General features: G+C 48.5%; 14 protein-coding genes across 14 annotated transcripts; 6 read left to right on the top strand and 8 right to left on the bottom strand.

The window, feature by feature from the left end:
* Positions 1-20,947: 20,947 nt before the first annotated feature.
* Positions 20,948-23,459, top strand: P884DRAFT_212378 (glycoside hydrolase family 78 protein; the record flags this gene model as incomplete). The annotated part of the gene is made up of 2 exons (XM_069439144.1): positions 20,948-21,223; positions 21,303-23,459. The coding sequence occupies 2 exons, from the start codon at positions 20,948-20,950 to the stop codon at positions 23,457-23,459; spliced, it is 2,433 nt and encodes an 810-aa protein (XP_069293508.1).
* Positions 23,460-23,521: 62 nt separating this feature from the next.
* P884DRAFT_232712 (uncharacterized protein) lies at positions 23,522-25,760 on the bottom strand. Its single transcript, XM_069439859.1, has 5 exons — positions 25,555-25,760; positions 25,346-25,377; positions 24,923-25,096; positions 24,409-24,658; positions 23,522-24,277 (listed from the first exon to the last, which is right to left on the bottom strand). The coding sequence occupies exons 1-5, from the start codon at positions 25,595-25,597 to the stop codon at positions 23,610-23,612; spliced, it is 1,167 nt and encodes a 388-aa protein (XP_069293507.1). The 5' UTR covers positions 25,598-25,760; the 3' UTR covers positions 23,522-23,609.
* Positions 25,761-26,370: 610 nt separating this feature from the next.
* P884DRAFT_288172 (RTA1 like protein-domain-containing protein) lies at positions 26,371-27,866 on the top strand. The gene is made up of 2 exons (XM_069443925.1): positions 26,371-26,754; positions 26,849-27,866. Exons 1-2 carry the CDS (start codon positions 26,550-26,552, stop codon positions 27,556-27,558), a joined length of 915 nt encoding a protein of 304 aa, XP_069293506.1. The 5' UTR covers positions 26,371-26,549; the 3' UTR covers positions 27,559-27,866.
* Positions 27,867-28,001: 135 nt separating this feature from the next.
* P884DRAFT_232707 (cytochrome P450 monooxygenase) lies at positions 28,002-30,152 on the bottom strand. The gene is made up of 4 exons (XM_069439858.1): positions 29,841-30,152; positions 28,645-29,775; positions 28,402-28,583; positions 28,002-28,341 (listed from the first exon to the last, which is right to left on the bottom strand). The coding sequence occupies exons 1-4, from the start codon at positions 29,922-29,924 to the stop codon at positions 28,179-28,181; spliced, it is 1,560 nt and encodes a 519-aa protein (XP_069293505.1). The 5' UTR covers positions 29,925-30,152; the 3' UTR covers positions 28,002-28,178.
* Positions 30,153-31,637: 1,485 nt separating this feature from the next.
* On the bottom strand, positions 31,638-34,196 carry P884DRAFT_288170 (general substrate transporter). The gene is made up of 9 exons (XM_069443924.1): positions 34,009-34,196; positions 33,622-33,918; positions 33,258-33,548; positions 32,728-33,175; positions 32,411-32,679; positions 32,344-32,349; positions 32,144-32,310; positions 32,018-32,081; positions 31,638-31,961 (listed from the first exon to the last, which is right to left on the bottom strand). The coding sequence occupies exons 2-9, from the start codon at positions 33,814-33,816 to the stop codon at positions 31,818-31,820; spliced, it is 1,584 nt and encodes a 527-aa protein (XP_069293504.1). The 5' UTR covers positions 33,817-33,918; positions 34,009-34,196; the 3' UTR covers positions 31,638-31,817.
* Positions 34,197-35,304: 1,108 nt separating this feature from the next.
* On the top strand, positions 35,305-37,619 carry P884DRAFT_295242 (cytochrome P450). Its single transcript, XM_069444322.1, has 3 exons — positions 35,305-35,787; positions 35,847-36,310; positions 36,374-37,619. Exons 1-3 carry the CDS (start codon positions 35,501-35,503, stop codon positions 37,405-37,407), a joined length of 1,785 nt encoding a protein of 594 aa, XP_069293503.1. The 5' UTR covers positions 35,305-35,500; the 3' UTR covers positions 37,408-37,619.
* A 674-nt stretch (positions 37,620-38,293) lies between these two features.
* Positions 38,294-40,440, top strand: P884DRAFT_332918 (uncharacterized protein). The gene is made up of 3 exons (XM_069445817.1): positions 38,294-39,095; positions 39,196-39,678; positions 39,742-40,440. The coding sequence occupies exons 1-3, from the start codon at positions 38,503-38,505 to the stop codon at positions 39,989-39,991; spliced, it is 1,326 nt and encodes a 441-aa protein (XP_069293502.1). The 5' UTR covers positions 38,294-38,502; the 3' UTR covers positions 39,992-40,440.
* A 120-nt stretch (positions 40,441-40,560) lies between these two features.
* Positions 40,561-42,627, bottom strand: P884DRAFT_265187 (aldehyde dehydrogenase domain-containing protein). Its single transcript, XM_069441921.1, has 3 exons — positions 42,329-42,627; positions 42,198-42,267; positions 40,561-42,121 (listed from the first exon to the last, which is right to left on the bottom strand). Exons 1-3 carry the CDS (start codon positions 42,374-42,376, stop codon positions 40,785-40,787), a joined length of 1,455 nt encoding a protein of 484 aa, XP_069293501.1. The 5' UTR covers positions 42,377-42,627; the 3' UTR covers positions 40,561-40,784.
* Positions 42,628-43,581: 954 nt separating this feature from the next.
* Positions 43,582-45,328, top strand: P884DRAFT_265186 (uncharacterized protein). The gene is made up of 3 exons (XM_069441920.1): positions 43,582-44,573; positions 44,721-44,914; positions 44,969-45,328. The coding sequence occupies exons 1-3, from the start codon at positions 43,831-43,833 to the stop codon at positions 45,094-45,096; spliced, it is 1,065 nt and encodes a 354-aa protein (XP_069293500.1). The 5' UTR covers positions 43,582-43,830; the 3' UTR covers positions 45,097-45,328.
* P884DRAFT_319457 (uncharacterized protein) lies at positions 44,965-46,356 on the bottom strand. The gene is made up of 4 exons (XM_069445357.1): positions 45,987-46,356; positions 45,786-45,909; positions 45,659-45,717; positions 44,965-45,550 (listed from the first exon to the last, which is right to left on the bottom strand). The coding sequence occupies exons 1-4, from the start codon at positions 46,282-46,284 to the stop codon at positions 45,348-45,350; spliced, it is 684 nt and encodes a 227-aa protein (XP_069293499.1). The 5' UTR covers positions 46,285-46,356; the 3' UTR covers positions 44,965-45,347.
* Positions 46,357-48,746: 2,390 nt separating this feature from the next.
* On the bottom strand, positions 48,747-49,630 carry P884DRAFT_212395 (dienelactone hydrolase; the record flags this gene model as incomplete). Its single annotated transcript, XM_069439145.1, has 3 exons — positions 48,747-49,067; positions 49,131-49,518; positions 49,581-49,630. The coding sequence occupies 3 exons, from the start codon at positions 49,628-49,630 to the stop codon at positions 48,747-48,749; spliced, it is 759 nt and encodes a 252-aa protein (XP_069293498.1).
* Positions 49,631-50,536: 906 nt separating this feature from the next.
* Positions 50,537-53,619, top strand: P884DRAFT_212345 (eukaryotic membrane protein family-domain-containing protein; the record flags this gene model as incomplete). Its single annotated transcript, XM_069439142.1, has 2 exons — positions 50,537-52,819; positions 52,888-53,619. 2 exons carry the CDS (start codon positions 50,537-50,539, stop codon positions 53,617-53,619), a joined length of 3,015 nt encoding a protein of 1,004 aa, XP_069293497.1.
* Positions 53,620-53,712: 93 nt separating this feature from the next.
* On the bottom strand, positions 53,713-55,543 carry P884DRAFT_265182 (uncharacterized protein). The gene has a single exon (XM_069441919.1). It carries the CDS (start codon positions 55,500-55,502, stop codon positions 53,748-53,750), a length of 1,755 nt encoding a protein of 584 aa, XP_069293496.1. The 5' UTR covers positions 55,503-55,543; the 3' UTR covers positions 53,713-53,747.
* A 3,540-nt stretch (positions 55,544-59,083) lies between these two features.
* P884DRAFT_281133 (uncharacterized protein) lies at positions 59,084-59,892 on the bottom strand (the record flags this gene model as incomplete). The annotated part of the gene is made up of 2 exons (XM_069443503.1): positions 59,084-59,465; positions 59,537-59,892. The coding sequence occupies 2 exons, from the start codon at positions 59,890-59,892 to the stop codon at positions 59,084-59,086; spliced, it is 738 nt and encodes a 245-aa protein (XP_069293495.1).
* Between the last annotated feature and the right edge of the window lie 6,680 nt (positions 59,893-66,572).

Below are 66,572 nucleotides of genomic sequence, written 5' to 3'. Positions count from 1 at the left end.
TATATCGATAAGAGGTAGGCAAGAAATCCTTAGTACTATATTAAAAATAGCTTCTCTAGCCTAATTATTAAGAAATCTAAGTAGAATTTTACCATCCTAAATGTCGGTAAAGGCTAGGGCAGTAGTAATAGTCGTTACCAGGCCCTAAAACTCCTCCCTTAGGAGTTAATATTTTCTTTTAAATATTATATAGGCTATAGCGTCCGAGATAACCGATACCCTAATTAATTTATCCCTAACGACAATATTTACTATAACTAAACGGCTAGTATTATAGCTAAACGTCAGACTCGTATTATAGATAAACGGTATACCTAGTAAGATTTAATAGCTGCTAGTATCCCTATCTAGGATAAAGAAATACTCCTAGATTAAGATCGCTCCTAGAATAATTATACTAATAGTTTCCCTAGTGAACGGCCTACTGTCGTAGAGGCCCCTCGAAATCATTGCCGTCGACTAGATAGGAAGACGGTATTTCTAGGCTAGGCTAAGGGTAATTATATTACATTCGGGTCTAGTATCGATAAGGGTAAGTACCTTCTTACCCCTAGGGTCCTTAAAGTTATAGTATAGTGTTAGCAGGGTATATATCTATATAAGTATACCTATCTAGATCTTCTAGCTAGCCGAAAGCGTATAAATCGGCGCCTTAAAGCTAGTTTCGATCTCCTCCAAGTCTAGCTAGTCTTGCTATCTAGTAAGGTATTCGCTATAGAATCTATTAGTAGCTACCACCTACTAGCTATCACTAGTAACCCCTAGAAATGCCGGAACCGTAATTATAGACTCTTCCCCCTTATCGCTACTCTATCTATCTAGACAGCTAAGATTGGTCCTAACCTCCTAAGGACACTTGTTCCTTGCTAGCTTCGCTACCATTAGATTATCTAGGTAAGGGACGCTAGCTAGGAAGGTCCGGCCGAAGAGACGTATAGGCGTAGATAATATACTACTAAGTTCCTTGATTAGCTATAGTAGCTATATCTTCCCTAAGGATTTTAACTTTCTAGCTCTTAGGGAGACTCGGGTCTCTCTTCTCTAATATCTACTTAAAACTAAGCCAGTAGATAAGCCTATTATAGATATCCTCTATAAGGATAGGATAACCGTAGGCAAAGTATATCTAGTTACTATAGTAGTAGTACCCTTAAGGACTTGTAGAGGTTAGACCTAGCTAGTATCCGCTCTTCTTTGTTCACTAAGACTCTTATATAGTAGATAGGAAGGTCCGGATTTCCTTAACCTTATTGTCGCTTAGGTTGCCTATCTGGTCATAGGTATACCTAGCTCTATTAGAGCCCCTTTGGCTAACTTTCCCTCTATTGATCCAAAGCTTATATAGCACGTCTATAAGCCTATCAATAATCTTATTAAATACGTTATCCCTCTAGATAGATGGTACCGAAGAACTCTCCTAAGTCTAGGGAGCCGTTAAGCCCTTCTTGATAGGTAAGCTTACCTATAGCTTTACCTCTCTACCCTTCGGATCTAGTTTATAATAGACTAACCTAGCGTTAATACCCTTATATAGGCACTCCTATATAAAGTCATAGAACTCCTCCCATTCTATATTATTAACCTGCGTATCTCCTTTCTTATAGACCTAAAGACTAGTCTAGAGAGCAGGCGGAAATCGGTCCTATACCTTCTAGACTATAGATAACTAGTAGACTACCTTCTTCTTCTTAGGCATTCTAGTAAGTAAGACGTCGATATGCTCTAGGTAGTTATAGATAGACTTGGCCAAATCTATATACTAGGAATCTAAGAGACGCTCTAACTCCTAAGTAGAAGTCTCCTATCGGGAATCATTCTACTTCTAGCGTTCCTTGATAGTAGCTTCGAACGTAGCCTAGTCCTTCTTCTTTACCTCTAGCCATTAGTCTAAAATCTCGTAAAGGTTATCTATATACTACTACTTAAAGTAGGAGATCTTATCTATATTATCTCCTCTAAAGATCTTATATACCTTTATAAAGTGCTCTAGGTATTTGGTAGTATTATAACTAGAGAAGAGTCTAGCTAATCCCTTATCTATAGGTAAAGGGAATATAATCTAAATAACTTTAGTAAGTCTATCTGCTATAATGTCTACTCGATTATAATACTAGACTTCTATATCGAAAGTAAGGTTTCTAAACTCTACTAATTATAGCGATTCTAATAGCGTTCTCCCTAAGGAGTTTTTAATATATCTAGATATAAAAGGTATAAGAAGTGGTATTTTAGGTTATAATATCTACTAAACTAATAAGAAGAGAGGTTATAATAGTTACTATCCTTAATCATACCTTCCTATTTAGGTTACTTCCTTAAAGGTAATTTCGCTCCCTAAATAGCTAATCTAGGAAGTCCTCCTTCCTTCCTTTAAGTCTTCTTACCATAGTTATAACCAAAGCTAGAGTTAATCTACCGTCTTTAGCCCTTCCGAATATACCTAGTAAAGCTATTCCTAACCCTTCTAGTAAGGAACACTCAATAATGCCCTAGCCCCTATAGCTAGAGATCCTAAGATAATAAGAGAGATCTATACTAGCCTACTAAAGAGTAGTAATATATAGGTAGAAATAGTCCTACTAACAAGGGCTAATACCGAGGTAACCAGGGTTAGGATAGCCGCTAGACTCTCTTCTAGTGTCCTCGTAACTCTGGAATCTTATTTCTTAACTCTAAGTAGCTCTAAGTATACCAATCGGTTTTCCGAAATCTCTATCCCTCTAGACAGATAGCAAAGTCGCCTAGTCTTAACATTTTATCGCTTCTCCTGCTACCACTAGCGGTATTACTATATTAGGGCAAGAGTGGCCTCCTAGCCTACCGCCAGATATACTAATCTCTTAACGCCTACATTCGCCTTTCTTAGTTTCCTAACAGATTTACCGTACGCGCCTCCGTATATGTATCCTCGCTCTTCTATCGTAAACGTTACTATCTGCTGTTCTCAAGGTCTAGTAGTCTAGTTTAGACCTAGAGCTAAGCTCCTCCCTAATTAAGCCCCTAAAAATATAAACTGGTGCTAGCCTCTCCTGGTAGTAGTCATATACCCCTAAGACCAAACCTCCGTCTAGTTAGATAGAGAGGAGTATTAGCTTAAAGTGTCTAGTATATCTAGGTACTTATAGATATAATAGATAAGTCTAGCCTCTTAGATAGCGGTTATAATAGATGTAGGGATGGTAATAACGATGCCCCTCTGGGTAGATGTAAAAGAGTCTACCTATATGGAAAAAGATAGCCAAACTTACAAGTGAAAGAAGAATCTTATTATCGTGTAAATAATGCTATAATAGTAGCCTGTTACTATTACTATTGATCTATTCTATAAAAAAACTGTCTATTGTCTTTGTTCTCCCCTGGTACCTCCTAGATAGGTACCCCCTATTTATATCTAGTGTATATATAACTTGTTTGGAACCGGAAAAACGAATCTGTAACCTATACCCCTCTAGTCACACCGAGAGGTTCTTACCCTAGTCTAATACGTCTGGTGGCCGGCTATAAGAAGCTTCTTCTTACTAAACTTATATATTATAGTATAGAGTATATCTATTAGGGTATAGCCTTCGAGTGACTAGAGGGTACTAGTGGTTAGCGTTAATAACAAGTTAGTAATAAAATCTATAGCTATTATATAGAATGGTATCGGCTAGGTACAAATTAGCTAGAGCTCCCCTGGTAGTAGGTTACGGTTGGTCAAGTTTGCCTAATATACCTTATAGTACTATACGAACTTTGAAACCTTCTAGGCCTTCCTATAGAAATAAATGGCTACAAGCTTATTTATTATCTTATTTTTACTAAAATAGTATATATCGTCGTGAACCATCTAAAGGATTTGGTTAATGTAGTTTTCTAGGAGGTAAAGTCTTCTAGTACTATTAAAATCTATATAAAAGAGTAGCCCGTTTATAAGTTCGAACGGTCTTATAGGTAGTTTTGGCCGTTTACGTTTTCTAGCTCCGGTACGGTCATTTCTAACCAAGTCTTTCTTATTTTCGCGGAGGGCTTAGTAGATAGGTCCGTACTTCCAGTCTTTAGGATAGCTAGCGATAATTCTAGCCCTAAATTCGTCACTAAGTACCGGTTCCGTGATAATTATATCTACTATAAAGGTATTAGTACCCTAGTAATCGCTCCTAATATCTCTAAGCTTATCTACTAGGCTATTCTAGACCTTTAGGTTATCTAGCTCCTAGGTAGGCAACCTTAATAGTATATCAGGTACTATATTTAGGGTCCTAGGGATATAAAAGATATTAAGGTTAAACCTAGATAGATAGTTAGTAGCATTAGCTAGTTTAAGGTTAGCCTTAGCTAGATCTATTATAATTAAGGATATATACTTTATAATCCCCTTCGTTAGGGTATAGTTAATAAGAATATTAACTAGATACCTATTTAATCATACTATCTTCTAGAGTTTCCTAATTACCTAAACGAGTATAGTAATTTCTACCTCCGTAGATCTATAGCGTTTCTCTATATTAGTAGTCGCTCTTAATATAAATAGGATAGGCTATACTTTACTTAAGGGGATATCCCTACTAGGGATTTTCTTACTATCCTAGGTGCCCTTAAGCTAAAAAGCGATGACATTATAGCTATTACGGTAGGTATCTAACTTAAGGAATAGTGGTTTTTCTAGGCGGTGGTAGTAGAGAAACTCCTAGTTGTATAAGTGTTCCTAAAGTAACCTAAAGGATTTAAGTTCTTCCTTGGTTGGTATGAATTTAATAGTAGAAGTGACCGCTTTCCGGGCCCTTTTAGCTTTCCCGGGCTTAAGCTTTCCTTCTTTCCATACTACGGCTATTAGAGCCGTCTTCCGTACCTAAAGTGGCCTTGCCTTTATATCGAACTATAGAATACCCTTCCTAAGCCATCTAGCTATTCCGAGGTAATACTCTAGACTATCAAGTATATCTAGGAACTTTAGCTTCTTAAAGGCGGCGATACGGTCGTCGGTTTTAGCGATACCTTTGCTATTTACGATATACCTAAGGAGCCTTATAGCTAGGTAGCCTATAAATGATTTAGGTGCCCTAATATAAACGCGAGCCTTGTTAAGGATTTTGTAAACGGTATATAGATATTTAAGGTGTTCTTCCTTAGTTTTACTAAAGATAATGATGTCGTTAATATATACCCTGATAAAATAGCGGTATTTTAGGAAAAGTCTATCTATATAGCGTTATATAAAGGCTAGTGTATTCTTGAAACCTATAAGTACTATATTTGATTTTTCTAGGCTATGGTAGCTTATAACGACTATACGGTTATTATACTCCTTGGCTATAGGGAGCTAGTAGAAAAATCCTAATATATCTAGGGCCATAAAGAATTTATTACTAACTATAGTAGCTATCATGTCATCCTAGTCTGGTAGGGGATAAATATCTAGAATCGTAATTATATTTAACGATTATAGGTTAACTATATATTAGCTTTTCTTGACCTCTACCCTAGGCTTTTCGGAAACTTTCCTCTATATAATAAAGGCTAGGTATATAATTAGGGTTAGTTCGTCTATAAAGGTGAATTTGCCGGATGCCTATAGTTAGTTATAATGCTTATTAAGGGCCTTATAGTCCTTAAGTCCTATCGGGTATAGTCTGACCATTCGGACTTGCTTTTACTATCCGTCTATTAGATTAATTTATATTTTCTAATATTCTAGCATTAGCACGATCCCCCTATCCTAGTAGAGGTCATATTTATCTAGAAGTTCCTTTACCTTAAGTATAAATTTAAGGTTTACGTTAGTAATATTAACGCTATCCTTGCTTTTGATGGCCGGGATGTCATTAGGTTTCTCGATACCATATAATAGGGTATGAAAACTTATCCCGTTTGGTAGCAGAAGTTCTTAATCACTATCGGCTTTTTCCTAGTAGTATACGTATTAGGCTTCTTCTAGCCTCTTCTTTAGCTCTTGCTTGGTGATTCTGTCCTAAACCTCGGCCTATATATCTTCTATATCTATTATACTAATCTATATAGCGGTATCCTCTCCTAAGTATTCTAATAGATAGCTAAACTTATCCTCTTTTCGGATAATTATAGGGGTATTAATGTCATTTCGGACAATTGCTACCCTTAGGGTATACCAGGTGACTATAGCGTCTAAGATTCCCTTTTAACTAGCGGCAAAATAGAAGCACTTATCCTCTAGGAGGTTATCGGGTAATAGAATAAAATATATCTCGAGTAGCTAGGTAGAGTATATAGGTACGATAGTATACTAGATAGTAGTAACTTTCTAAGAGATAGGCTTAGAGTTCTTTTTTATAATATCCCTATAGACCTTTATATTAGCTAGTGATCTAAAGGTATAGATACCCTTGATAAAGTCGATCTTGATACTATAGGTAGTTATAAAATTAGTACCTAGTAGTATCTTCGGAGTAAGTTTATTAATGATATTAGCTATAATATAGATATATCTATTAATTAGCGTATTCCTAGCCTTTCCTAGGATATAGAAGTTAAACTTAACCTACTTACTAATCGTAGTCCTTAAATTAACTCCTTTAAGAGTATAAGACTTACCCTTAATCTATTAGGGGTTCTTTACCTATTAGGAAATCTATATCCGATCGACTAGGTTAGTTAAATTACCTATATCGAAACAAATCAAGACCATTACAGCCACAAAGACTAAGAGCTAGAGAGCTACGCTACAGGAGGCAACCAACCGGCCGGACCTACTATAGAGGCTAGAGTAGTAGGCGAGGCTACAAAGCCACCTACCGGTCGACCCTCTAAAGCTCCCGGCCTTCGAAGGAGGGCTTATAACCTACTAATAGAAGGCTAGGGCTCTGGCCGATAAGTTCTTTCCAAACCCGGAAGTAGACCTATTAGATATTAACGACCCGGATCTAAACGACCACTAGGAGCCGAAGTTTGGAATAAGCTAGGAGGTCATGGTAGGCGATGTCAGGGTAGTACTAGCTAGAGCGGCCCTATAGAAGGCCCTAGGGGAGGACCTCCTCCCTATAGGCCTACTAAAGGCCTATAGGCAGCCGCTCTACCGGATACTAGCTATACTAGCCTCGGAGAGCTTATAGCTCGGCTATTTCCCGGCCCGGTTCAAAAGGGCCAAGATAGTAGTCCTCTGTAAGCCTAGCAAACCCCTATAGGCCTACTTTACCTTAGGTAGCTATAGGCCTATAACGCTCCTACTAATAGTAGGCAAGGTGCTAGAGGCTATAGTCGCCCGGAAGGTAACGGCCGTCGCAAAGGCCTATAGGCTTCTCCTAGCCGAGTAGATAGGTAACTAGGAACATAGGTCTACCGAACTAGCTATTTGGCTTATTATAGCCTAGGTTTAGGAGGCTTAGAGGTATAAGGCAGCTACCTCCCTCCTATAGCTCGATATCTTAGGGGCTTTCGATACTATTAACTATACCTAGCTACTAACCACTTTACGGAGCCAGGGCTTCCCAAAGTGGTTAGTGGTCTAGGTCAGGGAGTGGCTATAGGATAGGGTAGCTATCCTTTACTTCGATGGCTAGGAAATAAAGGATATAGTAGTAAGGGCCAGGATCCCCTAGGGGTTACCCCTCTCCCCTATACTATTTATCCTCTATATAGCCTCCCTCTACTAGGCCATTCGCTAGGCTAGCCCTACGGTCAGTTTGGTAGGCTTTGCCGATGATACTAACCTTCTAGCCTTCGGGAGGGCCGAGGAGGCCTATAACGATTAGCTATAGAGGGCTTAGAAGGCCTACCTATAGTAGGCAAGGACCCGGGGTATAGCCTTTGCCCCGGAAAAGTGCAAACTTATCTACTTTAACAGGGGCCGGAAACAGTAGTCGTGACCACTAGAGCTCCTATAGCCCGGAGGGGGTATTACTACTATAGCCCCTTCGAAGTTGGCTAGATTCCTAGGGGTCTGGCTAGACTAGAGGCTATAATAGGGCCCCTACTATACAAAGGTAGCTAAGAAGCTAGAAACCTAGGAGTTTACCCTGACTAGGCTTGCTATAAAGACCTAGGGCCCTAGCCTGCTATAGGCTTACGAGGTCTATACTAAGTGTATCCGTAGCGCCCTAACTTACAGGGCCTCGAACTTCTATAAGCCTACTAAGCTAGGGGGTAAGCCGGAAGGCCCTGCTAGGGAACTATCGAAGGCCTAATATAGGGCCCTTTAGGTAGTTACCAGGGCCTATAAGGCTACCCCTATCCGCTGCCTTAAAACGGAGGCCTAGGTACTACCCCTTGACCTCTACCTTAATAAGAGGCTAGCCGACTTCGAAGCTAAACTCGACTAGCCGCTCTTATAGACCAGGGTAGGCCTAGGGGCCTCCCGGGTCCCTATAAGAGCTCTTATCTAGCAGGCCTATAATAGGTTAAGCCAGAGGTTCTAGAAGAGAAGGGCTAGGGCAAGGGGCCAAGAGCCGAAGCCTATAGCCCTGGAGGTAGCGAGGTTAACAGTCTGGCAATAGGTTTAGGAGGGCTACAGAGGGGGTTAACCCCCCCTATAGACCCTACGGAGAAGGCTACAGGCTACGGAACTAGCTATAGTAGCTAGCTAGAGCAACCGCTAGAGGGCCGACCAAGCCGGCAGGAGGATATGGCGCGTGTCAGACAAGGACCCCCCATGCCTAGTTTTTATAGGGGAAGGCCTATAAAGGTACTAGGGCCTAATAAAGGCCTAGAGCTCCCTACTAGTATAGGCCTATATAGGGGCTATTAGCCTCCGTGACTTCCTTTTTAGGGTTCAAGTCCTAGGGGTCAGCACCCCCTACTATACCTGTGGCTAGGGGAGGGAAACTGTGGAGCACCTAGTCGTATGGTGCCCGAACCTACCAAGAAGCCGAACGTAGGAATCCTAGGAAATACGGTCGCAAAGAGACCTAGACCTTGTCTTATAGGGTATAGGAGCCTGTAACTATCGTTTGGCAAGGAGGGTTCTATAGTGGCTAATGGACCTAGGGAGGCTCCCGGAATACCGCCTCGTAAGGAGGCTAGACCAGGAGGTAAGGCCTCTATAGGGCTATTCTAGTCACTTCTCCTTTCTTTGTAGTGTATTAGTATTCCGGACTAGGCGTTAAAGGCAGGACAGAGGTTTTTACCCGGCTTATTAGGCACGGTTTCCTTTATATATAACTAGAGAGGCTCTGGCATGCTTATTAGCATAACGGTGTAGGATTAATAATAATAATATATCGAAACAAATGTCTATAGTTTGGTCTCCTAGGTTAGCTCAGACTAGAATATAGAGGTAGGATGTCTTTCTTATCTAGTAGAAGGGTATTTCTATACTTAGATTTGCTTCTATAACTTGGCTAGGTTTAAAAGAGAGTAGGGTGGTTTCCTACGGTGCTTCTGCGGACGGTTCTGGCGGCGTAATGGTATCTAATGACGTAATCGTGCCTTCTACGAATTCTCGTTCTACCTAGGGAAGCTCTTCCGTTAGTAGTTTAGGTAGGTATAACTTCCTTCCGTAATCTTACTATAAGTGATAGTATAGCTTTCCTTAACTTGTAAAGGCTTGGCTATAAAGATTATATCTATTATTATCTTTCTAGTAGTAGTCTTTTATAATGGTGGTAAGGAAGTATACCTCTCCTTTACTAGTATCTCCTTCGGTTTCTAACTTATAGTCGCTAATTAGAAGGTAACTAATAGCCTTAAGTTCTTTATATTTAGCTTTAGCCTTTTTATTTTCTCCTGATATTACTATTATATTATAATAGTAGTATATACTATCTTTGTTAATACGCTTCTAGCTATAGTAGTAGAACTATTAGAAGTAGGGTTTCCGTTTACTATATCTGCCCTTTTCCTAGGCTCTAATACCCTATAGGCAGCCATTTCTAGCTTAATTATTATACTCTCTTAGTCGAGACTCCTAGTCGTAGCTTTAGAATCGCTCCCCTTATAGAAGATATCTATATTTCTATTCCTCCCTTTACTTATAATAGTTAGTCTAGTACTACTAGTCTTAGCTACTCTTTTAAGGGTCTATATATAACTAATTAGCTTATTCCTTATTAGTATTATCGCTATTATTACTATTAGTCTTATCTAATATATTATCGATATTAAATATAGCTACCTTCCTTAACCTCTTTTCGGCTCTAAGTTCCTCTAAAAGAGCTTCCTATTTTTTAGAGGTATAGAGGAGGTACTAGTTAATAGTATCTATCTTATATAGCTTAGGATAAAGCTTATAAAGTAAGGGAGTTATCGCTAACTAGAGTCTAGTTAGGAGCTAGTAGCTTGTCTTATCTCCCTAGACTTAGGTATAGTAGAAGAGGTCTATAACGAATTTATAGATAGATTTACCTAAGGCTAGGTTATCCTTGGTATAGCTATTTTAAATTAGCTATTAACCTACTTAGTTAAACTAGATGCTAAATTGTTCCTTAATCCTTTAAAGCTATATCTCTATACTTAGGTATAGGATCTCCTTCTTAGTTAGCAATAGTTAGTACTTATATTACTATAAGGCTAACCTATAGAATAATACCTATAGGTCATTTTATAGGAGAAGCTCCTTAGAGACGTTTCCTCTAACCATATTATAGATACATTTAATCTAGAGATTAGTATTAGTATAATAATAGATCTTTTTATAATAGAAGATTAGCTAGCCATTAGTAATCTTTTAGTTAATATCTAGCTAAAGTAGACCTATATTTATAATCTTTTAGGCTTAGTCTATCGTAGGTTATAGCGTTATATATACTAGCTATAGTTAAAGGGAGCTAATATCTACTTAGTTAGTTATAACGTTCTAAAGAAGTCTAACTATTACCCTCTAAAGTAGTCTTATAATCGTTTCCTCTATTAGGTCTAGTAATAAGAGGGGTATAAATCCCCTTATAGGGGTATCCCCTACTAGTATCGGCGTTATCATTAGCGATCCTTCTATTAGTTAGACTATCGGCTAGAGGTTTTATAATAACCTTTACTAGGGTTCTTCCCTTTCTAAAAGTTCCCTTAATATATCGGTTATAATTATAGACTAAGTAGCCTTAATAGGTCTACTTAGTATCTAGTTACCCTATTCGCTTAGACCTACTAGGTTTAGCTTAGGCCTTAGAGTCTCTAGTAGATCTAGTAGGCCTATAGGTAAAGTTATCCTTTATAGGGCGATTTCTAATAATATAGTAAATTATTAAACTAGGTCTTTAGAACTTGGCATTTTCGGGGTCTCTAAGGGTCCCCTATATTAGCTTTCCTCCTAAACTCGCACTTCTAGTATAGTTCTTGCTTCTATTAATAACAATAGAATAAGAGCTTTGTTTAAGAGCTAAGGAAGGAGTCTTATAAAGTGCCTAACGAGTCCTCTTAGGGTATAGTCATTAAGAGTCTATAATTCTAGGTAATCCTTATCTATTAGGCGGTTATATAATATACTAGCCTTATAGCAACTATAGATAAGCATATAATGTTTTATTTAACTACCTTAAGGGAAGAAAGAGGAGAAAGTAAGTATAGGTGCCAAAAGGGGTTCCATTTCCTAATATAGGTGGTATATATATACTCCGGTTAGGGTCTAGTTAGGCATCGGGTTAGAGCCTAACCGGGTCCTAAGCGCGTGCCCTACGAACGCCCTACGAACGTATATAGGTCTGGTCCGAAACCGGGTATAGCCTGTTATCGATTAGCCCGGGTGGAGCCTAGGCCTATAATATACCCCCCCTCTTTTTCTAGTCGGATGCTTAGGTAGGTCTGCCTAGTATCACTATAATGACAGGTCCTATACGTACTAGTAGTCTATATATACGGTCTAGCTTTGTTTAGGTCCTATATAGGTCCTGGTCTTTATTTTGATATTATATAGGTCCTAGCCTTTGTTCGAGTTCGAAGTAGGGCCTGGTCTTTGTTCAGGCCCTATATATACTCCCCTAGCCCTACTCTCCAAACATATATAAATTCCTCCTCTCCCTCCCTCTAACTCCCTCTTCCTCCCTTTTATAATCTATATACTCCCCCCCTACCTCTGCCTACCTATGCTCTATTTCGCTACCTACTCCTGCCTTATACCCCTAAAAAAATTTTTTTTTTTTATTTAGAATATCTACCGCCGTCGGCTTGCTTAGTGGTAGTAATAGTAGCTGCTGTCCTAGTAGCGATAAGAATAAAGATCGTAATATAAGTTTTCCCTTTTGTTTTCCTAACCATAGTCGCGATATATATGTCCCGAGTCCTTACTAACTACCTAAATTTTAGTATAAGAACTAGAACATTTCCCTTAGCAGGTTTGCTATCAAGGGCGACTCCTCTAATAAGGAGTTTAAACTCCTACCTAAGAAGATATAGTATTATCTTAATTATATTCGCTATATTCTAAGTAGTAATAATATTATATATATCCCTAGTCATAGTATATCCTATATGATATACTATTCCGCTTATAATCCTTACATTTAGGACCTATAATTATAGGCAAATAATCTGTGTTTATATATAGGTATCTATAAGATTATATACTATTATAATAAGGATATAGCCTTAGAGACTCCCCCCTAGCTAAAGACTATAAACCGCGGTATATATAAGGTAGTCCTTACGCTTATATTTACTACCCTAGTATATTCCTTTACTATAATTATAGAGGCTATATAGGCTAACCGTTCCCCTACCTAGCTTGCCTTCTCCCCTACCTAGGCTATTAACTCCTATTACTATAATAATGACTATATTATAGTCGCGCTCCCCTATACCCCCTCTTACCATGGTAACGCCCTCCCTACTACCTCTAACCCTACTTCTGCCCTATAAGCTACTAGGTAACTTGTATACTATACTATTATATAAAATGATAATATACTATATTAGATATAATATACGAATAAGAATATATTAACTTTAGTCGACACTAATACCGCCCTTGTCGCCTATATCTTAGGTATACCTTTACCTATGTTCCGGGCCTGCTATACTACCGCTACGTGCCCTGTACCTGTCCCTATTAACTTTAACCGCGCCTGTGCCTGACGCTCTAGCTCCCCTACCGAGCACGTGTTATACCTGGTCCGCGACCGCGAGGAGCCTACCCTTATAGCTCCTAAAGACATAGTAGAGGAGGAGGAGGAGGTTAAATACTTAGAGGAGGATAAGGAGTAAGTATATAGTAAGTTATTATTATATATGTTTGTTTTATAGTTAGCTTGGTCGGCGTGTCTATAACGTGGCTACTACCTGTCTGCCTTAGGTTTGCCTATATATATAGAAATGTTAGATTGTTCGCTTTGTGTTCCTCTACGTTTCCTCTTCGTGATTAGCCTATTATTTAGGTATATATCCCTCTATTCCTATTCGAAGGCGTTAAGTGCTCTAGTGTTTTCTAAGTTTTCTAGTAGTTCCTAAGTTAGGGTGTTATATCCCTTCTATTTTACTAGTATATTATAATAGTTTCCTCTCCCCCTTGTATTCTTAGTTATAAGGATCGCCTCTACCTTATATTCTTCTTATAGTAATCTATCCTATAAAAGTTCTAATACTAGGCTAGGGTAGGTATCTGATATATATTATAAGGGGAGTAGGTTAGATATAGTATACTTAACTAGATTAATATAGAAGGTAGGGTATAGGCCCTAGGGGATATCTAAGGTAATAGTTAGTAGTATTAGTACCACTATTACTCTATATTTAGTATTATCCTAATCAAGCTTCTAACTTAGGTAGTTAGTTTTAATATTATATAGGGATAGCTATACTTTATCCCCTACCTTAAATCTTTTAGTTAGATATCGAGATTAGTTAGCGTTTTCTTGCTAGTATTACTATATATATACGATAGTAGCTTAGGTCTACTCTATGCCCTCCTTTAGGTGGCGTAAGAAGTTAATAGCTTTCCCCTATAGGGTCGAAGTAGGAGCGTCTAGGAGATTAGCAAATTAGATAGGACTTATATTATAGCTATAGAGGAGGTAACTTACGCTTGTTCTAGTTACTAATAAGTTATGGTTATTAATTATAAGCTAGTATACTAGAAGATATTTAGGCTAGTCGTATTAGGTAAAGGAAACGATAGTCTATAGGATAGTCTATACCTCCTAGTTTACACGTTCTATACCTCCGTCTATCTAGGGGTAATATACTATCGATAATAACTATTCGATCCCAATAATCTTATAGAGAGAAGTCTAGAACTAGCTAAGCTAGTCTAAGCCGTAGTCGGTAATAATCTATATTAGAAACCTATAAAACCGCTACTATATATCCTAGAACCAGAGAGCATACGCCTCGGCCCTTATTAAAGATATAGCCTCGAGTTAGATATATTTCGATAGTCGATCGGTAATTACTATAAGGTAGTAGGGTAAATTCTTATCTCGCGCTAGGAGGTTAACTATAAAGTCGATAGAAATCTATTTCTAGAAGTGGTTAATAATAGGTAGAGGTTAGAGGAGTCCTTGCTATAGTTATTATAATACCTTAGCCCTTTAGTATATATAATAGTTCCTTGTAAATCACTTTATATTAGAAGATATAAGATCCTAATAATAGTCCTATTAGAGTATCTTAAATAACCTATTCCTCCCTAGGTAGCCTAATATAGGGGAGTTATAAACTCGTTAGAAGATAGTAATAGTAAGTAGTTCCTATATAGGGAGCTAAAGTCTCCCTCGAAACTAAAAAGTACCTTATACACTTAGGGAATAATCTATAATCTAGGTTTATACTATATTTGCTTCTTTAGGGAACTTCCGGGCCTTATCTTAGATAGCCTAGAGTTAGTATATATAGTATTTATCCTTAAGAACCCCCTTGTCCTAGAGGGATATAAGTAAGCTATCTATAAAAATGCTACTCCCCTTAGGTAGGTCGGACACTTTTAGTAACTCTAAGGTAGTAGAGGTATCTAGTTAGATAGTAGGGAGGAGTTATATAGTATACTATATATCTTTAGGGAAATCTTATTCGTGATAGGATAGGGTATCTAGATAGGATACCTATAATCTAGGACGGTAGTAGAGCTTAAAGTTAAAGTAAGAGAGTATCTTAGCCTATTAAGCTTGTCATTCGCTAATCGGATAGGGCTAGGTGAAATATTCGAGGTTCTTATAGTTAGTTAGGATTTAGAAAGGGGCTATAATACTATAAAGCTCTACTAACTAAGCCTTTAGGTAGGAGATAATTATAAGTAATTCCTTATTATAGATTATATAATTCCTTTTAGCTAGGGTTAATTTTGTGGAATAATAGGCTATAGGATATAGAACCTCGTCTTCTCCCCGTTAAGAAAGGCATCTACTAAGGGCTATCCTAGAATAGTCTACCTCGAGAACTATCTCCCTCTTAGGGTCCTATTATACTAGGATAGGCTCTGATATAAAGGCCGTCTTAAGGGCTTTAAAGGCCTCCTACTCCTCCCTTCCCTACCGAAATAGGGTATTCTTATAGGTTAACCGTATTAGGGGTACGGTTATCTCGGAGAAGTTAGGGATAAAGTCACAATAGAAGTTAGCAAATCCTAAGAAACTCTATACTCCCTAAACTTTCTATAGCGCCTCCTAATTACAGATAGTAGTAAGCTTCTTAGGGTCGGGACAGACTTAGGCACTAGCCTTAATAATATAGCTAAGGTATTTGACTTCTTTTATAGTAAATATGTACTTCTTAAGGTTAAGAGCTAACCCTATTACCTATAGCCTCTAGAGAACTTCCCTAACTTATTTTATATAGTCCTTTCTACTACCTACTATATATACTAAGATATTATTAAGATATACTATTATAAAGTCTCCGAGTGTTAGGCTAAGAGTATTATTAATATATTACTAGAAAGTTATAGGTATACCTACTAATCTAAAGGGGTAGACTAGCTACTCGAAGAGTCTAAACCGGGTTCAAAATGCTATCAAATGCTTATCTCCCTTTATAATCTAGATATAGTAGAAGGCCGCCCTAATATCTAGCTTTATAAACTACTAAGCCCTAGCTAAGGAGCGGAGAGTCTCCTTAATTAGTAGAAGTAGGTATCGGTCTTACTTTATAATCTTATTTAGGGCTTGGTAGTCTATATAGAATCTCTATCCCCTATCTACTTTCTTTACTAAGAGGATAGGAACAGTGGCCGAAAAGGAACTTGCTCGAATCTATCCCTTATCTAGTAGATTAACGACCTATTTCTAAACCTCTAATAGATAATCTCGTAGCATATTATAGAAGGGTCCCTAGGGGAGTTTAGGAATCTTCCTATTAGGACCCTCCTTTAACTTAATATAGTGGTCGGTAACGCTATAGTATAAGGGTAATCTGCTAGCCTTCTCCTTATTAAAGAGGTTAGCGAAGTTATAAAGCTCTTCTAATAGGGTTACTTCTAGTTCCGAGCGGTTGTTCCCCTTTTCTATTATACCCCTATCGAGTTTATACCTCGATTCTAAGATAGTTATTATTTCCTAAATACTTATAATTAGGAAGGTATTAGAGGTCTTCCTTTTCTATACTCTCTGGACTGAGCTTACGAAAACTATACCTATAATTTAGGAGATTCCTATCTTTCTAATCTATAAAGAGACTTCCTAGACAAATAGTCCTAGCTATACCCTAATCTCTAGGATACTAGTACTTATATCTAATTTAACCTCCTAATATTATATCTATAGAAGACCTAATATAATGTCCTATACTAGTCTAGGGACTATATAAAATGTAGCCTAACTCTCTTATCTATTAATATCTATCGTGATATAGACTATTTAAGTAATCTTCTAGTTAGGATATACCCCTATTATAGTATTAAGGGTATAGGGGGTTAGTAGATTAATTTACTCGAGTTTAAGCTTCTAGTATACCCTTTTACTAATAATACTATAGTTAGAATATCTACTATCTACCTAAGCATTTATAAAGCTAGTAGAGTTAAGGAAGACTAGAATAAGAAAAGGAGGTCTATCTATTCTCCTACTAATCTCTATAAACTCGCTTTTACGGTGGTTATAGTCTTCTAGCCCCCTTATAAGACTTTGCTTAGGGGCTATTCTTTTCCCTACTCCCTATCTTCCTCGTTAGACTAGTTACTATCCTCTCTTTCTTCCTTAGCCTCTAGAGAATAAATGTCAGCCCTTAGCTAGTCCTACTATACTAGTCTTCTAGTAGGGGTATATTTATACTTAGTAATAAAGTGGCCCCTCTATTTATACTAGATATATACTCTAGCTACCTATCATACTATATATACCTCCTAGCTAACCTATTTTACCTATAGGACGTCTCTTCTATATCCCCTTAGTTAGTCTTTATTAGGACCCTTCTTCTATAGGTTAGTTTATACCAAGTTAATACCTATTATTAGTATATCCCTATTAACGTCCTTCTTTCTCTATAACTTAGAGGTTACCTATTATCTTTATATCTATTAGTATCTATTACCTAGGTAGAGAGCCTTAAGGTCTATCGCGATTTTATAGTATCTCTCTACTATTACTATATAATTATCTTAGGGAATTCCTTATCTAATAGCTATATACTTAAGTCTCAGAGAGAGATATTATTATAGTTTAATTAGGTATATCTTATTATTCTAAAGAAGACTACCTACCTTTAAGAGTTTTACCTTGAACTAAATAATAAAGGTAAAGAACGGCTTATCATCTCTCTATTATAAGAACTTAAGCTCTAATAGGGTAACTATCTTCTTATAGGGGTTAGAAAAGACGCTCTTAAGGTATTAAAGGAACTAGGCTAGGTTATATCTAGTCTTTAGGCCTATAGATTTATAGTATACTATAACCCAAGTCTAGACCTATTATATCAAGTTTCCCTAGATAAAAACCTACTAGTTATAGTTAGAACTAATAAAGTCTCTATCTACTATAAGGATATATTCTATTATACTCTTCTAGGCTGTAAAAAGTTCCTTCTTACTATCGAAAGGTTCTCCGGTTAGGAGGCGCTTCCTTTAAGGCTACTATCTCTCTAGGGATATCCTGACCGAGTCAGGGGTTAGTATAGGTTAAGTCTAAGACGCCTAGAGAGAGTCGATTATAGCGTTCTACTATACTACTGCCGCTTAGAGGGAGTAGATAAGTTCCTATAACTCCGCTGAGCTCGAAGGTATATATACTCTAGATTCTACTATAACTAAATTATTAGTTGTTTGCTTAAGAGGGTTACTATCAAATGAAGGTAGTTAAAATATAATATACTAGCCTTATAGTAATTATAGATAAGCGTATAATGTTTTATTTAACTACCTTAAGGGAAGAAAGAGGAGAAAGTAAGTATAGGTGCCGAAAGGGGTTCCGTTTCCTAATATAGGGGGTATGTATATACTCCGGTTAGGGTCCGGTTAGGCGTTGGGTTAGAGCCTAACCGGGTCCTAAGCGCGTGCCCTACGAATGCCCTATAAACGTATATAGGTCTGGTCCGAAACCGGGTATAGCCTATTATCGATTAGCCCGGGTGGAGCCCGGGCCTGTGACAGGTTATAAAAGTCCTAGGTATATGCCGAGTGGCTATTAGCCTCCTCGAGAGATACTACTAGCTTAAGGAGTCAAAGGTCTATTAGAGAGAGCTTCTAAACCTAACGCTGGTAGGCGTTTCTGATGATAAAGTGGTAGGTCTATTGTACTTACCGTAGTTTAGACTCGTTTATCGGTTCTTAATAGTATTATTATTGCTATCGTTTTTGACCGTTTAGGCGTCTGCTTGTAGTAGAAGGATATAGTCGCTTGACTTGGGTAAATAGTCTCCTATAGCATTCGAATGCGAATGGTAATGAAGATTATAGGTTCGAACCGGTAGTAGGTACTACTTGCTATAGCTTAATAGCTATAAATGACTATAGCTTAGACTAGCTATAAGATATAATACTATAGTGGTATTCGTGCCGTAGGTGGTACTCCTAGACTAATAGGTATAGTCTATAGAAGTGGTAATAAGATGTGTTGATTCTTCCAAGTGCTAGAGGCACTTAGGGATGCTATCTAAATATATGTCTATGACCCCTGGCTTATTATCTCTGTTGGTAGGTTAGTCGGATCTGACCTATTGATAGCTATATGTTATAACAACTTTATAAGTCCTCTTAGAGTATAATTATTAAAAGTCTATAACTCTAGGTAATCCTTATCTATTAGGTAGTTATAGAAGTCTTGGGTATAAGTAGGATATCTATTAGCCTCCTTAAGAGATACTATTAATTTAAGGAGTTAAAGGTCTATTAGAGAGAGTTTCTAAACCTAACGTTAGTAGGCATTTCTAATAATAAAGCGGTAGGTCTAATATACTTACTATAATTTAGACTCGTTTATCGGTTCTTAATAATATTACTATTACTATCGTTTTTAACTATTTAGGTACCTACTTGGAATAGAAGGATATAGTTACTTACCTTAGATAGGTAGTCTCTTATAGCGTTCGAAAACGAGTAGTAACAAAGATTATAGATTTAAACTAATAGTAGGTACCACTTACTATAGCTCAAAGGCTATAAATGAATATAGCTTAGATTAGCTATAAGATATAATACTATAGTAGTATTTGTGCTATAGGCGGTACTCCTAGACTAACTAGTATAGTCTATAGAAGTGGTAATAAGATACGTTGATTCTTCTAAGTGCTAGATACACTTAGGGATATTATCTAAATATATATTGACCCCTAGCTCATCATCCCTGTTAGTAGGTCATTTAGATCTGACCTACTGACAGCTAAATGCTGTAATAGTATATGTGGCCCAAAGGGGGGGTGGCCTAAAAACAGGGCGTCCGACTTATCGACAGGGGCCGACTTCCTATAGGACCCTGTTCTTAACGGAGGTTCGTTCACACGGCCGGTCTTCATTGGGAAGGAGGCGCACGCTATACACTACAAACCTTGCTGCTTCCTCTAATCGTTGATTACTTACATCGCCAATGTTGAGGTGTCAGTTCTGTTGCAACCATCATATATCTATTATTTTGACGGGCGGGCCAAAGGAAGGTCTCATTAACTGACCCTTGCCAGGGCATGAGCTCAACCAGGCCATAGGTAAGCTAGTTTGCGCTGCTGGGTTCGATGTCCGTCGCGTTCATTTGACTAGCGAATGGGGAAAGGCTCGGGTTGCCTTCCACGGCATGGTAAACATGATATGTACAGGTATTCCGAGAGCGTGCGTACAATGTATATAGGCGAAGCTTGGGGGATTCGTCAAGAGTCACTTGACTGCTACGCATGTTGTGGCCTACCTTTTCGGTTGCAGCCATGTTGCCGAGACTACTAACCTTAAGATTTTAAACCTTGCAGTCGCCGCGTCGGGTGCCATGAATTTCGGGAACGGGAGTAGAAGGATGAGCATCGGTAATGTTCAACCTGACAAGAATCTAGAAAAAGCCAAGAATGAGTAGACTTTCAGTGCCGGGACTGACAGGTTGCGAGTCAAGACCGCGTCAGACCAGTATGGATCTTGATCGTCGTGAAATACAGGGGTGTGGTGTCATGTGAGATAGCGAGATCAATGCGGTCCAAAAGAATGAAGATCGGGAAAAATACGACTAAACGAGGGCCAAGCGAAACCCAAGTCAACAATTCCCGGTCCATTTGAGCTAGGCTCAGCCAGCAGAAGATGGGGGGCTCCGCCACGTGCTCCGCCGCTCAAATTGCAACAGTACGGCAGTCGCCGTTGATGTATTAATGCAAACCAAGAGAACGGTGACTTACTCGCTGTGGAGTTTTATCATCCCTTGTCCGCTCGCTCGGTACACTCCGCGCGTTTTTGTGAGGCATCCTCGATTCTCGCTCTGTTCTTCTGCTCTCGTATAGCTCCGATCCCGTGCGGGGACTGAATTCTTGGCCTATCGCTTGCTCGCGACATGAAGTCTGCTCGGTAACGACCTGTGATCCGTAATTCAGACATATTATTCTATTAACAAGCTCGAACTCAACCTCATGGTATATATATACATCGCCGATTCCTTCGCTCTCAGCTTCGTCCTTCCCGTAACAACTACTTCTCTCATCTCACCTGTGCTTCATTTACGGCGTCAATCTCGGACACTCCATGATCGGCCTGATCTCCCTGGGCCTGTCCGCCATCGCAGGCGCCGCCGTTACTCGAACACACCTACATCTGCCGCAAGCGGACGTTCCGTTGATCACGGCGCAAGATGGACCGATCGTCCTATCGTCAACTACGACAGAGAGCGGCACTCTCGTTCTCGATTATGGGGCTAATGTAGAGGGCATCCCGTCCTTCGAGGTCGTAGGCGCTACAGGCGACACGACCGTTTTCGAGATCACGTACTCTGAAAGCAAAGCCGGCTTGGATTTGTATATGGTGCGCCGTGCCCCTTACTTCCGCATCGTCATCTGTATTCAATGAGTCGGAGGCTAATTGCTGGTTCGCCACGCGTCAGGGCGACGGGCCGGTCCCTCTCGCGGCGGCCATGGACACGTACCGAGTCAACCGTTACAACATTGTTGGCCCGGAGCAGTTCACCAATCGCCATGTCCAAGGGGCCTTTCGATACCAGAAATTGAATCTATCCTCACCCGGCGAGCTGACGTTGCAGAATGTCGGCGTGATTCCCACCACCCGCACGACTTCGATCGACAAGCTGCCCGGGTCGTTCAAGAGCTCCGACAGCTCCATTACAGACATCTGGGCAGTCGGTGCTAGAACCATTCAGCTGACCGAAATACCCAAAGGTTCTATCCCCGAGTTTTGGGAAATCACCAGCGAGGGTGCCGTGATCGACAGTCTTGCACCCCAAGCAAACGGGGCCCAAGTTGCCGTCACCAGTACGGCCTATAACCTCGACTTCAAGGTCAAACCGCTGATTGGCGGCTTTGGGTTCAGCGTGTTGTCTGACACTCTCAACTCGGCAATCTACATGTCAGTTGATGTTAGAGCGAGGACAATTGCGGCCTACGTCGGATCGACTACCGAGGATACGGAGCTCACCAGGGCCACGGTGCCGTCGAATGTGACCATCGCTCTTGGCAGCTGGCACTCCGTTCACGTCGAGGTCGCTATGACCGACATCGCCATAAGCATCAACGGCGAGCTAGTGCTCAAGTTTACCCAGTACTCCAAGTTCTATGGCTCCTATGGCCTTGGTGCTTCCTTTGGCCACAAGGCTGTCTTCAGAGACCTCGTCGCGACCGATCCCGTGGGCACTGTCACTTACCAGCACCCCTTGAACGACAAGAGCTGCCTGAAAGATTTTCTTTTGGGCACCAACCCTCTCGATGTATCCGTTGACGGTTCGCGCCGAGATCGTATCGCATACGCTGGCGACCTAGACATCGCCACCTCTGCCGCCCTGGTCTCCACCCATGGACTGGAGTTTGTCGAAGGTGCGCTTAACCTTTTCGCATCGATGCAGGCCACGCCCGGCTTTTTTATACCCACAGTCAAGATACAGCAACGGCCGCTTTCAACTCCCTTGGATGTCAACATCACAGGCCTGATAGGATACTCGTGGAACTTGCTCACAGCTGTCTCTCACACGTACATGCACACGGGTGATCTCGCCCTGGCCTTGGAGTGGGCACCTAGAATTGTGCGAATGCTTGACTGGTCGCACTCGCAAACGCTGTCGAACGGCCTCTTCAACCTCAGCGACGCCACCTTCGGCGGAGACTGGAACTACTACGACCCTGCCCTGTCTGGAGTCGTCACCAAGTTCAATGTCCTCTACGCATACGCGCTCCAAGAGACGGTCGGGCTCTTGGCCGATGTCGGTGTCGACATCTCTGTGTACCAAGACCGTCTCGCTGCTCTACGGGCAGCCATTGATAAGCACCTCTGGAGTGACGAGCTGGGCGCGTACGTCTACGCCGATAGTATCCGGGACGGGTTCGGCCAAGACTCCAATGCCATCGCTATTCTTGCCGGCGTCAACTTGGACCCATCCCACTCGTCCGAAACCATCTTGTCCACCCTGTCTAGGGAACTTTCCACGCCCAAGGGCCCGCTGGCCTTCTCCTCCGGCGTCCTACAGCACGGATTCCAGAGATACATCAGTCCTTATGCCTCTACATACCATCTCCGCGCCGCCTTCATATCGCAGAACTCTACCGCCGCCCGGGAGTTGCTTGACTCGCTGTGGGCGCCAATGACTGATACCAACAACGCCAACTACTCCGGCTGTTTCTGGGAGACCCTGGACGAATCCGGCCGCCCCGCTTTCGGAGTCTATACGAGTTTGTGCCACGGATGGAGCGCGGGCCCGACGGCTGAGCTGAGCCGTTTCGTGCTCGGTGCGCAACCCACCAAGCCCGGCTGGGCCGAGTGGGCAGTCTCTCCGCAGACTCTTGGTCTTAGCTCCGCCCGGGGTGAGGTGCCCACACCTCTTGGTGCTCTTAGTGTAAGCTGGGAGTTCTGTGGAACCCTCCTCACTATGTCAGTCGAGGCTCCTGCCGGCACCACAGGGTTGGTCAATGTCCCGTACCCGCTATTGGTTCCGGCAACCCAGTCTAAGTTCGTTGTGAATGGTTCTGTTGTCAACAGCACAACTCTGAGGGTTAAAGGGGGTTCAAAGTTCACCATTATACAGTTAAGAAAATGAGTAAGTAGATGCAACACGGTAATTGAGAATGAGAAGCCAAGGGGGTATTGTCTTTCGAGGTTGTACGTCTCACATTAGTCTACATAATCATGTTGGATAAGTAAGTACAAGCATCAACGACACTTTCAGACCGCACACGCATCATTGAATTCACAACGTTGATGTCCCCGCGATTTCTTGGGAGTTGCCGTACGTTGACGTCTCGCCTCCCAAGCGTTCTGTAGCCAACGGCGGCACCCATCCAATCTCCTGCACAGCCCAGCGAATCAACAGCCGGCCCTCATCGTCCAGCAGGTCGTAGGCATGGGCTATGAGATGTGCGCCCCAGCCTTGCATCCACCAGTGGCCATCCAGCTTCTTCAGTAGCACACAAAAATAGGCAAAGATAGCCACAGCCTCCTGAGTGGGCGTCCGTAGCAACGGCAGCAGGTCCTCCGCCATCAGAAACACCCAAATGAAGGCATCCGCCATCTCGTACTGCGCCGCGCACGCCTCGGCCTGGCCAAACGATTTTTTCAACTCGGCGATGGCCCGCATGTAAACCCCGCGCAGCGTCTCGTCCTCCAGCGGCCGTCGCGCAACGACCTCCTCCAGCTCCGCCAGCGCCGCGTTCGCAGACGAGTTGGATGCTTCAGGCCCCTCGCGCAGCTGGAAGCGAGCGATCGAATGCGAGAACAGCGGCGCCATCGGCCCACCCGTTGGCACCCCCGCCAGCTCGATGAAGCCTTTGGTCCCGCGGAGCAGATACATCCAGTCGGGAAAGCCCGCGTTCTCTCGGAGGAGGAGGGTATCGTCGGATTTGCGTGGCCAGCCAAGCGCTATAGACACACTAGCCGTGTGAGTTACTCACTCTGTGGGTGGTTTTGTCAAGGTGGGGAGGATCGGGGAAATAATTTGAATCGGGATGGACAAAGCAGACCCGAGGGGGAGACACAAGAAACGCACTCACCGTAGTAAGTCGTCAAGACTGAGAAGAGGAACAGCACCTGCGCGTTCTTGGGCGTCGCATTCGGCACGAGGGGGATGGTAGCCTGTGATGCGGCCTGGTGGTGGGTGATGGCGGCGGCGAGGTAGTGGTCGCGCATGTGCTGGCGGTGGTGGGCGAGGTGAAGACCCGACAGAGCCAGCACACCCCTCATGATGTAGTCGTACTCGAGTCCCGCCTGCACCACTGTGTCTCGGTAAAACTGCCTTATGATCTGTTTGAAAATGAGGTTGTTTGTCAGCTTAGACGTGTCATCTCTCTCTCTCCATCTCGCTCTCTCTATCTCCCCCCCCCCCCCAAACACACACACACGCACACACAAAAAAAAAAAGAAAGAAAGAAAGAAAAAAAGAAAGCAGGCGAAAAAGAAAAGAAAACAAAAAAGGGATTGCCCAATGGTCCTAGTGCTCAAGGACGGTTTGGCTTGAGCTGGAGAGACTTAATTGCAGGGAAGGTCGAAGACAGACGGCAGACGTACTGGGCTTTCTGACAGAGTCAGGTAGGTGATGGTCGTGTAATTATGCAGCAGTTCTAAATCCGTCATACTCAGGCCTGTGGGAGACAAACTCGGCTGCGGAGTCCCGACTGCAGTGAAGTCGCAGTCTACTTTGCGCCGGATGCAGTTCGAACATGACGGCTTCTTCTCGTCACACTATACCGAGGCATCACCAAGTGTTAGTGTTAATTAGGGCCAGAGCTTTGACTGGCTGGCTGCCTCAGATATCTGGACTGAGCGAGTGGCGATTCATGGTGGACGAGCCCCTGTAACACAGATAGCGCCAAGATATCGAATGCCACGCTCCTTAGTAGTGGCGCTGGGAGGAAGCCATGTTCCGTGTCCTTCGGCTCCAGTCCGTCCCCGGGATGTATGATCTGAGGATACGGAATGCGTGATGCTTACCTTGATTTTCCGAGTCTTGCAGTTCTTACAGCCTAGAAGCAATTAATTAGCTTGTTAACAAACGAAATGCCTGCCTGGGTAATTCCTGGCAGAAAAGCAAAATGGCAAAGACTGTTGTGGGCTTGGTTGGCAGGGCGAGCGAGCACATTACGTAATAATGGCCTACTATATCAGTGTTAGAAGGTCCAAGAGGCTGAAAACTGACTTACCCAGGCGGCTCTTGTGATGTGTTCTGCGTTTCGTGACGGTCATGATGTGGCGATTATGGAGGCTGCGACGGGCGCAAGACGTGGCCAGGGGTGTCACGTCACTCACGCCTGAGATTTGCAACGCTGATGTGTCGTCGCCTTCTAAATGACGGCTGTGACGGCTACCACGGCTGCGGCGGACCTACGTGATGAGAGCGCGGCTGCGGATGTTGCTGATAGAGGGTCGAAGAAGGTGGGTTGGAGGCTCGGATTTATCCGAACAAAATACGGCGGATACGTGGCCCGCCGTAACTAATATGTGTAAGACCTCTGATTGATCCACAGTATGTTTCGTCAGACAATGATCCCTGCCTTTACCTTCAATGCACAGTGTGGATTTTCCTTTTTACTGGTTTAGTTCAATTTTTGTGGGCAGCAAGGCGAAGAGGATCCTGTATGAGGTTTATCCCCTTTTCTTTCTTTGTTATGATATTCGCCTTCTGGAATCTACGCTATCGGTCCGAACAGCGGCTTCGGAAGTATCCGAGCCCCTGGTGGGTTTTCACAGATTCGTTGCGAGGCTGTGACGAGATAGTCGTTATAGTCGCTCGTTTAGGTACGAGAGTTGGGCGTATTCCTCGGATAGGTAGATGAGCATGGGCAAACATGGAAAATGGCTTCCCCTCTTGGCAAATGCCTTCTCTAGCGCTGTCCCGATTGCTTTACTATTAAGTTGAACCCTGCAACCGATCCTGATGCTACCTCGTGGACCTGTTCCCTTTCCTCCGCCGAACACACGGAGTTCGACAGCATGACCGAGGATGTTTATACCATTGACCCCCGTTCCCACAACACCGATCGCTTTCCTCTCTCTTATTCGTCTGTCTTCAAGGAGTCTCTTTGTCTGTCCATAGACACTTCCCTTTCTCAAACAGCCAGGAAGTCAATTGTCCAGATATAAACGAGTCAGCCATTCTTTGACAACCTGGACATTGAGAATTCCTCGAACGACTAGAATGGAGAACTCGACGACCTCAGCTGGCGCCGGAGCCGGGACCTCGGGGGCCGAACTCCTCGATTTCGCCTTGTATCGATATAAGCTGTCGCTACCAGCTGCCATTACTGCCATCATCGTTTTCTCAATCCTCACGTTGCTTCATATCTGGCGTATATACCGCCATCGCTCATTCTACTTTACCGCCTTTACCGTCGGCGGTTGCTGTACGTACCCTCTTGGCCATGGTCCCGCTTAAATTACAGCAGTAACGCCTTTCCGGACATTATACTAACAAGACGTTTCTGTCTCGGTTCACAGTTCAGGTGATCGGTTATTGTGGTCGGGTCTGGTCCCACTTCGACAATATGGCCATTGGTGGTTTCGTAATGCAAGCCATTCTCATTCTCATCGCACCGGCCTTATACGCGGCATCCATCTACATGATCCTTGGACGGTTGATCCGCACTTTGCACGCCGAGCCAACATCCATCATCCCGGTCAAGTGGATGACCAAGATTTTTGTTGTTGGCGATGTCCTGTCCTTCCTTATGCAGGCTGGTGGCGGCGGCATTCAGGCGGCCGGCACTTTGGAGTTGTTCGACATCGGCGAGAAGATCATCATCGTCGGTCTCTTCATCCAGATCTTCATGTTCGGCTTCTTTCTCGTCACCACTGTCGTATTCCACACCCGTTTTAGCCAATCCAGCGGTTCTGATCGACAACATTCTTTAATCCGATGGAAACGCCATTTGACTGTCCTGTACGTTGCCAGCGCCATCATCATGGTGCGAAGCATCTTCCGTGTGGTTGAATACCTCCAGGGGAACAGGGGCTATCTCATCTCACACGAGATTTTCCTCTATGTCTTCGATGCTCTGCTCATGGCCTCTGTCATGGCCATCTTTTTCGTCTTCTACGTCGACGACCTCGAGCCATCCAAAGTCGGGAAACGTGACAGCGCTATGGAGATGCTGTCAAGCCGAGACAGCGATGGACCGGGGATGGTGCCGCGTCCATATGGTATTTAAACCAACTCTGGGCTGCACCAGTGACCATTGCGTGTTGTGGTCGCAGCCAGAGCAGAGCGGCCGTAGCGTGTTTCGGGAAGGTGCATGATCTGTCGAGACGGGCGAGGACAAGGTGTGGGAGGTACTATATAGAGGAAGAAAGAGGAGAGAGATGTCGATTGCCGACTCACACTCACATAGCCGTCCTATAGATGTCTGGAGATGTTCACGTCCCGGAACGGCGAGGTTGTTTACAGCTACCACCCATCTCGTATTCGATATGTAGGACCTTAAAGTCAGCGGCGCTAAGGGATCTACACCTTTCAGCGGCGCAAACTAGGAGTAATTATTATCATAGGTGGGAAGGACATAGATAGATCACCAAATGGGCTCCCTCCTAACAGATAGCGAGTAATTGGCCAAACATCTTAGAGGTGTAAGCAGTTCGTTGCCTATCTACATCGAAAAAAAAAGCTTGTAGCTGATAACAAGAGTCCATAGGGTATAACTATGCTCGGATAAGAAAATGAGAAGTCAATCTGCCTATGATACCATCAAGTGTGCAGATGCACCTTGTTAACATAATTAGAAGAAATATATGTACCTCGCATGAGCCTCGCGCCAACTCGGTTTATCTAGATTCATTTCCTGACTGGAATCAGTCGAATGTTTAGTGGTCCCTTCATCCACAGGGTATAGGCTTTGCAGCGTAGGAAGTTCTCCGAGGTTTCTTGGTCCGCGAAAGCGAGATCATAGTTCCAGATCAATCTCGCAAGAATCAATCTCATCTCGACGTAGGCCAGGCTAGAACAGGGTGTTAGCTTGGAGTTTTGATTGACAAAGTCCACTGTGAAAAGACCATACTTCTTTCCAATGCAATTGCGTGGCCCGACTGAAAATGGCTGCAGTGCTGCTTGCCTGCGTTTGTCGAACTGCAGCCCCGTAGGATCGGCCTCTTCCAACCACCGCTCAGGGATAAACTTGTCGGGTGCAGTGAAGTTCCTGGAGCTGTAATTCATAGCCAACGGCCATATATCAAGTGAGGTCTATGCAACGTGTTAGTCAGCTTTCACTAACGAAACGAGGGGAAGTGTGCGGCAATCTTACCCCCCCGGGGACTCGATATCCGCAAATGACATCCCCACCTGGATGACATTTTCTTGGAAGCGGGCTGGGAACAGGAGGAAACATTCTCATGGCCTCATCCAGGACCGCGAGCATGTACTTTAGCTTGTTGACCGAGAAGAGGTCGATTTCGCCTTCGGAAGCAAAGCTATTCCGGACCTCCTCGGCCAACCGTGCCTGAACTTCAGGGTGCCGTGCCAGGAAATATACCGCGCCGGAAAGTGCCGTGGCGGTGGTTTCGCTTCCCGCGGTAACCAAGAGCCTCGCGTTGGCTACTATTTCATCCATGCCCAGCAGACTACCGTCGTCAGACTTTGCAGTTGCCATTGCCTCAACAAAATCTGGCCGTGACATCTCGAGGGCCAGTCGCTTGGTGATCTTATCACGGGCGTACTGAGTCTGCCTTTCAAAGGCAGCGCCAACGTGGTGTCCATGGGGGTTAATGTGCCTTAACATCGCGAACAGAGGAGGGATCGTCCACTGAAGCGCTAACATGGCCCCAACTTGTCCGGTCGACTCAAAGATGGTTCTGACCCATACGTGGTACCTCGATTGCTCCAGGCAGCCGAAAGGCTCTCCAAACGCCAGGTCGCCGATCACGTCGAACGTGGTGAAGTTGAACCAGGCGGCGAGGTCTGCTACGGCAGGCTGAGGCTCTCCGTCTCTGCCGTGTGTCTTCTCCTTCAGCCGTTGCATCAGCAGATCAACGTAGCGCGTGATCAGGGGCTGCTGGTCTTGCATGCTCTTGGCCGAGAAGCCATGGGACAGGATCCTTCGGAAGCGGGAATGGTCCGCCCGGGGTGCTCCGAGAATGTTACGCACAGCCATAGCGTAAAAAGTCGGATCCTTGCCATGTTCTCCCTGTCCGTTCTTACGATGGCCGCGAATGGCGTTCCAGGCATCGGGGTGGGTGAAGGAGAGACGGTTAGGCGCCACACGGACGACATCGCCATACTTTTCGTGCAGCTCGTGGATGACAATGGGGAGACGGCCGGTCAGCCAGGCAAGGATATAAGGGAACGGCGTAGCTGCCCATGATTTGGGACCGGGTACAGCCCGTAGCGGGTGGAAGAAGACATTATAAATGATGGAGGAGGCGGACAAGATGACACCCTGTAAAATGGACGACGATTATTAGTTATAACTCTGGCGGTTCATACCTATATAGTGTGCCGCACCAATTCAAGGGATACCAGAGCCCATCCTTCGAGACCCCGGTGGAGCTGTAGGGGTGTTAAGAGTTCGGCTCGTAAAGTGGCCATCCTTCGAGGCCGGGGCGCTGGAGAGACGTAGGGCAGAAGCAGTAGTGTAGCACAAGGCTCTTGAAGATGAAGTTTGCGGCACAGCAGCAGCTCATGCTCCCCGCAGGAAGGGGGCGCTTAAGGGGGCGGGGGCTGTAGTTAACGATCGCCAAAAGCGAAGGACAGCTCAGCAACGTTCCACGGCATATAAGGAATCACGTGCCCCGGGAGGTGAGTCGCATAACACCCTGCTCGGCCGATCTCTAAGACCGATGCAGCTCCCATTGCGACAGTATAAAGCAAGGAACCCGAGACATGCACGTCTTTTTGAGCGATTTCTGGTCCGAACCTGCCAACATGTATCGGGAAGGCGAGAAAAAGCATATACGTAGTCATATCACCTGTTTCGACGGGGCCGACCGAGCCGAGCCAATGAGAGAGAGGTTGCGACAAGGCCCTAAGCTGAGTGGCCATCTCTCCCCATATGTCGTCTTCCAGCTACCCAAGACAAGAGATTCTTCAAAAAGCATGTCATTGATATCCCTTCATTTCTATAGGATGACGACGAAATATTGGCCTTCGGCGGGTTAAGCGCTTACTTGTTATAGTAGCCACTATCCAGGACTCAGCCCAAGAGTAGCAGGAAGTACGGATTATGTATTACAACGCCATGTTCTCTGTCAGGCAGTATTTATAGCAGGTCAATAACGACAGATCAGGAGAGCTTAGTTATCCACTACCAAGTTGGATCCCCAGATTCGGAACTCCCTGCATTCGGAATGCCCCACATTCGGGATAATTAGTTGGCAAACCTCGCGTCCCAAAACCTACCTGTGTTACAATCAGGGGTCAAAAGTCTAGGGCCGCCTAACCCACTTAAACGAGTTTCGCGACACCTATGCGTATCCTACCTTTTCTTTAATATCCTATAACTTAACAATATAGACCTCAATCTATACGATTTTATATATAAATTGATGGCAAACCACTAGCCAAACCAGGAATTAAGCCTATATATTCGAATGGTTATTTGTAGCGTTATAGCTATAGGGAGTAAGCTCCCCCTATAGCCATCTTAAACCTACTATTAGGCTATAGCCCTTATAGCCCCAAGGGCTATAGGCTTTAGCCCCTAGCTATCTATCCTCATCCTCAACCTCTAGAACCTCTATCTAAGCCTATTATAGGCCTATTAGATAAGGGATCTTACCAGGACCTAGGGGGTCCCTAGGCCGGTCCCTAGCTATAGGAGGGGTCGGTCAAGCTTGGCTTCGAAGTTAGCTAGCCGTTTATTAAGATAGAGGTCGAGGGGCAGTACCTAGGCTTCTGTCTTAAGGCACTAGATAGGGATTACCTTATAGGCCCTGGTTACTACTCGAAGGGCCCGGTATTAGGCCTTTGATAGTACCTTAGCAGGGCCTTCGGGCTAGCCCCCTGGCTTGGTAGGCTTATAGAAGCTAGAGGCCCTATAGGTAAGGGCTTTGCGAATGTACTTAGTATAGATCTTCTAGGCCTGTTAAAAAGGGGTAAGAAGTTCTAAATACTAATCACCGCTTAGCTATCTAGGGCTTTTATTTCGACGAACAGGTATCTACTATCTAACCTTACTCACAATCTTCGGAAATTGTATATTGTTTTTGTCACATAGCACCATACCAAACACGCCCACCATGATAGGATGAAGATAGTGCTACAATGATTATCTAATTAAGTCAGGCAGCTGATAGTATAAATCCTAGACTATGAGTTGATCAATTTCACTGGCATATACTGCTTATTTACTCTCGGGTATTTCTTGTTGCTTTTCTCCTCCTCTTTGCACCGCCATTGTTTGCTAAGATGCTGCTACTACAGGCTGGCCTCATAAGAGCGTAGAATATACTTCCATCGCTCCTCGTGTCTTCCATCTCCTGTTCAGGCCTTCGAAACCTCCTGGTGCTGAACTTCGACAGCCTCCTTGTCTGTGGACACTGAGCCAGAAGCGTCGCGGGTTGTTCCCCCGCCTAGGCCAACACAGACATACCGGCGGAAGCTTCTCGCTGGGAGACGAGCCTCAAACTGAGATCTTTGTCAGAACCAGGCGAACGCTTGTGTGGATGCGAAAAGCAACATACCATCTCGTCAATCTCTTCCAGAGTCCGATCCTTGACCTCTGGTAGGAACAAGTATACCCAAAGACTGGCAAACACCTGGTCAACAAATGGTTTAGGAGAAAGATCTCTGGCTCCAGAAAAACTCACGCTGATATCCAGCATGATGGCGTCCAGATATAACCGTATTTGGGACCCCAATTAAGTGACTCCGGGTTTATGAAATACGGAGCGGTAAACGTGGTGAGCCAGGCAGCGAAGAAGCCAACGGCGGTGGCGAGGCCAAAAGTGTAGGAACGCAAACGCTGGGATGGGAGCTCGCCGCCGGAGACCTAGGCATATGTTGCAACCATGCCCTAGGAAGTCGTCAGCAAGACGATTCTAAGAGACATGACAATGTCGAGGGGCTCGACGGACATTGTAGCCGAGGATATAGATCACCGCTAACGCAACGATGGCCTTGCCCGTGGACTTTGCGCCTGGCTTCACCTGGTACACAACAGCGGTGAGAAGTTGGGCAAGCCCGCAGAGCAGCAAGCCGGTGATCAGGAATACGCGGCGACGGCCAAAGTGGGTGACGAGGGCGCTATTGATCATGATGGCGACGACGCCGACCGAGATGAGGATGCACGAGTTTGCAAATGCATCGCCGATACCGGCCATCTGAAAGAAGTATGTTCCGTAGGCTAGCTAGTGTCAGCACGTTGGCGACGTCCTGGCGGGCAGCAACTTACCGATCATGTACATGGCTCCTGACGCCCCTTGAACGGTTAGAGCGCAGGTAGCGAGGATGGTTCGCCTCCGATCCACGGGGTTACGAAACATATCCAACACGACAACATTCTTCTCTCTGGCTTTCTCCATCTCCAAGGAAGCTTGGATGTCCTTCATCTCGCGGTCAATTTCGGCGTCGGTGCCTGGGCGGTGCCAGCGCAGCGCCTTGCGCGCCTGGTCTAGCTTCCCGTGTTGGGCCAACCACCGAGGGGACTCAGGAATAAGGAGTAAACCGAGACTCATTATGACGGGCATTATGTATATTAGCCCCAAAGGGATCAGGTAGGCATTGCGGCCGTCAATTTTTGCGGTGAAATTGTCAATGATCGTGCCCACAAGGCTGCCGACGGAGGTCCAGATCTGAAAGGACGAGATCATAAGGCCCCGATAGCGGGCCGGGGAGCATTCCTAGATAGTTCGGAGGTGTTAATTAGTGACCAGCACAAGAACGTGCTCCAACTTCCCGATGTTACGACACCACCGGGCTTACCTGTATGTAGAGCTGGGAGAAGGTCATGAACATGCCATTGGCAATGCCTAGCAGCAGACGGCCGGCATATAAGCCCCCAATACTCGTCGTGGACATCATAAGTACATTGGAGACTACGCACAGGGCGCTCGCCACCCAGACTGTCATCTTCCGGGACATGATGGTGGCCATGGTTCCGGCCATGGAGGAGCTAAGGAAGGCCCCGAGAGTCATGAGCGACGAAATGAGCTGTTGCCGCTCCGTGGAGATGTTCCATCCTCCCGGAACACTGGCGTCTGCGTATCCAAACACCTAGGTAGCGGGTCATCAGTTGTTTGTTGCAGGGTTATGGGGAAAGGGCGAGCGCCGGCGGGAAGACAATTACTTCAAGAAATCCAACCATGGCCTGGAGCCCGCCGATCAAGCCAAAGTCGAGGCCGTATTGAAAAGGGCAGAGCGACATCAGCGTACATGCTGCCAGACATTTCCAGTGGTGGGCAATGGTGTAAGGCTGCTCTCCCGACTCGCTGCCGGAATGGCCTGGGCCGGTCGGCGACGACGTCTGCTTCTCTTCGCCCATCTTGGTTGTTCCGAGGGTCGAGCGGCCAACTGAGAAAGCGGACGAGCCACCCCAAGGAGCAAGGTCGACGGCAGCGCGTGCTGATATGGAGTTATTGGGTTTCTGAAACGGAAGACAAATATTAGCGGATATCTCCGCATGCCCAACGACAAGGTTCGTCACAGTCCTGCCCAAGTCAATCTAACGCAGTACCTCTTGCCAGGCCCAGGCCCATGGAAGTGGTATTACCGCCTTCTGAGTCCCGTTGGGCAGGACTGTACGACATACTTATGCGACAGATCGTGAATGTTCCCCTCATCGGCGCCGTGTGCTATGACGCTTAGCCTGCTTTTACGGCTTTACCATCAATCTCGCAGACAGCGTCACATGTTCAACACCCGGGTGGCTATCTAAACAAGCTCGTTGAAGGCGATCTGGGATGCGCACCTTATTGTGTAATTATGTAGTATGAACAAAGTACACAGTACGGGAGACCCGAAGTGGGGCATCCATGGCGCCCGATCCAGCCAGGAAACGGCATAGCCGTGTTTTATTATCATTATCCTCCTAGTGCGGAACAGGTAGCTTATGTGGCGCGTCAATTTGAAACTTGGTTGGCCGTGCGAGTCGTTAGCAACCATGGTACGAAGTAATCTGGGGGAATCACGGGAGAGCCAGTGGCATGCTAAGCCCGATAGAGTCGTATCGGTGCGACCCGTCGATCTTCGGAGTTACTCTCTGTGTTCAGCCTCCATCGAATGAGAAATTGAGATGGAATTGCCGGTCTTTAGCCAACCACTCTCAAAGCCAGCCGCCATCGTTTGGAGGGGTCGCGGCGGAAAAATCAACAACGGCAAAAACAACCGACCTTTGTGTAGTAACATGCGGTACTGCATGGCTACTTGTAATTAGACATGCAATGTAGCCCAGAGGGAGATCATGCACCGAAGTTTCGAGTTGTTGTGGGTGTCATTGGAGGCTGTATCCATCCAGAGTAGAGTCCAGAGTATTAAGTAATTAATAATAACCAGGGTCTTCCCTTTCCATCGGATTTCGCTTTCTAAGACAGGAATATTTTCGAGGAGGTCCGAAGCAACATACACAGCTTCCTTCACTGAATCCCTCGTCAAGACATGCCTCAGCCATCTTTCGACTGCCGGTTGTGAGTTTGGGGACTTTCCGCATTGAGACCATGGCAGGTTCCAATTCGGACTTTTGACACACAGATGACCCACCGAACAGGATCTGCTGGCTCTCCAGTCTCACCACGTGAACGGTGGGACCCCGCTTCCTGCTTGCACGCTAGTGTACTCTCTTCTGACGGCATCTACATGCTCTCCACGCACGGGATATAAATTTGCTACCGAGATTGTCCATTCTTGACAAGTGTAAGGGCTATGGGTTTCCTGAACAGCCCCACGGCCATGGTCGGTCATACACATGTATTCAGTGATGGTTAATTACCACAGTCTTCTTGTCTGCGTTCTAGAAGGCCAAGCTTGCCAAGCTCCCATTCAAATCCTGCCCCTCCCGCCATAACGCTTTTGTTTTATTCTGTCAGACAGAAGACAGCCTTACCTCGTTACCATCCCAGAAGGGAGAAGGACTGGACGGGAAGTTGCAAAATTCTGTCCCTTCTGCGCCCATCTTGGTCCGCGGCTCCATTCGCGCTCAACCGTTGTCGTAAAGCGGCTGCTGTGCAACAATGCTTTCAGAAAAACTCATTGACAGCTTCACGCTGTTCAAGTTGCAATCGGCCATCGACGATGCGGGTCTTTTCAATGTCGCCCTCGCCTTGCTGGCCGTGGTAGCGACGGCTATTGCCGCCGACTACGCCCACATGCTCTATCTCAGGTCGAAGATGCCGCCCGGCCCCTTTCCCTGGCCTATCGTTGGCAACACGTTTACGCTTCCCGACACGAAGCCATGGTTGTATTTCGAGGAGCTGTCCAAGAAGTACAACGCCCCATTGATTACATTTTGGATCGGACGGTCAGTACTAGCAATCTCGAGCGGAGCTGATCGGGACGTGACTGACCCGTTCGCCACAGGAACCCGACTATTTGGATCAACGATGCCTGGTGCGCTCACGACATCTTGGAAAAGAAGGCGCAGATCTATGCTTCGCGGCCTCGTATGGTTGTCTTTGGCGAACTTGGCAGCGGCCAGGCGAACCTGGTCACCATGAGGATCCGGAACCAGCAGGAGCGGGACCATTGGCGTATTCATCGTAAGCTGATGCACGTGGGCGTCGGCGTACAGTCGGTCCGCGGTTACCGAGAGATCCAGAACAACGAGAGCAAGATCGTTGCCTATGACCTACTCCGCGAGCCGAAGGAGTACGTGAAGCACCTGGAGCGGTATGCGACCAGCGTCGTGTCCATCATTGCGTTTGGCCGGCGGGTAGCGAGCTATAACGACCCCATCATCACCGAGGTAATCGCCTTGATGCAGCTGGCCGCCGATTTGAACGTTCCCGGGAAGTCTTTTCCAATGCTTCTCGAGACATTCCCCAGTAGGTGGCCCTTGTCCCCGCCGTGGCTCATACACGGGACCGTCTCTAACCAATGACTATTAGTCCTGGCCAAGTTCCCGCGGTTTATGCCTTGGTTCAAGGGACTCGGCACTCGCAGCCAAAAAGGGGGCCACTACTTCTTCTACACCCTAGCAGAGGAAGCGATTGAGCAGTACAACCAGAAATCGCCTTCCGAGCAGGCCTCGATGCCAACGCCGTACGTCAAGACCCTCTTTGACGAGGCCAAGAAATACAACCTCCCTATCAATGAGCTCTCGGGTCTGACCGGCAACCTATTCGGGGCCGGTGCGGACACCTCCTCGAGCACACTGGTCACCTTCGTCCTCGCGTGCTGCGCGTTTCCTGATGCCATGGAGAAGGCCCAGGCCGAGATCGACCGAGTCATTGGGCCGAACCGGTCTCCGCACTGGGACGACTCACCCAGGCTGCCCTACGTCAACGCCTTTGTGAAGGAAGTCTTCCGCTGGCGCAGCGTGGCCATCATTGGCGGACAGCCGCACTCGCCCACGCAAGATGACACGTACAATGGCTGGCTGATTCCCGCCGGGTCCTGGGTCCAGGGGAACGTGTGGGCGATTCACCACCACGAGCGCGAATTCCCGGACCCGGACCGCTTCTACCCGGACAGGTTCTTCGAGGACAACGATCACCACCGCCCGTTTCCCGGCGACAGGGGCTACATGACCTTTGGCTGGGGCCGGCGCGTGTGCAGCGGCCAGGCGCTGGCCGAGCAGGGGACCTGGGTCACGGTGGCGCGGCTTCTGTGGGGATTCAACATCCGCAAGGCAAAGGATCCCAAGACAGGAAAGCAGATCGACGTCGACATATTCGCCTTCACGAACGGGCTGAATATGCGGCCGCAGCCCTTCCGCTGCGAGATTGTGCCGCGGAGTGAGGAGATCAAGGAAGCGATATTGAGGGAAGGGGAGCAAGCATTGGCGGATCTCAAGATTCACGACGGCGAGACCAGGTACCGGATGAGCACCTTCTATCAACAGCAGAAGAGGAAGCTGAAGGAGGAGCCCGTGCTCGATGAGCACGGAAACGTCAAGGTTGTCAAGGTCAATGATGTTTAGATCGCAGCCAGTGATACAGAAGACGGACAAATATGGGCTAGTAATGCCTGAACCAGCGCACTCCTGAAGCAGAGGAGAAATATGAGTATCAATGAAACTCATCTTGCCCTCTTTACTGAGTTGCTTTTGTCGATTCGTTGCTTGGTGTCCTTGTTTCCTCACAAATATACTGTAGCATAGGCCGGAGGCGTGGCGAAATTGACATTGGTCGCAGTCTATTAATTATTTGAAGAGCAGTGTGAATCGATGGCAGCTCCACCTTTTTTTTTTTCGATGCCCCGATTGCTTGAACAAGTGTCGGCTTCCACGGGCCTCGCATCATACAGTCTTGAATTAGTTGGGAATGTATGTACCTACCAAATCAGGTCTCGTCAATTTGGGGGATCCAGTCGACCAGAGCCTAATTAGAGCGAAGAATGGCTATTAGGGGAGAGCGCTTCGCATTTTCCCGGGGGGTTACCGCCTAATGACCACACGGCATCGCTCTAGCACTTGGGACCGGATGCTTCCAAGCGAAGAGTTACTAATACTTCGGTACGGAGTAAAGAGAATCGAAAGAGTGGTGGTGTTGAAACGTGTAACGGAAAACGGCTTCCAGATTTCGAGTCCGAGCGTTGATGCGAGCCAAAGCTGGGAACGCCAACCTAACTCCAAGTGAGCTTGGGTGAAAGACGGGTGCGGGGGAAGAGGCTTCGGATAACCCCCGCATCACCCACCCCAAGTTGGGAAAGCATCAGGCGCGGTAGATGAGGGGAAGAAGGCAGAACAGGCAACGACGGTCCGGAATAGGCTGACCCCCCCATTCGCAGGGGTGGAATTGGAGGCGCATGTATGTATGTACATACATAGGTACATAGATACATGTACATACCATACCGTTCCATCATATGGCCTTCATTAAGACCAGCCGGCCTTTGCGATACAAGGCTTGGATCTTCCGTGGTTGGCAAAGCTGATATCGACGATTACCATCATCTTACGGCCATTCTGCCCATTTTGAGCAACCGGACTCAACTACACCCCTCGTCGCATCGCCATCCCTTTCCAATCAGCCACATCCAGGGGTCTTCTTTCTGTCTCCTGATATCTAACGCCATGTCCACCACGTCGGCTCCAAAAACCGGCATCAAAGTGATTGTGGTTGGCGCCGGCTTCGGCGGCCTGACGGCAGCCATCGAGTGCCACCGCCAGGGCCACGACGTGTCCATCTATGAGAACTTCCCCGAGCTCAAGACCCTCGGTGACATCATCTCGTTCGGGGCCAACGCCGGGCGCATCTTCTACCGCTGGTCCAATGGCGAGATTGCGCGCCGCCTGCGCGAGCTGTGCATCGACCTGTCCTCCTACGGCTTCCGCATCCACAAGTGGGACACGGGCGAGGTGGTCTACCACCAGCCAACGCCCGAACAGAAGCCCGACGCACCCGTGCTCAACGGCCACCGCGGCGAACTGCACGAAGTGGTGTTCAGATACGCCCGCGACGAGCTGAAGATCCCCATCCACCTGGGCCAGCCTGTCAACGAGTACTTTGAGGACGAGAACCAGGCAGGCATCGTGCTGAAGAGCGGAGAGCGCGTCGTCGCCGACCTCGTCATCGGCGCGGACGGCGTGCGGTCCAAGGCGAGGGAGTTGGTGCTAGGATATGTAGACAAGCCGAAGAGCAGCGGATACGCGGTGTGGCGGGCGTGGTAAGTTGTTTTCGTTTGTTTTTTCTGGTTTTTTAGACGAAATAAAAAAGAAATAATAACTCCGGTATGTGTAATTCGGCCTCCCGCTGACCCGTCCCAGGTTCCCCAACACAGACATGATCAAAGACCCTCGCACACGCGAGTTCTGCATCAATGGCGACACTTTCAACGGCTGGATCGGCCCGGACGTCCACTTCCTGTTCAGCACCATCAAGGGTGGCAAGGATTGCTGCTGGGTCTTGACCCACCGCGACGAACACGACATCGATGAGTCCTGGTCCTTCCCGGGCAAGCTCGAGGACGTCTACAAGGTCCTCGAGGGCTGGGACCCGACCTGCCGGGCCATCGTCGAGAAGACGCCGAGTCTGGTGGACTGGAAGCTCGTCTACCGCGATCCCCTGCCGACCTGGGTGAGCAAGCATGCGAGGATCTTGCTCGTCGGAGACTCGGCGCATCCGTTCCTGCCCACCAGCGCCCAGGGGGCAACTCAGGCGATGGAGGACGGAGTGACGATTGCCGTGTGCCTGAGGAGAGCCGGTAAGAACAACGTGCCGGCTGCCGTTCGGGTGCACCAGGAGATTCGGTAAGCAAGCATAGATAGATGGCCCTAAGACTCGTGTCCGCATTTCATCTGACCGTAAAACAGGTATGAGCGTGTCCGCTTGGTGCAGAAGACCGGTGAGACCACGCGCGACCGGTGGCACAAAACAGACTGGGAAAAGGTCGCCAAGGACCCCAAGAGCATCGCGTTCCCGCGCGAGGACTGGATCCACCAGCACGATGCCGAGAAGCACGCCGAGGAGGTGTTTGACGAGATCTTCAAGAAGGTCACGCAGCCGGAACTCTTTGAGAATGTCAAGCTGCTCCCTGTCGGGCCCATCCCCGTGGCGGTATGATACAGATAGCTTCAGAAGCAGCAAGTCCTGTTGGATCCAAGTCCCCTTGGGGGTTGCATTGGATAAGCATGGGGCCTAGCATTTAGAAAGAATAGGCATCCTACATTGGTGATATCGGAAACAGCTGACACGCATTGAGCGGTAATTATGATGGAGTTTGCTTTGACATATTCAAGACACATTCTTACAAGGAGGATTCGGGCTGGTGGCTCGTGATTATAGCTAATTAGAGTAGGGCCTGTGAGAGATAGCACGAGAATGGCATGTTTGCACCCTAGTTGGGCCATGATCTACCTCCGAACTAGCGTGCTACGATTTAGCTAGGAGCATGATAGGGGTAGAAAAGCCACGCTAACACGGAGGTGATGTAGCCTCCCTAGCGCTCTTCCTGTATTCACTGTGTAGGATGTACGGTGCTGGTCATATTAGGTCGAAGTCGGAAGGGCTCGAGTGCTGGGTGGACGTTCAAGTCTACCAGCACCTTGCTTCGACCTGTCGGCGCATATCTCATCTCTTATAGTAGCGGGAATTACTCCAAGGATAAGACATTGACAAGTAGGACGTAATGGACTTAGTTGAACTGTATTCTAATTATTCAAGGAACTGGAACTCTTGCTATATCTCGTGATGACACCGAGACACGTATTTGAGGGATAATCGTTACAGTTGCTTTCCTCTTCCCCCCAACGGTCCTGAAGGTAGATGTTACCGCGATATCATCGGCTCTGGGAACAACAATTGCCGCGGAGCATCCGAACGGGAAAATCTCACTCTCGCCTTGTTTGGGGCCTAGTTACTCCCCATCTATCTGCATAATAATACTCTTGGTCTCTAGGAAGTTGTTCATGCTATGCAGCCATCCTTCTCTGCCCTGCCCACTGCTCTTGTATCCACCAAAAGGCAGATCAACCCCAGTTAGGGGGCTGGTACAGTTGATGGCCACATAGCCGCTCTCCAAGGCCTTCGCCACCCGCATTGCCCGGTTGACATCGCGCGTGTACACGGCCGCGTACAGGCCAAACTCGGTGTCGTTGGCCTTGGCAATGGCCTCGGCCTCGGTCTCGAACGTGTTGATGATGACAACTGGGCCAAACACCTCCTCCTTGGTGATGCGCGCCGTCTCCGGGGTGTCGAGGAACACGGTCGGCTCAATAAAGTAGCCGTTTGTGGTCTCGAGCTTGCCGTTTCCGCCCAGCGCCAGCGTGCCGCTCTTCTTGCCCTCCTCGATGTACTTCAGCACGTTGCGGTACTGAATCTCGTCCGCCTGCGGGCCGTGGTTGGTCTCCTTGTCCAACGGGTTCCCGGCTCTAGCGGCGGCAAATTTGGTCTTGAACGTCTCGATGAACCGCGGCGCGATGCTTTTCTGCACATAAATGCGCGAATTGGCCATACACACCTGTCCGCTGTTGACCTGGATGCTGAACTGTGTTTGCTCGGCCGCCTTTTCCAGGTCGGCGTCCTCAAACACCAGAGCGGGTGACTTGCCGCCTAGCTCGAGGATGACCTTTTTCAGGTTGGTGCGTGCCGCCTCCTCCTGAATCAGCTTGCCGGTGCGGCTGGAGCCAGTGAAGCTCAGGGCGCGAACGTCCATGTGGCGGGAGAGGATCTGGCCCGACGGCACGCCGTGACCGGATATGATGTTGAAGACGCCCGGGGGGAATCCTGCCTCGACAACAAGCTCGGCGATGCGGGCGACGGCGAGTGGTGCCTTCTCGCTCGACTTCAGCACCACAGTGTTGCCAGTGATAAGCGCAGGTGCGGCTTTGGAACCGAGAAAGTGGACTGGGGCGTTCCAGGGGATAATCAGCGCCACTACGCCGTAGGGCTGCCGGAGCGTCATGGTCACCAGGCCCGGCGTGTTGACACTTGCCTGCCCCTGGACGGTACCCCAGGCCTCCGAATAATGATCGAAGTGTGCGGCGGCGGTGAGCGCGTAATGATGGGTTGCGACGGGGATGCCCATCGAAATTGAGTCCAGGCGAGCTAGCTCATCCTTGTTCTCCCGGAGCAGGGCGGCCAGTTTCTTCAGGTAGACGGCTCGCTTGGCTCCTCCCATAGCGGACCATGCCGGAAAGGCGGCCTTTGCTGCCGCCACTGCGGCGTTTGTGTCTTCCGCACTCGCCTCCGGAGCTGATGAGCGTTAGCGGCGATGTCTTCCCTCAACCCCTCTCTCTGCCCCCCTTCAAGTCAGGCCGGGGAAACTGACCATGGCCGGACACTTGGAGCGTTGCTGGGTTGTATATGGGAAACGTCTTGCCATCGGATGCCTCGACGAGCTAGCGGTTGTGAGATTTCGAGTTCGGCTAAAGTGAAACGTGTTGCACGGCGTTCTTTTACCTTTCCATTGATGAGCATCCGAGGTTGAACGGGAGCGGTAGCAGCCATTGTGGTGCCCTTCCCTCCTGCTTTAGCAGTACTCGGTTGTTCAAACTAGAAAAAAAAAAGGAGGAGCCAAAGGGTTATGACAAGGGGCGTCCACTTCGCAGCAAAAAACAGGTACCTAATCATACATGAGCGTTTACCGATGATCAAAGTGCAGCGTCTTATGTCGGCTGCAATTGAGAAATACACTTATCCCGCGAGTACACTTGCCGTTACAGCCGTCACTGCAAAACCATCCTCTGGGGGTCGAACCCCGCTCGGCTGCAGGTGGATCGGTACCTACCTTTAGGTATACAATCTTGCCAATGTTGTGCTGTGACCACACCACCCCCGGCGTGTCCTGTGTGACATGTTGGGCGAGTTGTGGCCATGGAACGCTGTGCCATTTTTGCTGCGGTGATACGGCAGTTGGTCTCCATGCTCCATATTAACCATCCTACCTAACTGCCACTTGCCTGAAGCCGTCCGAGGATATCTTGGTGGAGATGCATATGCATGTTTAACCCTAAGGAACAGAGTATTACGTGTAGGAGCGTACGCAGATACCCATAGCCCCCCACTGGCCATTTAGCGCTCTTCCTTATGAGCGAACGGCCGGTCCCTTGATCCATACCCCGACAGTGGATAGCGGAAAGCATTTCCTGCGGGGTAGTATGTTCGTTGTATTTGGATGAATTACCCCAGCACACGTCGACTACTAATTAACTGACCTGTTATTGCAAAGCTCGCTTGAATATCTCAGGGAAGGGAGGTTTCTAGCGTTACTAGGGTATTGCCGATATATATATACTGTTATATACGGGTCTCTGTATTCGCACGGAGTACTTCGTCGTCAAATTGGAATTGCGTTGAAGTGCGAATCTCCCAAGTAGCAGGAGAAAAACTGGATCACTTAGTTTCAAACGATGTTCAGAACTTGGAGCAAATCGACATACGTTACCCTCTTAAATTGCCTAAGCTACGCATGTATGCATATAGAGGATGCAAAGGGAAGACGATGATAACGAGACTCGATGTTACACCGACGCGGACTCAACATTGAATTGCCGAAATTGGGGGAAAAGGTCACATCGAAATGCGGCGTTGGGAACTCATCCTCATAGTGCGTCTTAGCTTCTAGACTCTGGTCGGCAGCTGACTGCAATATTCGCGTGGTTCCCAGTGCCCGCTCGTGGGGTACTTAGATGCTTCTCGCTACATCGCTCAGTCTCGCTAACGATCATCAACGGCCTTTGTAACCTCGAGATCTGTCAGTTAATTAACTAATCGTACTCGTTACCCACGTCCGTATCAAACGTGTTCTTCAACCCAAAGTAGAGAATACTCTCGCTTTCCAGCGTCGCAGAGAGCCGGGCCCTCCTTGACCTTTGATCTTGCGGGAGCAGAGTTCATTGAGCGGATAAGCCAGCAATCCACCACAACACCAACGAACTCCTTTGTGACCGCGGCCCGTCACCATGGCCCAAAACGCACCCAAGGGCACCATTGCCATTGAGGAAGCCGTGATAAACCCCGCAGGCCTGTCATGGATCGCTGAGTCGGCGCCCTTGTTCGACCCCGGCCAAGCCCGGTCCTCCTCCTCTTCGTCCCCGGATACATATGTCCAGAGGCTGAATGATCTGCTCATGGACGTTCATGGCGAGCGACTGGCCCAGATGGACGCCCACGGCGTCGAGTACATGCTTCTGAGCCTCACCTCCCCCGGAGCGCAGGGGGAACCTGACCCGGCCAAGGCGCGGGCGCTCGCGGCCGAGGCGAACGACTGGCTGGCGGCGCAGGTGTCGCAGAACCCGCGGCGATTCGGCGCGTTTGCTGCCGTGTCGATGCATAACGCGGCAGATGCTGTGGCCGAGGCCACCCGGGCGGTCAAGCAGCTGGGCATGTTCGGCATCATGCTGAACGACTACCAGGTGGTGAACGAAGGGGGCAATGCCGAGGGCAAAAAGTACTATGACGAGGTCGAGTACCGTCCCTTCTGGAAGGCAGTCGAGGAGCTCGGCGTGCCCGTGTACCTGCACCCGCGCTACCCCCCGGCCAAGGACCTGCAGCCGGGGACCAAGTTGGGGGACAGAAAACACATCCTCGGCGCGGCGGTGCAGTTCCATCTGGATCTCAGCCTTCATCTGTACGCTCTTTGCTCGAGCGGCATGTTTGACGAGTTTCCGAAGTTGCAAGTCGTGGTCGGACATCTGGGCGAGGGGTGAGTATTCCGACTCCTGCAAAAGTTACCTTAATATAATTTTATCTCAAACCCCCCCCGGGGGGGGGGGGGGGGGGGGGGGGGGGGGGGGGGGGGGGGGAAGGGGGGCGCTTCTAGATGAGCATGGCTGACCGAGACCGTCGACAGGATCCCCTTCAACCTGTGGCGCGCAGACCACTGGTACAACAAGCCAGTCAAGAAAGCCACGAGGCCGTCCAAGCAAGACTACAGCTATTATTTCCGCCACAACATCTCCATCACCACCTCGGGCAACTTCAACACTCCTGCCCTCAAGTATTGCATTGGCCAGATCGGCCCCGACCGCTGTCTCTTTTCCATCGGTACGTTAGGATGATAATCCAACCCACTCCGAAGCGAGGCCTGACATTTTATAGACTACCCTTACGATAGCATCGCGGAAGCTCAGCAGTGGTGGCTTGCTCTTGATGTGCCCGAGGACCAAAAGAGGCTAGTGGCACGAGAGAACGCCATTAGGTTGTTCAAGCTCCCGCTCGAGATTTAATTAGTAATAACGCGTCAGCACTGAATCCGTAGCGTGGCGTCTTCCTACAACTACATAGCAGCCTGGTCGTCCAGGAGAGTCATCATTCATCATGTGCATGCGTGAAAGGTTCAATCCCCGTTTCCGAGTTTGGGTCTTCAGAGGAACCCAGCAAATGGCAAAACTCCCGTGGCAGTCAAGAAAACCAAACGTCAAAACGCATGAAGCAAAATACACTGCTATCATATCATGCTCCGTAGATGTACACATCCCTAATTACCTATTCCTTCTTTTCTCTCTGTCGGCAGTGTTACGAAGCTTGCCGAGTTGAGGCGTTGCTCGCTTTCCGTATCGAACCTTGCGGTTGAATGACCCTTCTTGCCACGGATAAGAGCGTGGAGGACGGGGATGGAGGCGGCAATGATGGTGAGCGCGCCTTCTGCGCTGCCCCAAGTGGTGACAGCGACGGTATCAGCTATTAAAAACCCATGTCAGAGCAACGCGCCGCTGCCACCAAAGCAAAAAGGGGGGAGGGTGGGTTCGGGCCCAGGGGGAGATGGGTTATAAATAGGGGTCACCATACTCGGATCTCCCGTAAGTCTCGGCAGCATGGCCAACTTGACGAAGGACGCGACACCGGGACTACAACGCCTGTATTAGCTGCTTTGTTGTGGTAGGAAGTCGATGACGGAGGAGGAAATTCCTCGTACACGAGACCCATGCTCATAGCAATTGCAATCCCAAGCCGTTTCTTGACGTCCAACGTCTTGCGCATGTGGAAGAGGATGTTCCAAGGGAGAAGGGCGAGAACCACGTCGGTACAGCCGGACCAGCCTGTCGTCATGATCAGCGTCAGCCCGCCGCCGCCGTCGCCACCCTCCATTGCTGCCGGCCATTGAGGGGATACTTACCAGAGGACCACTGATACAGAATCACGATTTTGGCCGGGTCGATGCACCACCCATCCAAGGTATCGTCCCACAGCTTGGCGAAGGGCCGGCACTTGATCCACATGAAGAGCATGGCGGTTCCCAAGATGGCGTTCATCGTGATCATGACGAAGCAGATGATGGCCTTCATCACCCAGTCTTGGCTAAGCCGGAGGAGGGTGAGGGCAAAGGATGTCTTGCTCCAGGCGGCAGCGAGGACGGAGAAGAAGCCGGCAAAGACGGCGACGAAGGGCATCTTGGGGAGGTTCGCTGGGTCCATGTCGTAGGCGTGCTTGCCGTAGTCGAGACTCACGCACACCGAGGTGGTGGAAGCCGAGACAACCAACGAGACCTGGGGCACACGATCAGCTTGGGCGTCACGCTAATTCGAGCAACTGAAAAAAAGACAGATCCCTTTCGCCTCGTTCGATGGCGCGAAGCCGCGTAATTATGCAGCGGTTAGCGAGCCGCTACACTGCATCGACGAAGTACACTAGTCTCGTTCACCATATCCCAACTTGGCATGTGCTTCCCCTGCGGCCCTACGACGCTCTCCCAGACATTGCTCCTTTTTGGATCTCCGAAAATACCAATATGGGGCGGCCCGCCCTCTGGCCGGTTCCGGGTACAGCAACACGTTACATAACATAGGGGAAGAGAGTGCGTGTCAAGAAGACCACGGGAGCGAGCCCTCATGTTGTTCGGCAAATGACAAGGGACCTGCTGTGCTTCTTGATGTCGGTTTCCCTCGCCGTTGAGCCGAAGAGAGCACGGGTCTTCGCCGTCCGGAGACACTTCTTTTGTCCGTTGCAGGGCTTCACAAGTGGTGAGTTGTGTTTGCGCTAGCCAGGGGCCCATCGGAGCCTGCAGTGCACCACCAGATGCAATTGGTGGTAAAACTAGCCTGGGAATAAACTGGTCTTCTGTGCACTTCCTCTTTTGTTATGTCGCTTGGTTGGCTTTGTCAAAGAGTTTGCATTTGACCACCGCCCTTGAGGACAATGATTCGAGCTTAATTACAGATGTGCGAGGCTCGTGTTTATAGTATATCCAGTACATGCCTGTAATCAACATAAGGTACCTTACTGGATATCCTAATTTAGTGTACATACAGATCAAAAACAAACTTGTCCAACAACTTACAATGGCATCACATAATCTGTAGTTGTACGAATGCAGAGACACCTGCTGGTCGCGCTCAGTCCTTCACCGGTCGACGGCTAGACCATCGCGTGACTGTGGTTTGTGTGAGACAAGAGACGAAAGTCCGCTGTCATGACATCCCATGGCCGTTAGCTAACTAGTGTAATCGCCAAACCGAGCTGACTGGGTCTGAGATCAGGGCATTGTCGGAAGATCGCCCGATCAGGTCCAAGATCGCCCTGGTAGACGAAGAAGCGCTGACGCAATGGGATAAGTGCCAGCAGCTTTACGATTGGACAGGAATAGCTGCGACACGGCCTCGCCTCGCCCTTCCTGGTCCCCTTGCAAATCATAGCTTCATTGGTACTTAGTTAGCTGCTAGTCCGGCAACACTACACGAATACGCTACATCCTCTGCTGCCCTGGCCCTTTCTGCACTACTCTATACCTATTTTTCGTTGGTATTGGAAGGTTGTCAGAGGTACATACTTCGATACCTCCTTCTAGATAAAACTGCCAAGTAGCTTGATGACGGGAATGCCTTTCTACATCATGGGCCTCATGGTCTTATTGGACAAGGCCCTCGAGCTTGCTCGTGCATGGCAACCTTGAGGCAGTTACATCTTCATACTAGGTACTAATAATAAATGGAAAAGATTTGCTTGGCAGAAGCTCACCGATTACCTTGCTACAAACAGGTAATTAGGTTCAAAGAATGGGCAATACTGAAAGGCACGTATTCTGATCTGGCCTTCTCCCTCGGGTCGAAGCGAGAAGCCTAGGGCAACACAGTCGCCAATGATGTTCTCGCCAGGAAAGATATAAAGCATAAACGCATGCACGTGTAGGAATTCCTTTTCGTTATCCGAAGACACTCTCAATCTCAGCAATCTGGCACATTTATTTGTAACTGCTTCCGTCTCCTCGTCAATAGCAAACAAAAAGGCACAATGGAGGACGACGTACCAGCAGGGTCAGGTCTTGCACCTGAAAGATAGTTTTGTGTACATACCAGATTGTATAGCACCATGTATGTACCGGCTTGTACCTCTATTGCTCTCGCTCATTGATTTTCAAAAAGAGCGCGAAGAAAGTCGAAGGCGACTTGACTTACTCTGAGCTTAGAGGCGCTATGAACTACGTACGTTGATGAAGTCGAGAAATGGCCGATCCTCCTCCTGTCTGTCTCGAGTTCAAGGTACTCACTCTTACCCGGCAAGACATGCTGGGAAATTGAATGCCTACTTGTACGGTACAGCGTACACATCCATCGAGTACGCATATACATTCAACCTAACCTCTTTTGGTATGCTCGTCGTCTCACCCTAGCGTAGACAGGGAACCCTGTTTCAGCAGCTGAGATCGTCATTTGAGCTTACAACACCCGGCGATAACCAGCCATACCGGGTCAGAGCGAAAGGTAAAGAGCGCTAGTCCCGCATGACACGAGGCAGTAGCACGATCAATCTAGCTCAAAAGCAAGAACGAGACAGACGGCAAATGCAAAGTGTCATGACTTCATTATAGAGATCATAAAGGTCGGCGGCTCCGACCGGCAGATACCATACAGGGATCTGGCAGCTATCCTACCCCTTTCCATCACAGGAGATACTCATTGAACCAGGTGACTGCCTGCAAAAAGGCCTGCTCCTTGGCAAACTTCTGCACCTTGATAGACGGGTCGCAACGGACGGCGAAACCGTGCTCAACCTGCGAGAAGAGGTTGATTTGGTAGGGTTGGCCAACCTCCTTGAGAATCTCCTCAGACCGGTGGCGCTTCTCGGAGGGGAAGATGGTGTCGGTCTCGGCGGCCGAGATGGCGAGCGGGCCCGAGATGGCCGCAAGCTCCTCTTCCTCGACAAAGGACGGGTGGGCGACGTAGCCGACGGCGATGCCGTTCTTGTAGTGTCTCACGACGTACTTGGCAACAGATTGTCAGTCCTTTCTCGTCTGCTTTGCCCTCGGGACACCACGTGAACGTACCTTGGCGCCGAAGCAATAGCCCACGGCGCCCAGCTTTGTGACGCCGTATTCCTCCTTGAGCGCCTTGATGCCATCCGCGACGATCGGGTCCACGGCTTCCTTGGTGTGCGGGGTCTTGCCATCCGATCCCTTGGTCAGCCACTCCATAATGTTGAACCCGGCGGGGCGGTTCAGTTGGAGCGCATCGCCTTCGAAAACGTCGAGGAGCAGCGTCAGGTAGCCGTTGGCAGCGAATTGGTCTGCGATGAGCTTGCTATTCTGCCAGATGCCGATGACATCGGGGATGATCAGGATGCCGGCGCCCTTGTGTTCCTTATCGGCGGGAGGGGTCGCGAGGTAGGCGTCGTGCTTGCCCGCGACGCGGACCATCTTGCCCGTGGGCGTGCCCCTAGGAACGAGGAGAATACGATGTCAGCTCAGGCAAGAAATGGCATCTCGACGGCGACATACTCATGCAGGACACCAACGGTGCAGCATCTTCCGGGGGGGTTGGAAGCCATGGCGGAACTGGTTCTTGATGTTGGCGGCGGTTGGACTGGGTGGCTGTGACGGCTGCAGAGCAGGTTTTTTGATGTTCACGGGCCGGGGAGGGATGCGATTCTTCTTCAAGCTTTCCTGGTGTGGAACGAGAGCGGAGTCTCGAAGCTTCCTTTGCAGTCGGATTGTCGGATTTGTAGTTGCCGCCGTTGGTCATAACCCAGTTCTTGCCCCTCCACCCCTCCTTCGGCCGAATCGAACCCCGCCCTGATTACACCATCCCATCCATGGTCCGCATCCGTCAATGCGCAACATGCCTCTTCAAGGCACGCAGAATTAACGTTGCGTTGCACCAGGAATCGTGCCAATGTTGATATACAGCATGCTCTGTGACACCGTGAATACAGACAGGACTGCTTCATTGATCAATCGTTTCGGCGTGTGGTCTTCGACTTTGGGACCTTATCCGAACACCTGAGCTGCCATCCGGGTCCACAGTTTCTGCGCTCCACTCCGGTTGCATTGCGCGTCTCACAGCCATTGAGTATCGAGGCCCCGTTGTCGGGTCATAATTGGAGCTCTGCATGCCCTTTCTTGTCCAAAGGGGGCGCTGGCGAGCCCATCTTGCGTTCTTTGGGATCGGCTGGAGGAGGAAAAAGTGGGGTAAAGCGTGGAAGTAGCCGCCAAAACGGCCCGCCAAGACGGGAGAGGTCGTGCCTGGGCTGGTGCAGGGCTGACGGAATGATGCAGTGGGAATCTGTCGGCAGGCTGTCCTTTCCAGATTACGCATCGCGTATCGTCATCCAAGCTATCCACTGCCGCTTCGTTCTGTTCCTTTACTGCATTTGTTTTTTGATTCCACCAGCTAACTTCATCAGAGAGGCGCACATGATGATGTAAATTAAGCAGTTCCTTTTTCTCGACATACGATGGAGAGCACCGACCGAGAGCATACCAAGACACCGCCTCCGGCCGATGCTGCTGCAACCGACAACCACAAGAATGTGTCGGATAGCAGACCTGATAAACAGAACGGGGGGAGAAGGAGCAGGATGGAATCCCAAGGCACCGCCACGCAACTTCCCTCCCCGGTCCTAACGCCGAGCGATCCGCCGCCGAGAAATACCACAGACTCGAGCCTGCCCCGAGAACGAGCAGTGTCGAACCCACTCCTTGGTGTACCGACTCCCGATCCATCTAGCGATAGCCAAAGCGATGGCGGGTCGTTGCACGGATCTTCATCTGCGGAACACATTGCGCCCGCCGCAGCCTCCGCGAGGGATACATACAACACCACAAAGACGCGAAGCAGGTCCAACACCAAGACGAGCATTTCTAATGGGGTTAGGCGCCTCTCTGTGTCCAAAATGCAGGAACTGACCGCCGCCCCCGAGTCACTGCCAGTTGCTGCCTTACCAGAGCGTGCGATCGGGAACCCGCCGCTGACTGCCGGCATCGTCGAGGCAAGCAGACGGCTGTCGAGAGCGACGGAGAACACGTCGCAACAAGGTTTAGACGACACGCGAGAAAGGCTACGCGATGATATTTCAGGCTCAAGGGCCTCGCATGAACGGCCGGGAATGAGTGGCCGCACGCTGTCCACGCCACCAATGGGCAGGCGAAGAAACCTTGGACAGTCTGCGGCACATCAGTCTCCGCGTCGCAACTCGTTTCGAGCCGCCTCGCCGGCTGCCCTCGAGCTCGGCGGCTCAAACAGCCACTCCGTGACGACAGATAAAACTGCCAATCAGCCTCGGACTGATACAGCTGAGCCGCCCCTCCCGTCTCCGATTCCGCCCACGATCCCACTGCCTCCGATGTCGATCCCTACGTTACTGCAGCTGGAGCTCGCGGGACAGCGGCCAAGTCCTCTTTATATCCACCACTCGTACGCAAGTGACATGCCATATGAGTCAAGCGCCATCAAGTTTGAACGCCTCAAGAACTTTCTGCTGTTGCCATGGTATCTCGAAACGGCCATGGCCTTCGGGGCCGCAGCTTGCTTCGATGCCTGGCTCTGGACTTTCACCGTGCTGCCCATGCGTTTCTGCATTGCAGCTTCCGTTCTGGTTCGCTGGTGGGCCTACGTGGTGGGTAAGGAAACAAGGTGGCTCATAGAGTTCGTCTGGCATGGCCTCGGGCGGATGTGGAAAAGAGGGCGCCGCGGTCGCGACATGTCGAGTTCTGGCGGACATGGACACCGGAATGAGGAGTCGAGGAGCAGGAGTAGGGCACGAGATGTCCACGACAGCAGCGCACACGTCACCGGGTTCACGGGCGAGGTGAGCGAGTCCAAAAGCCGCCGTCCGAACCATCGCCGCCCGTCGGGAACCAGCGCAGCTGCCTTGTCGAAGAATCAGGGCACCAGGCAATCCGGAGTTTTCAGGCACCGCAGAACCAAATCGAATCCTTCCAACCTGACGTCCTTTCACAAAGCCGATCTCCTCCAGGGAGCCATTCTGATTTGCAGCTCCATAGCGCTTATGAACCTCGACGCCAGTCGGATGTACCACTTCATCCGGGCCCAGTCTGCCATCAAGCTCTACGCCATCTACAACCTCCTCGAAGTTGGCGACAGGCTCCTCTCGGCTTTGGGGCAAGACGTCTTTGAATGTCTTTTCAGCACCGAGACGCTCTCCCGGAACAGCTCCGGTCGTTCCAAGGTGATGCTGCCGCTGGGCATGTTCCTGCTCGCCCTCGTCTACAACATCCTGCACTCCGTCATTCTCTTTTACCAGGTCATTGCCCTCAACGTTGCCGTCAATTCGTACTCCAACGCCCTCCTGACGCTCCTCATGTCGAACCAGTTCGTCGAGATCAAGAGCGCAGTCTTCAAGCGGTTCGAGAAGGAGAACACGTTTCAGCTGGCCTGCGCCGACATTGTCGAGCGCTTCCAGCTCTGGATCATGCTGATCATCATCGGGATGCGCAACGTTGTCGAGGTGGGCGGACTGTCGGTTCCTGGTGCCGGCAGCGAGGACAGCGGTCCGAGCAGTATCCCGCTGCACACGTCGTCTATCCTCCCGGCCAGCTTCACTATCCTCCCGTCGTGGCTGTGGTCAGGTGAGGTGCTGTCCCCGTTTATTGTTGTAATCGGCAGCGAAATGGTCGTAGATTGGATCAAGCACGCCTACATCAACAAGTTCAACAACATCAAGCCGACCTTTTACTCGAGGATTCTCGACATCCTGTGCAAAGACTACTACACCAACGTGAGTTCCCCCCCCCCCCCTGCTGGGCAATGTTGCTCAGCCTCTGACTGATTCTCACCTCATTCCAGGCCTTCGTGACCCCGTCCCTGACGCGCCGCTTGGGCCTCCCCCTTTTCCCCCTCTCTTGCCTCTTTATCCGAGCCTCTGTCCAAATTTACAACATGCTCCTCGCCACGCACATTCCGACTCCTCTCCCCCCCACCACCCAAACCTCCCTCACAGTTGACAATGCAACGCCATCCCCAGCCATGCTCGCCGCGCTCGACCGGATAGACCACCTCATTCGCAACGCCCTGGGCCGCTCCGTCCTCGGCTACCCCTACACCGCCGACCAGTCCGACAACGCGACAGCTGGGTCATTTGGCAGTGGCGATACCGCGGCATGGCCATCTAGGCTATGGAAACTCTCCTTCACCAGCGATGACGCCATCGCCGCGCTTACTACGGTGGTCGTGTTTATGCTGCTCTTTCTTATCCTCTTGGTCGTCAAGCTACTGCTGGGCATGGTGCTCCTGCGATATGCACGCGACCGGTACGCACGCATGAAGATTAAGGAGCACGCCATCGCGACCGGGCAGGCCGAGCGCGAGTCGTTCGATGCGAAGGGCAAGCGCGTGGGTGGCTATGGGCAGGTGGAGGTTGGCGATGACCGACGGCGGTGGATATTTGGCGATGATCTAGAAGGTCTGAGAAAGGCGAAGGAGCGGGAGAAGAAAGCAGAGGCAAACATAGAGCGGGACAAGGAGAAGGACTTTTCGAGGGTCATGAGGTATGAGATGGTTGCGAGGCGGATTTGGTAGTTGTGCATCCCTCGCGACGGTATCAGCTTGGTGTTGTAGACCTTGGGTGCATTGCGCGGCGTTTTCAGCGTGGCAAATACTCGTAGCCGAACAGCTTTTCTTTAAATTTGGCCATTTGGCTCTCCTGGTTACCGTTCCTCCGCCCTATCCCTATCCGCCATTAATTGGCTCTGCAACCCTTTCTTGCCTACGTGCATCGCCTTCTCGATTTCCCGCTCTTCGTCTCGCAGCCTCGCCCGTTCGTACTGCATCTTTTTCTCTTGTCGGCGCTTCTCCTCGGCGACCGCCCGCTCCCGTTCTTCCAACGCTCTCTCTCGCCTGCGTCTCTCTTCCCGTGCCTTCTTGGCTGCCTCGTCCTCTTGCTCGGCCGCCTCGCCGTCCTCCGGCGGCGGTCCGAGGCCCTGTATGTACGCCTCGATAAACGGATCGCGGACCTTGGGGTCGAGCGAGATGTATCGGATGTCTGATAGTATTTGGGACGGCAGGTTTGAGACCATGGTCTGGTTGTTGAGCGCTGACAGCGGCACCGACTCGAGCAGTTTCTTCAGATCAGCCTTGAGCGTCGCCTGCGGCAGCTTCAGCCGGTTGATGTGCTCGCGGTACCATTTCTCCCTGTCCTTGTCCGACAGCTTGGTGTTCTTCATCGGCTCTTCCCGCTTGTACTTCCGCCGGAACTCGGGCCAGTACAGTTTTGGTGTGGCCTTCTCCTGCAGGAACGCCAAGTAGGGGATCCGGGGATCCTTCTTCTCCTCCTTGGCCCGGCGCTCCTTGATTTCTTGGATCTTCGCCCGCGACCATTCCTCCCACACCTCCTTGCGCGCCTTTGTCGTAGGCAGGACGCTGTAGCGCGCGTCGTCAAACACCTTGCCCTCCTCGAGCAGCTTTTCCCAGGGGCTGTAGGGGTTGATGCGGAAGTCGTTCAGCATATCCTTGAAGAGCTCGCGCGCGTCTTCCTCGGACAGCGGAAGCCCTTCGTCGCCCTCCTCCCATCCTCCTTCGCCCTCCTCGCCTGGCTCGGCTTCGTGGTACTCGGCGTTCATGGCGGCTAGCTGCGCGGCGATGTCCGCTTCGGTAAACTCCGCGGGCCCGCTGCCGTCGGCTGAGCGCTCCTCAGTGCGCTGTCGCTTCCGCGCGTTACCGTCTTCATCTTGGTCTTCTTCGGCGCCCTCATCGTCTGTCACCTCGACTTCTTCGTATTCGGAGCTGTCGTAGCCGTGCGCTGCTGCCTCTTCCCGTTGCGATCCGTCGACTTGGGACGCGGACGCGACCGACTTCTCGCGGTTCTGTGTCGTCTCGTTTTCCTCGCCTGTCTGTCCCGGCTTCTTGCCCTCTGCTTTCTCCCGGATGCGCGCCTTGTCCAGCTCGAGGATAGCGGGCATAAGCTTCTCGGGGATGCGCCAGTAGCTCGCATTCTTGACGGGGTTGTATACGAACCGTCGGCCGTATTTCGTGTAGACGAGAATCCACGGCTCGCAGCCCGGGATGGCGACTTTGGACCGCGGCTTGTCGACCGGTTGCGGGCGCGGCCTGGCCTGGGAGCCTCCTCTGGCTCCTGCGCCGAACCCTCCCCGGTTGCCCTGTTGGTGTTGTCCGTACTGAGCCATGAACGCATTTGCGACTGCCGGGTCGGAGAGATTCAGATGCGGCACAGTCTGATGCTGCACGTAGCTGCTCATGGCCGGGTCCATCGGGGCGGCAGCGGGAACTGCAACGGGCGGCGCAACGGGCGGCGCGGCGGGCGCGACGCCGGGCCGCTTGTATGTCGACTCCTTCGTTTCGGCATTGTAATAGTAGGTGTGTCCGGTGGGTGCTTTGTGCTCGGTCCAGCCGGGCGGCAGCGGTGGCAGAGTGGAAGGCGAGGGCTGGTATGTGGACTTGAGCATGGCCAGTTGTGGGTGGAAATGCAATGGCAACCTAGTTAAAGCTTCATCAGAGACCGAGGGTTCTCGAAGTTGTCAGCTCTCGAAAGCGCGGCTTTGTTGCGCTGCAGCAGGCGGATCCACATGCAAGCTGGGGCACTTTATTGTGGGTCTCAAGGCACAGGCGCCAACAACCACAGCACAGCACAGCGAGCCAGAGTCGCGTGCTCCCTGCTGTACGGAGTACGGAACAGCCGTACTCCGTAATATTGTAAGGAATCTCGAGCATACTCCGTACATGACGTAACGTCCTCCCCCTCCAACCTGCAGGGCGTTGAGCTGCTCTCCAAATCTCCTGCCATTTCACCCAAGCGTATGGTCAACCATTCTTGGCAGTTTTTAGATGCCTTATCCAACTCTTCTTAAACGGCATGAACACCTTCTTCCTCAGCGTTTTCCACGACACCTAATTAAGCAATCACGCAATTCCAGTCACTTGGGCGGTCATAGTGGGCGAAACCTACCTGAGCAGCGCTCAGGAATGGAAGTACAATGAACACGTTCTGATTAGCGGCGGCGACCTGCTCATACTGCAATCATGCCGATGGGGAGTAGCGAGAACGAGCGTCATCCCACGGCTAATTAATCAGGGAATTACACCTACCCACGAACACCAACGAGGAAGTCCCCAATCCAACTGAAAAAAAAAAAAAAAACGCCTCCCGCCCCATTCCCTAAAATCATTAATTGTCTAACGACGACTAACATGAAGTACTCGGTATTTACCTAATTAGATCGGTAGAAAACGCTCGACCCCTGAGTGACACCTGGTTTTATTTTTTGGTGATTCGTAAGCAAGAGTACTCAATTAATATGTATACTAGTCCCCTTCATGATAGTCGAGTTGCTTTTCAGATGATGTCGGCTCAAGACATGGATTGGTACGGCTTTGTCCTCAACTGTACAAGAGTTCGGAATAGGGAACGGATTTTTGCATCATATGCAACATAGGTGGTTGATGGAGAAAATTTTTGAGACTTACTTTTTATCTCTTGGACCACTTAACGGTAGCAGGCCATATAATTCTAGCTTTGCTGTGCCGATGTCGACATTCCGCTCCCTGGAGGGGCTAGATGTTGATAAGGCCAGGAACGTTGGGAACTCTAAGTGCATCTTTATATGGTGTCATATATTCGGGAGTTCTAGAGTCTGTCCGATACCTCGGTGATTTCCTCATATCTGCTACTCGCCCGCCCAGCGTCAAGCTCATCGTGAATAATGATGATTCACTTCTCTTGGCGAGTTGAACAATAATTACCACCATCTCGTAGCAATGCCACTCCCTGAACAGCCACGCGCCCTTCCCTTGCTACATGAGGTTACGGATCCGTTGGCTCTCGTTGGAGATATACAGGACCATTTCTAGAGGCTATTCCTTGGTGTCTGGTGAGCATCAGCGATTCCTTTTCTCGAGAGTGTTGTGTGGTTCATCTCGCATCACGATGATTCATCTAGGGGAGGATGATATGCACACCCCACCGGGATATTCGACGCCCTCGTCCTTCTCAGGAACAATGAAGTAAGTCCTTCGGACACTTGCACCCAGCCACCATATGCCTTCTTCTTCCTTAGGTTTGCATACGTTCTGCTGCAACATCAAGACTGCCGAGTCCCTGCCCGCCTTCAACCGACTTCCACACACGGTTAATCCGATTGGCGGCAGCAATTTTGCAATTGGCTCAGCCATCAAGCTCCAAACCAAAATAATCTTATTTCGGTGGCCGCGTACTGAGCGCATTGAAGGTAAAAGAGTGGTGCGAGGTAAGCTTCAGCCACTCCACGATGTCAACACTATCCGAGGCAGGTAGCTCTTAGCCTCACACGCGCCGATACCGGGATTGAAGAATGTCCTTGGGTGCGGTAATTTCAATTCCGTGCTGGTCCTTCGTTGCGTCAGACATCGCGGTAGCGTTGGCCGTGAGGATGGCTTAAGTATCGCTTGCTCGGGTTGATGGTGGTGTGTCAATCCCTTCTAGACGAAAAAGCTTTCTAATTTGGACTCACTCGCCATACAGTAACAAGCTTCGTTCCTTTCGAATCACGACCCACTATTGTAATAGTGCGCGGCCGCTATGATATGACCATAGCCCGATTTACCGACTGCTATTGCCGCTCCTCTTGGCCAGGTCAAGCATCATGTCCTCAAGATAAGCCGATCCCACCCGAGACGCGGACCAAAATGAAACATCAAACTTGACGCCTTGCTCCAGATTAATTATCCCATTGGTGATGTTTTGGGATATTGGTCGTACCCAAACAGGCCGCTGATTCGTGACCTCGTCAAGTAATTTGTCCACAGGTCCCCAGCCAGCATCAACACGATTTTCAACTGAACGGGAGCAGCAATTCTGACTCTCAAGCATTTATTGTGGAGAGCGTCATATGGCAAACAAGCCTCGCTGCTGCTCGAGGGAACGATTTGACAGCGAAGATCAAGAAAACTTAGTCCATCCCAGAATGGTGTGTAAAATAGTAGTGATCGCTGAAACAGTCCTTCAAACTCCCGCTGCATCGGCAACAGTACTTATTATTCATCACTAGGCTTCACGGGGGCCTAGAAACTGAAAGAGCGTAAAGACATAAAATGATCCTTAAACCAAATAACGACCTCAACTGGCAACATGGACGTATCTCTACAATCCTGAATCGCTATTGACGCGCTGTGATCGGCAGAGCATACATAGTAAGATCTTGGTAGTTCCTTCCGTGATAAGAAGAGTCCGAGCTGACGATAAGTAACGATGACGAGGTGGACTTTGCAACTTTGTGTAAGACCGCATAACGTACATTGCTTCCGAATTCAGGGGGCTTATTCTCCATCTGGTCCACAAGTCCAACTAGATGGGGAAGGAAGAAGTATGTCTCCAAGAATCTTTCACAGTAAATATCCGAGGATCTGTTCTTGGGTATAGAGTTGCTTGGCGGATGGGGATGGGCTGCTCCGCACTCCGTATCTAACTCTAGTTTGCCATCGCGGGTCTATTAATAGATAGTTAATGTGCATTAAGTAATCCGTAATGATCGGCGATCATCCAATGCACAGCCATTTTGGTGTGGCGCAGCATTTTGAACCCAAAACTTTAAAATCTTAAACCTAATTAAGTACCGCTTCCCTCTGCAATGCACTTTTGTTGCCAGATCAGGCAGAGTGTAGGAAACCAGAGCCTCGGTACCTGGCACAATTGTCGTAGCTGCCACGCTGAAGCGCAGCGCGCTACTGGAGCACTGTAGCGAATGCGTAACCGGCGCAAGCTTTTAAACTTGGTTCTCTCCTCAACGGGTAGGCAATGTTTTCTCGCACGAAACGCAACTCTATAGTTGGATGGTTCAGAAGAGGCTGTTTCAGGTATCCCTCATTGCTCAATCATGTCCCGCAAGAAGCGTAACCCATCATGCACAAAATAGAAGTAGAGAGGTATCATCCGTGACGCTTCTTAGACCTAACCCCCCCCCCCCCGGCCCCCAAACAAAAGAAAAAAAAACCCAAGAACGAATATCATCATGTCCAACGCCTCAATATCAGACCAACCGCCCCTGCTGCAAGCTCATGAGCACTTGCTTTGCCTTTCTGTATCCAACCGATTCCCACACCAAAGCGAAACACGGGGGAACCCGGTCGGGTCATCGACCGTCTCCCGCTTCACCGAGTCGCATCTGAAAGCATGGCCCCATGTATTCTCGTCTCTGCAGAACGTGACACAGCAGTCGGTCTTGTTGGTTAACCAGACGTAGCTCGTAAGGTTGAAGGGGAAATCGTAGAAGCCTTCCTCCTTGATGGGATCGGTGTATTGCCCCTCGAAGTCGGGCTTCGAGAACGCCTGGAACTGGAAGTGCTCGAACACACTCGAGTCTGACTGGTTGTTAAGGAACGTGGGTGAAGGCGAGGCGGCCGAGGTTGTGGCAGTCTGTGTAGGCGTGCCCGACGTGCTGTAGCATTGCCGTTAGCATGGGTACACGTGAAAACCGGTCCAGGGACAGAACCCCTGCCACTTAATTACCTGCTGCTTTTGCTATCGTTCTTGGACGCCATGGCACCACCCACGCCGCCTCCTATGGCGGCTGCCAGCACGACGACGCCGAGGACGACGGCAAGGATGCCGAAGACGCGCCTCCGCAGGCCGCATATCCGCTTCTCCTGAACCGGCTCGCTGCCGACGTAGGTTGCCTCGTCGTCGTGCAGCGACTGCCAAGGCACCGAGCTGTTTGGGCTGAGTGCGCTGGCCGGCGGCTGTTCGCTCGCCGTCCCCCACGGAGAACTGTATTGGTGCCCTGGCGACGGGAAGCCGGACGGTGACTGCTCGGTGGGTAATTTCGGCGTGTCGTCGTAGTACGCGGGATACTTGTCCGGCTCCATGTAGAACCGTTGTTGCGGCGCTGCTTCCGGAGACGAGTCGGGCACGACTTCTGGTAGTTGATGCTCCCCCAGTGGCCGCGGTGCAGGTGCTGGCGGGTTCTGCACCACCTCTGGGGATTGTTGATCGGCCGGGAGGCCCATGTTGAGAAGACCGACGCGCGAGCTTTCCGGGCTTATCGGTATTTTTTGTTTTGTTCTTCTCGAGAGAGAGAGCGCCCTGGTTTGGTCTGAGTGCGATGAGCCAAAACGGTCAGATGTGGCGCTCGTTGAAGATCGCACTTGTGCACGATAGCTCTTGGCTTGCGCTCAATCGGTAGCGGAGAGTACACTAAGGTTTTGAAGCCGGCAATCTGGCGCCAGGTGCTGGGAAGCGGCTGGCTTCAAGGGGTTGACTTCAGCCAGCGCCGGCTCCGTGGTCCAGAACCCTCCAGGGAAACCCTCCAGGGAAACCCTCCAGGGAACCCTGCCTCATCAGGCATTCGCTGGGTTTGCGCTTGGCGTAAGACGGCGTAATTTCTAGGCTCTACCTGAGGCCAGCGATCAGCGGGCTGTGCTTCCCCATTTAGGCGACTAGCCGGGGGGGAGTGCAGCCCAGTGTCGCAATTGCGACAAGTTTTGCTATTCACTGCGAAAGCTCATTTGCCGACTGGCGAGCCTGCACAGGCATGCACAAAATCTCGCCCCGCGCTGTAACCCGTCATTTCCCACGTTGCGACCGAGATCTTCGAGGCCTCACGCAATTAGAGAAGGTGTTGCGAATCTTTCGAGTTTCAAGTGGAGACTTGTGTGGTAGCAGTGTACGGATTATGTAGGTAATCCGTACTACGGTAACGTAGAGGTCGTATTTTGCGACATCCCAAGTGCCATAGCACTTGTCAGCAATGGCGTTGACAGCGCAGCATGTGCCAAATCTGATGTGTGGCCCGCACCAGAACGTTAGTTACTCTGTCGTATTGTGCAGTAACTGCAGTTGTTTCGCTACATTATCCTAAAAGGAACACAATCTTGTATTTGTATACAGACGTACATACATATATAAGGTATCTACGCCACGGCTCGAAGGCTGCTAAGATTCTCCTGTCTCCTCCCAGGTGACTACCATTAGGGCGTCTTCCAAGATCGGCTTCAAGGCAGCGGTCTACGAAGTCAATATTAAGACGGATTGTCAATTTAGTGACCTTCACGAAAAATAATGCGGTGTGCATGCACAGGCAGCTCTTCACGAGAAGAGGAACTTCTTCGCCGCCACATTGGCACCGTGGCGCAAGGGCAGGGCGGCTACCCCGATCATGAACTTTATATTTGTCAGAAGCTATAGAACTTCTAAGAGTATTAGCCGCACGCATGCCACAGCGTATAAGGCGCTGTTCAACGCATTAGCTAGTTCCTTTGTCTATAAATATCACTTGTTTTGTCTCCTTTGTAGATAGTTCAACAAGGCACTTTTCCTTCCATCAAGACCACCCACTGTAGACGCTATTTCTAACGCTTCCGGAGCTCACCACTGCGTTTAGCAGTATTGGACACTACTAGTACCTCCGTCTCACGAAGGATTGAGCGACTGCGTACATCTACTCAGGGTATGAGGCTCTCGGAAAGGAGCCTACAGCCGAAAGTCGACCACCGGGCGGCCAGACCGGGTGTGTCCCGTAGTTAGTGCCAGCATTGACATAGTTATCAATCTTGCGGATGCCGCTTACGGCTGCACGGAGTTGACTCCGCGCCGGCGTGATTTCGGGCCGGAACGATTGGCAAAGGATTTCGGAGTCGGTGATGTACTCCAATCGACGGCCTCTGGACAAGTCATTCCCAAGGGCCGAGCTGTCGAACAAGCCGCTGGCGAACACTAGGAGTATAACCTGCCAAGCTTCAGAAGATTGTACTGGCCCTTTTGTGCGGGGCGCTTAGGGTGACACAACGTGACAACGTGGATTTAGAGAAACCTGTGACTGCTTCCAACGTTCTTCGTCGCTCTCGCCCTCCTTGTCTCCTACCCTCACAATATAATCCTAGTTCAATGAGATGGCTGCCACGTACGACCATACCCACCAGAAAGCACGGCATCCCGTCCGCTCTGCCCTAGTTAAGCTGGTGAGGGTCCGGGTAGTAGTTGGGTCGGTGACGACCAGCGAATGCCGGATGTTGTACGTTTTTGCACTGCTTTGATTTGATTTTTTAGCCTTTGACCGGATTCTCTGGGATGCGAATGCAGGGAACAATAGCCGCGATATGAAGAAGCCGAACTGGGACGCCCTGAAATCCGTATATTTATACGCCAAGAGTCCCTGTTCTGGAGGAGCATTTTGCTTCCATGAGTGGCCATGGCAAACCTGCTTACCGGTAGCTTCCACGGAGGATAGAGGTAGGTCAACATACCCAAATACCAATTCAGGGGTGAAGCCGTTACAGCAGCGCCCAGCTTGGAGAAATTTCAGCACACATGCAGAGCTCTCTGACCACGATTCGCGCGAGTCAACGATGAAACATTGGGAGGTCGCCCTGGCCGGCGTGTCGGCTTCTGATACATGTCGGGGCAATTTTTAGCGACCCCACGTCCGGGATACTAGAATAGTAAGCAAGAAGGCTGGCGGAACCGTTTGGGTTGGCGCTATACGGGACGGTGCCCTGATGGACGGCGTTTCAGCAGCGTAAGCCTGTACGGCGAACTACGCGGTTGTTTGCACCTCGGGCGCGGCCGTAGTTGCCGGTTGTCTGTCCCGTGTCTACCCGGTGCTGTGTCTACTGCCGAGTCGCCTGTTCGTATCCTTTCTGCTACAGACGTTGTTCTCGGTTTTCTGTTGGGTGAACTCGGGCTTGTGCTTGAAATCAACACTCTTTCAGGCGGTTTCTTGCATCTTAATATCTGACATATTACGTTTCTCTGTTCTAATCTGTAAGAGCTTCGCTGCGTGATTGGATAACTCTACACCTCACGTACGCTATAAACTTCCATTTGACAAATTAAATACCCCAACGGTGATGTACTGTACGCTTCGCGCACCCTTCATCATGGAGACTTACAGCAGGCATAAGGCGAAGCTTTATGGGTTGTAGAGTTGACGAGCCGACTGCTAGGGTAATTCCATAGCACTGTTGGTCACATAAACCAGTCACTTTCCTATACGTAATTATTACATCTATCTACTAGCAAGTACCATACAAGTACCATAGAAGTGCCTGACATACCTAGTAATTAATACCGCTGAACTTGCAAATCACAGCCAGTTTAGCAATATACGGCCAGGAGAAGAATTGATACGACGGGGAAAATCTCACGTCAAGCATCGCCATTATCCCTGGCGACGAAGTATAGCTCCAGCCATACCCTTGCGGCAAAGGTACCCTAATTGCAGGTGGATAGGTAAGAAAAGAACACCGCCGGAGGATAGAATTAGAGGATCCAATGGGTGAGACAGATTGATATTTGGAGTTTTAGTCTTCCGATAATATAATTAGAAGCAAAGCTCCTTCCTTCACTCTTCAATGGGTATGTTTACACATATAAGAGGCTCACTCAATTGAAGCGAAGCTACAATGAACTCTGGAAGCTGATAAAGTAATCAAAGTGTTGTTCCGCTAACAACTGTTCTACTTCTTCCGCTCGAGTATTTCCTTTTATTGCCTTTTATTTTTGCTATTTTAGGGTTAATTATTCGTTTTTTTTTTTTTACTTTTCTCTTTTTTCGACTGCTTATTACTTACTATATCGTATTACTTCTTCATCTTCCTAGCTTTCTACCCTACCTCTTTAATGTGCCTACAGAGTACCTATAGTACTGGTTAACTATTGGTTAACATAGTAAGAAAAATAATATAACTATCCGTATATTTGACATAATACTAATTAGGTATGATTAATTAATAACTCCAAGGGCAGACACGCTCTTTATATACCAATAATTAATACTCCATGCCTAGTCTATCACGATCCATTAGTCAGTACCTATATAATCCAATAGCCACAAGGTTAAGTTTATAAGGCGGTTAGTGCTATAGCTCGATAGCTACAAACGACTATAGCTCGGACTAACTATAAGATATAACACCATAGCGATATACACGCCATAGGCGGTACTCCTAGACCAACTAGTACAGTCTACAGAAGTAGTAATAAGATACGTTAATTCTTCCAAGTGCTAGAGGCACTTAGGGATACTATCTAAATATATATCTATAACCCCTGGCTTATCATCCCTATTAATAGGTCTGTCAGATCTAACCTACTGACAACTATATACTATAACAGGTACTAGGGTTCGAGAAGAAAAATATAACGACCCGTCATAACTTAGTAAATACATTAGTCATTTATCTATAGTAATAATCCTAGTAAGTGTCCCGTTTGTCCTCCCTATTGTCAAATCCGTCCGTCCCTTAGTCCTTCTTCCTGGCAGTTCCTAAGTTTGTAATGAATGCCGATACTGCAGACAGACGCTCCTAAGGGGGCCGCGTAAGTGTTCTGGCCCTGGCCTAGGCGTCCCTGACCGGGGTACGGTTGCCGTGGACCGCACTGGTGGCCCTCTTACGCGAGGGGCTCTCCTGCGCCGGCGTGTCCGAGCGCGGGCGTTTCTGGCCAGTGGCCGCGGGCGGCGGCGGGTGTGCTACCGGCCTGGCAATCGAGCTCGGGGGAGTACTGCGCCTAGTGGTGGCTGGCGGAGGTGGGCGAGCTGTAGGCTCCTGGCTCCTGGAAGCCTTCTATAGTGTGGTAATTGCTATAGTACGCTTGGTAAGCTAGGCGATCGTTTCTTCTAGCTGTTGTATCTTCTCGTCCGCTCCCTTCCTCTAGTTAAGGGTAGCTATATGGTTATTGTTTATAACTATAGAAGCCTCCTTTAGTTGCCTAAGCTCCTCCTTAACTTGGTTAAGGTCCTTTTTAATATTGCTAATGGCCTTATCCTGCCTCTAGACTATAGCTTAACCTATATTAAGAAGGTTAGCCTTGGTAGCTAGGTACTAGCGTTTGGCGAAGTCCTTGTTAGTCTTATTATCCTTAGTGGTACTATAGGCTATAGTAATATTTATAGATACGGAGTATAGGCCTTAGTGATTAGTTAGGCTATAGTAAAGGTAACTAAGTTTAAATAGATAGCTATTAACTAAGGTATTACTATCTCCCTTTAATATATAGATATAGGTTATTAGTAGTTCCTTAGGCTCTAATATACTAGTAGGTATTATACCGGTAGTATAGTAGGCCTTATATACGTTCTCTAGCTTTTTCTTAAGGCTATATATAGCTATATTAGCCTTATATAAGTTATTACTAGCCTTCTAATAGAAATAGTAGATCTAGTAATAGGTATAGATAAGCATTTCCTTATTATTATAATATTCCTAGTAGATATAGGCAAGGTAGTCCTTAATAGGCCTAATCGTTATAGTTATAGATAGATATAGTAGGCTAGACTTGATAATATTAGTGCTAGTAAAGGGGTCGAACTCTATGCTTATAAGGGTGTTTTCGGCCTCCTTAAGGCTATCAAAGGTAATACGTATATTATTAAGCCTACCCTAGGACTTGGCCTCCTCCTCTTCGTCCTTAGGATCCCTCTTAGTCCTATAGGCAAATCTACTAGTAGGTGCCCTATATTATATATACCTAATAGGCGTAATAGGCTAAGGTACAGGCTTAGGCGGTTAGAGTATTAAGTCTAGCCGTAACAAGGCCTAGGCTATCGGGCTAATAGTAATATTAGCTATAGTCTTATTAACGACCGATATACTTTTTTCGTCACGCTACTTAGTACCCTATAGTATAGCTATAGGTAAGCTAGTATACGTATATAGGTGTATAGTCGTATCTTAGGTAGTATTAGTAGGGCCGGATTCTTGGTAGTCCTACTCTAGTTAAGCTATATCTGATTCGTAGGATAGGAAGTCGGTAGGCTCGAGTGTCGGAATTGCCTAGCGTGTAGTTAGTGGCATTAGAGGCCTCTTCTTATTTACTATATCCTATACCTTAGTAATAGCGACCTTGATTAGCGATAGAGGGGTTGGCGTAGTATCCTTATCTATAGGAATGTTAGGGAAGGCGTTAGCTAGCTACTTATACTAGTATACCTTAATCGTATCGACAGGGACCTACCTAGTTTTATTAATATATTAGGCGTATATAACCGTATAGGTGCCCCCTATCTTGTATACTATATTACCGTTAGTAGTATAAGGCTAGAATCCTCCCTATAGGTTTAAGGTCTTATAGTGCTTAGCGAAAAATAGCGCCGATATAATATAGTTATTATTATTATTAGTAGCTTTATATAGGTCAATTATAATAGAGGTACCTATAATGACACTAAATAGTATTACCTTTATTTTGCCCTTGATCTTGACAAAGGCAAATTTAGCCTCTAAATAGGGAATCTTAGTAGTATCGTCCTTATCTATACTATAGAAGGTCTTATAGTTAGCTATAATCATTTACTCTCCCTATAACTAGCGGCTATTAACAAAGTAGTATATAGCTAGTAGGCAAACTACCTTATACTTACTCTTACTTATATAGACCGTATTAATCACGCTTCTAAGGACCTAGGCTATAGCGCCTGTCTTACTATCGTAATACCATTTGACTATAGCATCCTCCGGAAACTATAGGTATAGAGGGCTAAAAGTGTCGCAGGTGACATTACGAGGGGCATTAGCGACTCAAGGGGGTATACGCTATAGGTTATGCTATA

This window comes from Thermothelomyces heterothallicus (assembly GCF_042370625.1).
Source record: "Thermothelomyces heterothallicus CBS 202.75 unplaced genomic scaffold P884_scaffold_41, whole genome shotgun sequence".
Lineage (NCBI taxonomy): Eukaryota > Fungi > Ascomycota > Sordariomycetes > Sordariales > Chaetomiaceae > Thermothelomyces > Thermothelomyces heterothallicus.
The sequence above is the reverse complement of the archived record's forward strand: the minus strand, read 5'-3'. Positions and strand labels throughout refer to the sequence as shown.

Coding starts and splice junctions, on each gene's coding strand:
- P884DRAFT_232712 (XM_069439859.1), bottom strand. CDS start 25,597: ATGACCGTCACGAAACGCAGAACACATCACAAGAGCCGCCTGG. Junction 25,378..25,554: donor ACATCACAAGAGCCGCCTGG/GTAAGTCAGTTT, acceptor AATTGCTTCTAG/GCTGTAAGAACTGCAAGACT. Junction 25,097..25,345: donor GCAAGACTCGGAAAATCAAG/GTAAGCATCACG, acceptor GCCTCGGTATAG/TGTGACGAGAAGAAGCCGTC.
- P884DRAFT_288172 (XM_069443925.1), top strand. CDS start 26,550: ATGGAGAACTCGACGACCTCAGCTGGCGCCGGAGCCGGGACCTCGGGG. Junction 26,755..26,848: donor CTTTACCGTCGGCGGTTGCT/GTACGTACCCTC, acceptor CTCGGTTCACAG/TTCAGGTGATCGGTTATTGT.
- P884DRAFT_232707 (XM_069439858.1), bottom strand. CDS start 29,924: ATGGCCACTTTACGAGCCGAACTCTTAACACCCCTACAGCTCCACCGG. Junction 29,776..29,840: donor CTCTGGTATCCCTTGAATTG/GTGCGGCACACT, acceptor TCCATTTTACAG/GGTGTCATCTTGTCCGCCTC. Junction 28,342..28,401: donor CGCAATTGCATTGGAAAGAA/GTATGGTCTTTT, acceptor ACCCTGTTCTAG/CCTGGCCTACGTCGAGATGA.
- P884DRAFT_288170 (XM_069443924.1), bottom strand. CDS start 33,816: ATGGGCGAAGAGAAGCAGACGTCGTCGCCGACCGGCCCAGGCCATTCC. Junction 33,176..33,257: donor TCTCCCAGCTCTACATACAG/GTAAGCCCGGTG, acceptor CGAACTATCTAG/GAATGCTCCCCGGCCCGCTA. Junction 32,680..32,727: donor AGGAGCCATGTACATGATCG/GTAAGTTGCTGC, acceptor GACACTAGCTAG/CCTACGGAACATACTTCTTT.
- P884DRAFT_295242 (XM_069444322.1), top strand. CDS start 35,501: ATGCTTTCAGAAAAACTCATTGACAGCTTCACGCTGTTCAAGTTGCAA. Junction 35,788..35,846: donor ATTACATTTTGGATCGGACG/GTCAGTACTAGC, acceptor CGTTCGCCACAG/GAACCCGACTATTTGGATCA. Junction 36,311..36,373: donor GCTTCTCGAGACATTCCCCA/GTAGGTGGCCCT, acceptor AATGACTATTAG/TCCTGGCCAAGTTCCCGCGG.
- P884DRAFT_332918 (XM_069445817.1), top strand. CDS start 38,503: ATGTCCACCACGTCGGCTCCAAAAACCGGCATCAAAGTGATTGTGGTT. Junction 39,096..39,195: donor TACGCGGTGTGGCGGGCGTG/GTAAGTTGTTTT, acceptor GACCCGTCCCAG/GTTCCCCAACACAGACATGA. Junction 39,679..39,741: donor CGGGTGCACCAGGAGATTCG/GTAAGCAAGCAT, acceptor ACCGTAAAACAG/GTATGAGCGTGTCCGCTTGG.
- P884DRAFT_265187 (XM_069441921.1), bottom strand. CDS start 42,376: ATGGCTGCTACCGCTCCCGTTCAACCTCGGATGCTCATCAATGGAAAG. Junction 42,268..42,328: donor GGATGCTCATCAATGGAAAG/GTAAAAGAACGC, acceptor CACAACCGCTAG/CTCGTCGAGGCATCCGATGG. Junction 42,122..42,197: donor GCTCCAAGTGTCCGGCCATG/GTCAGTTTCCCC, acceptor AACGCTCATCAG/CTCCGGAGGCGAGTGCGGAA.
- P884DRAFT_265186 (XM_069441920.1), top strand. CDS start 43,831: ATGGCCCAAAACGCACCCAAGGGCACCATTGCCATTGAGGAAGCCGTG. Junction 44,574..44,720: donor GTCGGACATCTGGGCGAGGG/GTGAGTATTCCG, acceptor GACCGTCGACAG/GATCCCCTTCAACCTGTGGC. Junction 44,915..44,968: donor CCGCTGTCTCTTTTCCATCG/GTACGTTAGGAT, acceptor GACATTTTATAG/ACTACCCTTACGATAGCATC.
- P884DRAFT_319457 (XM_069445357.1), bottom strand. CDS start 46,284: ATGGACCCAGCGAACCTCCCCAAGATGCCCTTCGTCGCCGTCTTTGCC. Junction 45,910..45,986: donor TCTGTATCAGTGGTCCTCTG/GTAAGTATCCCC, acceptor TCATGACGACAG/GCTGGTCCGGCTGTACCGAC. Junction 45,718..45,785: donor GCTATGAGCATGGGTCTCGT/GTACGAGGAATT, acceptor CAGGCGTTGTAG/TCCCGGTGTCGCGTCCTTCG.
- P884DRAFT_265182 (XM_069441919.1), bottom strand. CDS start 55,502: ATGCTCAAGTCCACATACCAGCCCTCGCCTTCCACTCTGCCACCGCTG.